Source organism: Sardina pilchardus, chromosome 18, assembly GCF_963854185.1.
Source record: "Sardina pilchardus chromosome 18, fSarPil1.1, whole genome shotgun sequence".
In the NCBI taxonomy this organism is placed as follows: Eukaryota; Metazoa; Chordata; class Actinopteri; order Clupeiformes; family Clupeidae; genus Sardina; species Sardina pilchardus.
Genome location: NC_085011.1, coordinates 14549017 through 14621105, shown reverse-complemented (window position 1 = coordinate 14621105; position 72089 = coordinate 14549017). Strand labels below are relative to the sequence as shown.

The 72089-nt window shown below is 42.0% G+C and overlaps 1 protein-coding gene across 4 annotated transcripts; it reads left to right on the top strand.

Annotated features, from left to right (window-relative positions):
• Positions 1–22172: 22172 nt before the first annotated feature.
• Positions 22173–47610, top strand: pax2a (paired box 2a). Of its 4 annotated transcripts, XM_062519347.1 has the most exons (12): positions 22173–22434; positions 23946–24111; positions 24794–24991; positions 27901–27986; positions 28416–28535; positions 29422–29466; positions 35863–36038; positions 38059–38179; positions 43345–43566; positions 44860–44961; positions 46852–46938; positions 47274–47610. In XM_062519347.1, the coding sequence occupies exons 1-12, from the start codon at positions 22392–22394 to the stop codon at positions 47348–47350; spliced, it is 1443 nt and encodes a 480-aa protein (XP_062375331.1). In that variant the 5' UTR covers positions 22173–22391; the 3' UTR covers positions 47351–47610. The 4 variants fall into 4 exon arrangements, with proteins under 4 accessions (XP_062375331.1, XP_062375328.1, XP_062375329.1 ...); XM_062519344.1 differs by lacking the exon at positions 29422–29466 and having other exon boundaries at positions 22275–22434; XM_062519345.1 differs by lacking the exon at positions 43345–43566 and having other exon boundaries at positions 22275–22434.
• The last annotated feature ends 24479 nt before the right edge of the window (positions 47611–72089 follow it).

Sequence of the window (72089 nt, the reverse complement as noted above, 5' to 3'; positions counted from 1 at the left end):
ACAATCCTCAAGGGACTGGAAAGAGAGTTTAAAGAGCTGATCAATGAAGACTGTTCAGACTCATTTTGTGATGCAAATAGGGAACTACTACTACTACAGCTCTTTGCTATTCTTTTCTGTACAGGTTAGAAGAAAATACATACTTGTGGTATTTAAATTCCATTATGATTTATGAGATCAAGTTTTAAATTAATCCTTTACCAAATAATAAGGTGTCAATTTATCCAAACAAACTGGAACATGGTGCAAAACAACAGTACTATAACTGTTTTTAAATTAATGCTAAAATAAGCTTATATCACAAACTTATAAGACAAAACACAACCATTTTAAATTTCTCCATAAAATGCAAGTGTGTCACAAATATAAGATGACATTTACTATATATTCCATCAGATTGGTTTGAATACTGTTATCACCCTATTTGGCTTTACCCTTAATTTTGTCATTGGGTTATATGACACTATGAAATGGATGTCATCACTTATAATACTGCTTCCATACACATACCAAGCTGTGTCCTTGAGGCCTAAATAATAAACGGTTCATCACTAGACACCAAATGGCAAGACAAATTTATGACTACTGATCTAGCTCATCATTACTGTAAAGTACTCAGTAAAATTTCATCGTAACTTTTCAGGAAAATAAATAAATTTGGCCTCCTGACCTTGGTGTAAAAAAGACTAGGACAGGTGGTGATGGACCCCTTCAATTTTCATCATTCCTCTCTCTCCTCTCCTCTCCTCTCCTTTCCTCTCCTCTCCTCTCTCTCTCTTTTTCTCCCCCACTCACTCTCCCACTGACATGCCTGTGCTTCCAAACACACACACACACACACACACACACACACACACACACACACACACACACACACACACACACACACACACACACACACACACGCACACACACAGAGAGAGAGAGAGAGAGAGAGAGAGAGACCACACCACACCACACCACAACACACCACACCACACCACAACACAACACAACACAACACAACACAACACAACACAACACAACACAACACAACACAACACAACACATCACAACACAACACACACACACACACACACACACACACACACACACACACACACACACACACACTGCAGGCTTAAAACAGTTATTACAACTTGAGCTGATCTACACACCACCCCTGGAGAGCTGCATGGCGTCTTCGCTTGGAGACCCCTCTGTGCAGCACACTCTCCCTCTCTCTCTGAAATAAAGGAAGTCAAATGACAGCCAGGGAATATGCAGCAAGTCTCACTTTAAATCAAGATAAAAGGCAGAAATGGAAAATAATAGGGCGTACAAACCCCCAGACGGCTCTGTCCCTTAATGGAAACACATGGCTGAAGGCTGAGGTGTTGTCAGCAGGCTGCGTCCTGACATTCCTTTTTGATAATCTGGCCTGCCATAAAATTAGAATAGCAAATACCTCTTGACAAAGATGCATGTTCCCTCTCTATTGTGCATCATAAAAAAAAAAGGTGCTGGTGACTCTGAATGCTGCAAACTTCAATTTAAATTTACAGAGCTGCGAAAAGAGAAGTGATATGCACTCAAAAATTTTAATAACCTATTAAGTTACGACTTCAATTTCATTTTATGAATATTTTCCTTGGGGAGCGCAAGCTATCACCAAAGAAAGATAGAAATTTAAAAAAGATAAATAGTACCATTAATCTACAGCATTTCACTTCCATTATCCTTGAAAATGAGGAGTTATTTTTGCTCAGATCCTCACATAATTAGCTCCTTACACTTGATTCACAAGCCAGAAAATGACCATGTTCAGAAAATTAAAAATTTGTCATTAAGTGGAATTTAACATAATACCATTTATCTTTATATATTCCCCAGCTGACAAGTGGCAGCCACGGAAGTTGTGCAGGTGTGGGTGCTATAGGAGCCCCTCTGTTTCACACCAAGAGCAGAACACAAAAGGAAGCTTCTGGTAAACCATGTGGACTCTTTTAGATGAGCATGCTAAAATACAGGTACTGCACATTATGCATTTCATTCAACACAATGATCAGATGTGCTACTTCAAACATAACATATAAAAAAACAGACACCTAATCATATTATGAGCTAAACATGTTTATAACCATGAAATAACAGTGCTGTATAAACAATGTTCCGCAGCCTATTTGTGAGAAGTCCTGTGATAGACTATTGTTTTGATCATAACACTGCCATAGTCAAGGTAGCGCTTAAGGCATGCTGTTTGTTTTTGAGTTCCTGTGGTAAATAAATCAAAAGTAATGAGATGGGAATTTTTAGGAAGTAATTGGTACGATTGCACACTGCATTAAATCTAGGCTGATTGGGACAAAACTACTTAAATGTTTTTTTTTCTGATGAAAATACAGTGAGGAAGTTTTGAGATCTAGTTATTTTTTGTCTCCTGGGTATTAAACACAAATTTGGTGGGAACAAGACTGTAGCACTCACAGCAGGCTATCCCATAATATCTAATGGGTCATCAAAAGGAATTATGGGTAGAGCACCTGCATTTGCATAGACTTTTAGAAAACCCCATGAGTTGTCACATGACTCATTACCACTAAATACTTTATTTAGGCCTTACATTAATGTCTGCGAAAAGGCTGGTTATAAATTAATTTGATATATGTTCACATTTACATGTTGAATATTGAATATGAAATGCACAAGGAGCGCAGGCAACTAAAGTCCTTGTAGCAGTATAATATATATCATCACCAGAGCCAGAAATGGATTAGTCCATGGGATATCTGCAGGTGAAATTGAATCACATTATCTTTCAAATGATGATTTATGTTTGTCAAGCTATTTCATAACTATGCAAATTACTCTTACAACACTGGAAATTGAAAAAAAAAAAAAAAAAAAAAGTCGCAGTGAGACAAACACATGGTGCTGACCAATACATTATCCTCAGAAGTGGTCCCTTGACCAGCCTTCATACAGCCTTCAAAGTGCCAAGAAAAAACAACATGCTTTCATTGGTCTTCCGTAGAGGCCTTCAGTCATCACTCTAAATACAAATCAGTAGCAGAAACACTCCCATTGTTCTTTGTGTTTTTTATTGCCACTGTAACACGTGCGCCTCCATGAAATCTCCCACCAGATTAAGCATATATGGGTGTTCTACCATAAAGCCTTCAGATCCAAGTGTTTTACACAGGCCCTTCGTCACCCATGCCTGCTCTCCTGAAAATTGCAAAAACGGGGGTCTAAAAGACTAACGCATTACTAGTAGATTTAAAGCTAATAAACTCATTTCATAATAATATGTGTGGCCAGCCCAGTAATACATCATGATCGGGGGTTCTCGTTTTCCTGATACGGGATTGAGCCACTGACCCCAATCAGCAAATGTGGCAAATATTTAGAATTACAGTGGGGGAGTTGATTAATTTGGCAGCAGGTCTGCTTGGAATGGAGCTGCAGAAAGAGCAGCAGTTATACTCTGGAGATTTGTCTGCGCTGTGGTGACATGCAGGGCTGGCCCGTAGACAAATGCACTGTGGGTGGATTCAACACTTCTCACCCAGTCCTCTGTCATAATTCAGGGGGGCAAATTTCATTCATGTTCCCATTTTAGGCTTGTTTCACGTGCAGACAAAACACCATTCCTTTCGTAATGGAACCAATTCAGTGACGCTAAGTTTTTGTGAGCCCAGCTGGTGCTCTCATAAAATGCTTTCATTTTTCTTCATATGACCCAGTATATCCTTTGTTGTTGAGTTTCTGAGTACTTTCACACACACATATAGATTTTCTTGAGTTATGGGCATGCATGTCTCAATTACTTAACACGCCACTCCAATTTACCTCCAATTTATAATGCAATGTAATTTATAGCTCAACATGAAAACCCTCAAAAATATTGTCAGAGGCACTTGCTTGTACAGTATACAGTTGATACCCTAAAAATCCACCTGAGAGCTCTAAAATGGCATACGGTTCTTTCACAGAGACATGCCAACAGAACAGACAATGTCTAGCCTCAGATTTTATCTTTTTCTGAAGACTACACTATAAACAACACACAAAGAAAGATGTACAAAAATGTCTCCATATCCAGAGCAACAATGAAGAGTTAGTCCTCCAGGTGCCTTCAGCATCCAAACACCAGTGCTTCCTGTTGCACCACCTCAGGTGCTGAGACACCTTGAGGAGATGAATGAAACTCTCATCTTGTTGCTGCTCCTTATATTTTGCCACAGATAAATGGTTTTGATTTCTGCTGCAGCTGCTGACCTCCTTGGGCAATCTGTGCCTGGTCTGAGCCTCAGCCTCATGGTCTCCAGGTTCTCATTCAAACACAAAACACAAAACCATTTTGGGATCCCACCCGGCAAAAGGATTATTCACACAATGGTGATTTCTTTATGAGCAGGTTCAATTGCTTATATTGAAGCTGTTTATATTATATTACCAATCCATACTAGGTTGCAATCCTATTATTTTACTCTGAGTGATTTTAGGTATACTGTAGCCAAGGTACAATATATTCCATTCATTCAATCGTTGTATATAAAATGCTATGGTAAGCAAGATTTAAAATAAAAAATGAATAATAAAATTTTTAATAAAAATAAAAAAGTCACATCTTAAACAGCTTTAAGAAGCCAAACTTGGCCACCAATGAAGCTGGTACCCCCTTCAGAGCAGTCCACTGCTTACATGCTACTCACATCGATTCAGTTCCCGAGGGCAAAAACCAATTTCTCTTTTTTCAACTACTCTCCCTGCCTGAACCTGCAACAGCCATCAAACCCATTAATCCCTCCGCCCAAGATGACTATGACTGATTTGGCCGCCAAACAATCAATTTGTATCTCTCTCACCACCTATGTCTCTCTCTCTCGCTGTCTCTCTTTCCCTCAGTCTGCCTACACACACATACTCTCTCTCTCTCCCTGTTCCTCTCTCTCTCCCTCTCGCTCTTCCTCTCTCTCTCTCTCTCTCTCTCTCTCTCTCTCTCTCTCTCTCTCTCTTTCTCTCTCTCTCACAAACACACACACAAATACACATGCACACAAACACAGTCCCTGTTTCTTTCGAAACATTTTTGTGGGGATGTAAAGAACATCATGAGAATGGTTGACAAGAAAAGACAAAAAAACCCACTGAACTATTGGAATAATAATGCAGCCAAAATACAACCCCAGAGGAGACTTAAAGGTAGGGTATGGAATGAGCTTTGTTGGCCATTTTTGCAAAATCACTTGAAATCCTATTCCTAACCCACTTATAGCCACTAAGTTGGAAGCACTGAAATGTAAATTAAACACGTCAATCATCTGCAGAACGGGCAGGGCTCGAAAAACTCCAGCCAATAGAATTCCTCACCCCATACCATCATTTCACAGCTCGTTCGTCAATCTAACGTCTTACTCCTCTTCCTACTCCCCCTCCCCACCGCGCGCGACCCTTTCGAAAGCTGGTGACCGCGAGTCAGTGCTGAAACGAAACCAACTTCCTGCTGCTGCACGTCAATGTTCCCCTCTTGTTGTATGTGTCACTTCATTTCTATACAAACTAACTAAGGCAGCGGATATCTACGGAAACTCAATCACCCACGCAATAAATAAGCTATGTAGCAAAAATTACATTTTACCGTGACACGAAGAGTGCTGTAAACATGAAATCGAAACTTAACAGCTTGGAGCTACGGTGGAATAGGCGAACCAACGGGCCAGCACTAAACTTGGATATTTCAGGAGATAATCGCCCTGGTAAGAACAAACCAGATTCTGTTCAAATATACACACCTATGGCTACTGAACCATATGTACTACAACCCTTTGGAGGTGAATAAAGAATGTAATTGGGGAAGTTGATGTGAGTGATTGTATGGAGACTAGAGCTCATAGTGCTGTAGACGCCAGGCTGGCATTTCATTTAGCCTGGCTCGCTCTCGCGCTGCGCATTTGAATTGTCGCTCGTGCATGGAGGGCGGGACTTGAGGTTGTATATGTTCAAACTCTGCCGTCCGTTTTGCTAATTCCGTACCCAACCTTTAATCTGTCTTAATTATCTAATATCTCAAATAGCTAGAGCAAACAATCTGGGCATTTTATTAATGCATAACCAGTATTGTCATTTAATATTTTAGCAGCCCAACATTCATTATTATATTGGTCCCCATACACTGTAAATGCTAAAATAGGACCCCATTCTCCATGCCAGAAATATTATTGTTTAAATAGATGCCACTTACACTGGACACTAAAATATAGAGGCACCCAATGCTATAGAATTGTGCCTGTGTGTGGATATCTAGATGTTGTCCCTTCAGCTCTAGGCCTATTGAAGTATCTTTCCAGGGGAGCATGGCACAGGAACCCCCCAGTCCTGCTGAATGGTGCGGAGCAGAAGGTAGGGTCGGACATGTCTGGGAAAGACTGCGGAGAAACATTTGTCAGGAGACACTGACAAAAGGGGGGAGGTGGGGGTGTGTGCGCCGTGCTATTCAGAGACAATTTGTAAGCACGGCTGCTGAAGCCAGGCCAAAGACTGGGGAACAGCTGGAGCCCCACGATGATTGATAAACGTGGCCCCAAGAACTTCATTTCGATGTGAATGAAGACAAAAGCCCGACAATGTTCAGTGAGTGTGTAATGTTGCCGTCATTAAGTGGCAACTCTGGACATGCCCAGACCCTCAGATGGGGGACTGGGGATGCCATGAGGGAGGTCAAGACCCATACTAATTACCATTTTATGACAAACGTTCTTTTGTAAGCGCCTTTATCATTGATTTACCTCTCAGGGATGATCATCTCATTGTTTCTTTGTCCGGGCTTTATAGGCTCATGTACTGATGCACATGTAGGACTAGTTTCATGTCAATATTGATGTGCGCTGTTTGAACTGTGGGCCTACTTCTTTATTTCATTCCTGATACATAATATGTAGCACTTGATTTACATTGTGCTGCTCTGCCACTTCTATTGAATAAGAAAATAGATATTACAGATATTAAGTGAATGCATTGTGCTTACAAAAACATAGTAAATTGTATGAACATTGTATGAAGTTGTGAATCTGACTTCACAATTAAATTTCAATAATTAATTCAATAACTTTTAAAAGGCAAAACTCATAAACCACTTTGATATACTATAACATGTATTTAAATGATGTTATTACAATAAAATTGTGAAAAGTGAAAATTGCATGTCAAACATGCTAAAGCTTTTGTTCAATAGTTGTTTCTCTTGTTCTAAGCCTGGTGGCACAGCAGCATTAAATGCTATCCTATGAGCACTGACCCTTAAATGACCACTGCACAATGGTTGATGACATTAGTCCACAGAAATGAGCGACTATATTTTGAAAGGGGATGGTTCACTGATGCATGTTTTGATATTTGTTGATGAGTTAAAAAGTGACTTAATTGGCCTTCTCGTGACACATTGATTATTGTGATGATGTAGTGGATATTGACAGAGATGCTAGATTTGTGTCAACGACCTTTGTGTAGCCCAATTGTGACCTATAGAAGAACAGATCAGTGTGTCATACACAGACGTGTTGCTTTATGAATGAAAGGGCTTCATTTTCTGAATCAACATGGAATACAAGAGGGAAATATGTGCTTGTTCTCGACAAACTGTAATGTTGCAATGTAAAAGCGTTTTTCTTCCAGTGCTAGAGTGCCAAATAGGACTGAATTATTGTTTTTCATGAATCCATCTATAATTTTCGGATTTTCCATTTTTTTGTTATTTTTTTTTAACAGTGATGTTTCAAATTCTTCATGTTTCTTAGCAAAATCATTAAACTTTGTAAACGACACTCTGCTCCTGATTCGGTGAACAGAGCAGACTGGGCACATCCATCCTTGACCTGTTTAATGCCTGGATGCTAGTGAGGACCCACACAGCAAATTGAAAACTTTTCGGGTCCCTAAGTGAAATGTATAGATGTGTCTGAGGTCCATAAAAATTGGGTATTGTTCTATTTTAATTCCAAACTCAATTTCAGACATCCTTATGGCGACAAGCATGGTGTCTTGGGTCATTCATCCCACGACAACACCTTTCAGAATCCCAGCTGCCAGAGTTCACCATGAATGAGTGAATATTGATGAACATGAGGGATCTGCTGGGGCCATTTTTTCCCTCCATGGCAGTAAAAAAGGAGAGGAGAATATCAGTGCGTCCCCACGGGACGAGAGCACCTCTCTCAATATTCAGAATATTCTGGATGAAGTTCAGAGAGAGATATCAATCTCACTTTAGGCCCTGGGCCTTCATTTGTTTGTGAGAGATGTGAGGTGCTCCTAGGATGACTGTGCCAATTCTTCAAAAGCCTCTTACAGTAGAGACACAGACCAGAGCGTCTGCCGTTGTTGCCTCAGTTACGAATCTTTCCACCGGTAAGACAACCAGACCCTGATTGAACCCATCCACACATTGCGGCCACTTGTGAATTAAGAAACGCACACGCACACGCACACACACACACACGTTTATACTGATCTAAACTATATTGCATGACTTAATAATTCCATAAAGAGCATTTAATTTGTGGATGCACTGTGTTTATTTAAAAAAAAAAATACAACAGCACTCCAGATAGAATAATCCATAGTTAGCACTTGGCTAATTTGCTAAAACAAAAAAAATATATATAGAAGTGAGAAACGTGTGATGAAAAATGTGCTGATATTATGACTTACATAGTATACTGATAAACACATTATTTTGAGATTGAGTAGAGACATGCTTTCATGAAATGAGAAAAGATCTGAGCTAAGATTGGGGTAGGTGTGGAAACTGCAAACATTTTATCTAATGTGAAGCAGTAATTTTGATCATATAGATTCATCCTGGGTTATGATGCACAAACACTATCAGCACTAAGTTGGTCCCATAATAATGATATGAGAAAAGCGTTTCTCTCTCATAACATGTGTATCTTTCTCCTTGAGCAGCTTAGACATCTTTGTGAGTTAAATGTAAGAGAGTTTAATTCTCTATTCCCCCCAATTCCTCTCTCCTCGTGTCTCTTTAGTAAAGTTGGACTGGTTTATCACTGTAGATTCCAGGTGATCTACTGCTGTGGTTCTCAAAGTGGGGTCCGGGGACCCCTTGGGGTCCGTGACCCATAGCCAAGGGGTCCGCAAAATAATTTGCTTGAAATTATAAGGTTAACATTTTAAAAAGATGATGCTCTTTTCACCCATAAAACAAGCAAATTGTGTCTATTTGGTCCTACCCACATTAACTTGGGATAGTGGACCCGGCCACAATTTCAGAGAATACGAATGGTTAACTGTTACGGTTACAAGGGGAAAATGTTATCCCTTAAAAGGGGTCCTTGGAACCAAAAACATTGAGAACCCCTGATCTACTGGAATGAGTACATCTACCCTTCCAGGGTTCAGAATACTGCTGGTTCCAGAGACCTCAGGAGACCCTCTGAACTACCAAAATGACACCACTGAACAGCACTTTAGGTACTGTACTTTAAGTAATACCCACAAATAAATCTTCACAAGAAATGAGAAACATGTGGCTGATCATCTAAACCAGAGTGGCATAACAAACCTGTGCGAATGCTATGTCATTTCATATCAGACATCCTTTCCAATCTTTTCATGGCCTGAGACCTGCTCTCTCATTCCCTCCAAGAGGCTTCCTCTCCTTAGACCAGTGGCACCACACGACATACAGTAGGCAGCATAGGGGCACTAAGGGACCTTGCAGAGGAGGTTTGTTTTCAGAAGTATGCCCTCTCACGACTATAAGCATGCATGCCACCCTCTTACTCAGAGCAATGGCCCAACGCAGAGCCTCTCTGTTGTGGTTTGGTTGGGATTGGTAAACTCTCATAGGGACTTCAATACCGCCAGGGCCTTCGACAAAATCCTTGAAAAATGCCATTCAGGTAGTCTGTTTTTATTTCCATGTATACTAATTAGAATAATTAATGTGTAATAATGTTAACATTCAGGGTACTGCGTGCACTATGTGTCTCTGTTTCCAACACACCTCTAAGCAATTGATGGAAATCCAATGAGACGTGGGCCTACCTGCCATGAAACTGCCTCAGCTGCCGTCAGCCCGTCATAGGGACTGGGGGACGTACACTTTAAATTAATTAACATCAGACCTCTTGTAGCTGTTCACTTCTGTAAACAAACATTTTAATATGCAGTAATTAATTAAATCTGCCAAGCTCCCCTCCTCCTCCAACGGATCTTACTTTGCTTCACTTTTCCCATCTTGATGGGGAATTTGTTACAGTTAAGTAACATAACTGGTGCAAGGTTGTAATCTTATGTTATTAATGTAAACACTAGGACGAAGACAGTGTATTCAATAGGAAGACGAATATCAAGAATACTTCTAACAAAATTATGGTAAGAAAAATCCTAATAGTGTCGGTGGCCATGCAGAAAAAAAATATCTCTGTTCCTGTCTCTGTCAATTGTACATATTTATACATAAAACTTAATCTGAATCCTATATTTTCACCATATTGTCCTTATAAAACCAAATCTAAACTAAACCTCAAGTTGTTTAATTTAATTTTTCATAAGCATTCGACAGAAGTGACATCAGAAATCAACACCAAATTATGTAATTGAATTCTACCCAGACAGGATTCCCTCCTGGCTTTTGGCTTGAGTGAGAGAGAGAGAGAGAGAGAGAGAGCAAGAGAGAGAGAGCAAGAGAGAGAGAGAGAGAGAGCAAGAGAGAGAGGAGAGTCTCCATGCACCCAAGCCAGCCATGGCCGTATCTCATCATGAAGAATAATGTTTTGCCTGGCATGCAATTAGGCATGTTAATTTTTGTTGGCTTTGTGATGTCACTTCTGATATCCTGGCAATCTGGCAGGGATTACCCATGTGCCGCGCTGCCCAGTTTGGCTGGGCCCCCGCCTCATGGCCCCAGCTTGGCTGCTAATGAGCTCTGCTGTTGGGGGGGGGGGGGGTTGCCTGTATCAGGGAATAACCACACCGCACCCTCACCTGATAATATGACCCAATGCCAAGCGAACATGGCACATATCATGACAGATGTCCCCAAACCTGGGAGAGTTATCGGGGGGAGATCAGAGGGACAAATGCTTACAGTGTCCCCTCAGAGGGATAAATGCTTACAGTGTCCCCTCAGAGGGACAAATGCTTACAGTGTCCCCTCAGAGTCGCCTTTAACACAGCCACAGCATCTCACAGAATGGAGGGCTACTTAGGCAGAGCATACCGTGCACACACACACACACACACACACACACACACACACAGTCCCCTCAGAGTCACCTTTAACACACCCACAGCATCTCACAGAATGGAAGGCTACTTAGGCTGAGCATACAGTGCACACACACACACACACACAGTCCCCTCAGAGTCATCTTTAACACAGGCACAGCATCTCACAGAATGGAAGGCTACTTAGGCTGAGCATACCGTGCACACACACACACACACACACACAGCAGTGCTGATCTGCAGAGTTTCCCCAAAATATCTCCACTGCTATGAAATACATCATCTACAAATTATACAATAGATGTGTGTTATACTCAATCCATAGCTTTGATTTTTTGAGTACAACAAAGGTTTGGAATTAAAACAAACAAAAAAATAAATGGTATTTAGTTACACATGAGAGTCTGTTCATTTGTATTCGGTGACTTTTAATTCAGCCAAGTGAATTTAATGCATACGGTAAGAGGTATTGTCAACTGTGAAGGAGTGGTTATTATGGTTAATATAACACACACTGTAATTTTGCCAAGCGGCAATGCTACCCAGGTGAGCTACCTTTGGAGAGTCCATGCAAATCCAAAAAGTCAAAGGAGTCAATTACGAGAGCAGCTCAAGCGTGTGTGCTTTTCAAAGACAGTGATGTTTTATTGAAGAGGGCCTTTAATTCCTCATCTCAGGCTCTCTCTCATGAAAACCCAGAGCCATGCTCCTCCACCAGAGCCGTGGTGTCATATGACCTCCCGCTGCCCAAACACAACTCTCAGGTGGTCTGCCACGCTTCAGCGCACCGGCCATTACCCCTCCTGATAGCCCCTCTCCGGATTCATCAAAGAAACTTTTTGGCATGGCAAACTAAACTACCCAGTCCCACCCTGCAGTATAGGCCATAATCGTGGAGCATTTCTGGAGAGAACATGCCGCATGTTTAAAAGTGCTGCTGTTAATCAGTTTTAAGATGGCCGCCATTTTTTTTTTAACTTCAAACATCTGACTATTGTATATTGCAATTCCTATAACCTGCACATGCATATACAACTATCTATGTAAGTCATTATCAGGAAAATAAGTCCCAACAGGGTGAAACGGATCCCAACGCGCCAGTGGAGGGGTTTCTTGCTTCGCTCTGAAGGGACTTATTTCCCGATAATGACCAGTGTTCTATACATTATCCCGCTTATCATACGACTACTTGCCTAACGAAAAAATAAACTTCTCATCATGATATGTCTCCCATGCTGAACCTGAATCAAACATTCTGTAGAACACAGTTGATCAACCATCTGCTTTCACTTTTGAATGAGGTTCCATTGCAAGAACTGACCGGACTACTTGCGGAGTGATATGAAAGACGTGAATAAGAAGCACAAAACCCATTTTCGTTGACACAGGTCTGGTACATATAGAAACGGCTTGTTATACAAAATGAATAGACCTCCAAACGTTGGGAAGGCCCATTCAAGTGAATGAAGCATTGTATAGCGTCATGAGGAGCCATGTAATAATTGTCAATATGTGAAGTGAAGTGTTTAAGCCACAGTCAGAATGACAACATTATGAATGACTCACTACATTCAGTGAAGGTTCAAAACGTTTTTTCTTGCAATTCTCTCAGAACATGTTCATAAATGAAAATAAGTGCGTACAAGACTGTCATGAAAGTGAAAATCAGACAACCTTTTGCCTAAAGCACAGCCACAGTAACTGGCAAGTTCAGTCTTAAATCTGTGCTTTCTCCACAGAAACATCTCAGAAATAAGATATGTTCTCAATGAGGCGTACGCATCTGGAAGCAGAGCTAATGTATATATTGCCCAGAGTGTGTAATAGAGACAGCTTCTTTTTTCATACGTGATTATCCTAACAGTGCTACTTATATACAAATGTAAATGCTCTGCTTAGTCTCCCCCTCCCTCTCCCTCTCCCGCTCGCTCTCGCTCCCCTCCATCTGTCACACAATAGTTTTTAATCTTTAATCCATGAGCAACCACTGAACACCAGTGAATTGCAAATTACAGATGTTTTACTGTCTCAGCTATTTTTCCCCTCCTGTTTTCCCCTTCCAGCCTCCCTCTGTCACTCAGCATCCGTCTCACACCCTCTGCCATAATGCCACCATATGACACTGTCATCATTTGGTAATTAAACCCTTACTGGCTTTAAATATGAAAAGCTGGCAACGGCAGCGGATGAGGCGTGCTGTTGTGGCACACCAGATCTCACATACCAATCGCGACTCTAACACAGAGCACGGTCTCTCTGGTCTGTCGTTTATTTCAGCGTTATCCATCTGACTTTTCTTTAGTCATTTTTTTGTGTTTTTTTTTTTTTTCCAGACAAAAGGGCAGTGAGGGGCAATGAGACTTGTCAAGACGTACTGTATGTAGTTAGCAATCGGCTGAAAACTGTGCACAATACAGTGCAAGGCACAGAGATACTGTATGTTTTCAGCGAAACGCTACAGAAACATCCACACAACAATTATCTGGAATATGCTCAGATTGACTTCAAACTGTAATGAGGGAAATTTATGGGAGTTTCATACTGGCACGGTGAAAAGAAACAAAGGACTTGCCCAGGTTTCCCAAACATGGCGTGGTGATAAATGACAGAGACTGGTGCAGGAGTCCTCTGTGGCCTCCTTTGCAGAGAAACGAGGGTGAGGCTTATTTAATGCTAAATATGGCAAAAAAAACTGGGACATGTTTAATGTTTGGCAGTGGGTGTTGCTGTCCAGACTTAGGCCCGTGGATCGTCCGAAGAGACTGCACCGCATCATTAATCTACAGCCACGGCACCCTCTGCTTAGGGAAACAGTGTGTGGCATTGACCAGCGTAATGTAGGACACGATAAAAAACGCCGGCGCACCACGTACACCTCCATAATTAACATCTTCAATCTGTGTTCACACTGAACCGCGGTCACGAGACTAAGGCCAAATGCTCACCAACGGGAGAAACCCCCCATCCATTACAGACACTCCACATGGCGTTATTGCCCCTAAAACAAGCTTGTTTGGATCCCTCCCTCAGTCCATCTTCGCATGCCAGGCCTAAGCGTCTGCACTGGGATGTGTGTAAGGGAGGTTCATTGTCTCCTATTATGCCTTCTCATAGATCAAGGTCACCATTTTCATGATCATTACACCATTGAAGGTGACAGGTTATATTTACTGGGACAGGATATTGTAGGGGGGATGATCAGAGGCTCGTGAGAGAGGCAGCCAGCCATACATTCCAGAGAGAGCTATAATGGATGTACATTGTAACAGACAAGCATTGGATCCTGGTTACAATATGCCATTATTTCAGGGGGGGGGGGGTTATGAATCACATGCAAATATGTAATGTTAACTGTAGTCTACAGTGAAGGGGTCTGATTCAAATCACTACATTACATTGTACATTACAGGAATACCACTGCTGTTTGGAGCAGTGAGAGCTTATGCTTTCTGACTCTGGTAAGTGCTGTGAGGGGCTAGATGCGTTGACCAATGAAACAGGCAGTAGCTGAAGGGGGTGGAGGTGAGAGTGGTAGCGGGACTAGGCCATAGGGCTCATCAGGGACTCCAACTGGTCTCCAAATTGCAGACGCGAGTAGAAGCTGTTTCCTGTCAGCCTCTAGGCCTGATAGTGGCAGCTGGGTCAAAAGTGTCCCGGACTGCCTCAGGGATGAAGTGTTTATGTTTACACACACACACACACACACACACACACACACACACACACACACACACACACACACACACACACACACACACACACACACACACACACACACAGGTGTTATGCCTTCTGATACTTTTTTGGTAACTTTTTTAGTCTGGAGTCCAGACCACTTCTACAGTTACCTTAACACAGTTTTCAGATAAAATAGAGAAGATGCGCTGACTGTAATGGAAGACCATTATGTGTTACATGTTGTGCTTTATTAAAGATTAAAATAATAAAAAATATTACATAAATGAATTAGCTATTTCATGTTTTTGGTAAGCTATGCAAATTTAGGAATAACCAACATGGGTTGGCCTTATTTTTGGGGGAATTATTTAAGATGAATTGCACTAGGCTACAGAGTATTTCCTGCTAACGTTCTTTTTAATAATGAACACCTGCGCCTCAATCTAAGTCAGTCATGCCCATCATAGGCCTACTCATCTAACGCATGTTAAATCCTTCATGGATGACGGCTTTTTCTTAACTTTTAAGAGATGGTTTGGAGACACGCGTTAAAAAAAAACACGTTTAGTAAGGTGGGCAATTCATTTCAAGTGTATGTAAAACTCTATGAAAAACCATAATCGGTAGCCCACATCATTTACTCCAAATGAGCAGAGCGCGCGCATCCCACAGGATAGCGGTGCCATGCGTATTAACTGGCTCGAGCGCAAGGGGCCGTTTTGGTGAGCAATGTGCCAAAATCCACAGTTCAGTTGAAAACCAATAATGTCCACTTCCCTGTAAAACCATTCCTATGCGATATGACATTATTGCACGACAACAATGCAGAGAGAGCAGGGGAAGCTACTGCAGCAGAACAAAATGTATGAAAAAGTTACATGAGATTAGGCTATATGCTGCTCAATATGTGACCAATGAGTGGTGCATATATTTTGCCTGCTCTCAAATATATACGTCCAACGGTTGAGTGAAAACTTCAGCAAAGAGTTTAACAGTGCGAGTGAAGTAATGAAAATAAAAAAAATCTAAAGTGGAGTATAAAACTTACTAACTGGAACATTAACAGATGAGTAACTTGTAAAATTGCTGCATTATAATATTCACAAGAACTGCAGAGCGCACGGAAGCCATAAAATTCAACATTACATTATTATAGACTATATATCGTCTATTTAACAAACAGTTTGTGTGAAATCGCTTTTCCCAAGCTTGAATCTCTTGAAAGACAAAGAGGCCGCCGGTGCAGTGAAGAGAAATCTTTAAAAGGAAAACTTGTGTTCCACCCGTCTGTTGCACCAATCTGTGCAAGATATGGTAATGCATGGCAACAGCAAACTGTTGTTTTTGAAGGACTAGGTCGACGAGGTGAAGTCAATGTCCCAGAATTTACACTGTAGGCCTATGCAAATGAGAATGGAAAAAGTTAACGACGTTTATTGAAATTAAAATTCAGGAAGTCATTCGGCAACAATATTTAGACCTACCGACTACCGCGGATTGTGTTCAAGCTTAGACTATAGGCACACCTTTGATTGTCGCGAAGGTTAGGCTTGTGTGCATGTGCGTGTGTGTGTGTGTGTGTGTGTGTGTGTGTGTGTGTGTGGGAGGGGGGTCCTCTTTTAGATTACACTTTCTTCTTATTGTTGTTCGTCTCCTCTTCCTCCTCCTCCTCCTTGTCTTCTAGTCTTTCCCTTTTCCTCTGATTTTGTGTTCCAGCTAAAACGTGACTTATACCCCTCACACACACCCCACCCCGTGTGTGTGTGTGTGTGTGTGTGTGTGTGTGTGTGTGTGTGTGTGTGTGTGTGTGTGTGTGTGTGTGTGTGTGTGTGTGTGTGTGTGTGTGTGTGTGTGTGCGTGCGTGCGTGCGCTCGTGCGCGCGCGCACTTGTGAGGTTCAGGTAGGGCACGGTGGTATGCAGTGTCCCTTTGTAGGCTATGAAGTTTCCATGGCCATATGTTCGAGGAAATAACGGGTTGTTTTGGAAAATGCATAGTTGGGAAAAATATAAAATATTTGAAATGTAGAATGGGATACTGGTGTACTGTAGCGAATCACTTTTGCTAATGAAAAATAAATGTTCACCATAACTTCCAAAAGTGAACTTAATAATATGTTTCTGCTGTTTGAAAACGAAGCCAATGTTTTGAAATAGCTAGCCTTTGTATTGCCTCTGATAGAATAGCCACACTTTGCATCTAACAAAATACAACAACTCTAGATCGACCTAATTTCCAAATAATTTTACAACATTCTGATGAACTACTAAATATAGGCCTACTTTCAATGCCAAACAATATTTTTCTCTCATAAGACAGCTGCTGACTTTGTGATAAAACGACACGAATACTAAGAGGAAAACATCGATACTTCAGTTGGTCAACTTCTAGTCCGCGTTGAACTCTATAGCCTACCTATACAACTTATATTGCGTTTTTGGCAATCATGGATGATAATTTCACTGGACACTTACAACCACATAATGTGTAGCCTATCCAAACTGTCACCCCTATCCATGCTATATGATAAACTGTCAAAACTTTTGGAACTTGTGAAATGAAGATGCACCTACAGTAGGTCAATGTTAGGGTGCTGCCAGTAGGCTTGCTGCGGCTATAGATCAGCAGCGCACTGCCACACATAACGACTCAAAGGTAACAAAATAATCACACATTTCGGCGTTGTTGTAACAAAGTGAATGCACAGTCTAAACAATTCATGTAAAGTCGTTCAACATAAGCAGTCCTACCTTTGTGTCTCCTACATGTAGCCTATAAAAGCCCTTTGAGTAGACCTTAGCATATTGTATCTCCATACACAAGTCCACTCCCCATTTCCAGTTTCAAGTTTTATTCTTTCTTTTTATACAACACCTGAAACGCTTTATTTACTTTGATTGCTATTTTCCCCTTTATCAATCGCTAGTTCAGTGAAGCAGGGTTGGTCTCCTTTTTTGTTGTCGACTAAACCGTTTAGTTTTGGATGATCGGTCAAAGATTCTGACAACCAGCGGGGATAGGCAAGACGCCCAGCCGAGGAGGGAAAGCAGGAGGCCGGACAGATCTAGTGGGCTGCATCGACGAGACGGACCATTAGACAGGGGTAAGGCATGGCTCACAGCGCTGGTCGATCAGGTAAGCGCGTATTTCTTTTTTTCCTCTCTATCCCAATCGCCCTCCACCAAACACTGTCAATGTTTACTTTCTACCGATAGAGGTGCGCTGGCTTCTGTAAGGTAAGGTCCTAGATTTACTCTATAAATTGATGCTTCTATTGCAGCCATTGTACGGAGGCTTTATAAAAACTCAACCATGTGACTGTAATCTTTGTGTGAAATAACGCCATTCAAATCTTTTTCCACTGACGAGCCACATCTGTAAGAATACACATCGACGCGGCTTTGATGTTCTTCCAAGGGCCTGCGTGAAGCGGACTATTGTAACTTATCAGAGTCAATACAGTGATGTAAGAGAGAAACTTACTCGGTGCATAGCCTATAGCTTAAGAGTCATCATCTCTATCTTACATCGAGGTAATCATGACTTTGCTTATGAATAATGTTCTGCTGTTGAAAGTCTTTATTATTATTATTATTATTATTATTATTATTAGCCTATGCCTTTGCTGTTGGTTTTGTTGTTGTTATTGTTGTTGTTATTATTATAGTGGTGTTGTATGTTGTTGTTGTCATCGTCATAGTCATTGTTATTGCTGTAGTTTTGGTGGTTTATATTTTCACTTTAAGTTGTTGTAAATAATCGCCTTTAGTTATCATTACCATCATTATCATATCAATAGCTGTAATTTATAATAGGATACCTTTCACTCAGCAAATGTATTGGCTGTGTTGGTGGCAGCAACTGTAATTAGCATTGCCCTACATGGGACAGCAAATTGAAAACATAGATCACGTGCTAATTCACCTTTCCATTCTGAGTTTAAATGGTAAGATCAATGAAAAACTGTTCTAATGATCTAATTAATTATGGCAAAATTAAAAGCAAGTACAAAATCAATCTCTAGTGGTGTCGGGAATGGAATTAAATTGATGGTCCATCTGCTCGCTCTGTAGACGACATAAGCTGGCTAGGTTGCAGATGATAGGCCAGTGATTTTGCACTTTCTAGACAGATATTTGGCCTCTCCTGATTTAAGGCCTTTATATTTCCCTCGAAAAAGGAGCATCTGCCTTCAGTAGATAGTTTAAAAATGTTGCGTCATCATGTCTATTTGGCAACTGGACATAGGCTACAGAGCTATATAGCCTGCTTTCTGCATTTTGTTTTGGACAACAGAAAAAACACAGTAGGTCTATAATGAGGTCAATAAAATTGTGATTTTATTAATTAATAAATATGTAGCCTAAATGATGAAAGAATAATGTTTAAACTGGTGGATGAAAATAACTCCAGTAAGAGTAGGCCTATTTAGAAATATTTATCTGATTTAAATACAATGACAAGCTACATCACTGATTTAAAAAGTAATACATGGTAGGTATGCTTTACAGGTCAAGCACACTGCACATAGCATGCAATCTACTTCACCCATAATGCGTTTTGATTCATTGGGTTGGGCAGCCTTGCTTACGGTTAATATTTAGACACTAAAATATTTGGACATTACGAGAGGGAACTTTAGCCTAGAGTTTTGGAAAGATCGGCAAGAGCTAGGGTAGGCTATCGGAGGAATACTTAGCCTATGCTTACCAAAGTATTGAATTTAGATTCGTGTAAAGTGTGAAGTGCAGGATAGGTCCGGAAAGATATCGATTGATGACGTTGGCAGCATAGAAACTAACCACAATATTGAAAATGACAGGGGAAAGGATTTCTCACTTACCGGAAGTTCACATTCTTCACATGACTGACTTCTAACTTTTCAGTGAACAAACTTGTGTGACATACCAAAGGATCAGAGAGGCACCGTAGTTCCGCTGACCCCACAAGGCGCTCACAAAATGTGGACTCCCGCAGGTGCCTGCCGCCAATCCACAGATAAACGCAGATTATATTTAGATGCCAGTCCTACACAAATGAATCACATATTGTAACATTTAGGCAAAACTTCATGTTTATAAACTAAAAAGCTTTCTTCAAATCACAACCTACCATAGCCTAGGCTAAACGAAATATTTGGTGATAACTGAAGCCCTTTTCACATAGCCTACCTAAACATAGGCTATACATTGTGAACTGAGAAAACAAAAGGCAGATCCCCATTTTATTTTGAGATTAGTAAAACATTGGTCACTATCAATCTGAGTGTAAAACTGAGGTCTGCTTAGATTTACTGTTGTTTAACATGGGGAAACAGCTAAACAGTGGAAGCGGGTAGAGGCAGAAAATCGGGGGTCTTGCGGGGAAATAAAAGCAGCTGTAGGGGAAGAGTTTAGTGGAGTGTGAAATTACAGCCCATGGTGTTACATATTGTACCAGAAGCCCCCTCCAAAAACAGTAACGAAAAGAAGAATCGTCCCGAATATTTGCCGGAGGGCACAACAGCATGGCCTCCTATTCCTTTTTGCCAAAACCTTGACTTCCAAAATATTCATGATTTCTAAAAACAATGTTTAGATTGAAGAGAGAGAGAGAGAGAGAGAGAGAGAGAGAGAGAGAGAGGGAGAGTGTTCAACTAGGCTGTTTTGACAGTAGGCTATGTTGGGCTTATCCTTTTAATTAGATTATTATTGTTGTTCTTATCAAAAACATCGATGGTGTTTAACAACAACAGTAATAATAATAATAATAATAGCCTAATAATAATAGGCCTACAAATAATAATCATAATAATAATAATATGTAGTAGCCAGTAGCCTAGTAGTAGCCTATTCATTCATGTCCTAAAGCCAAATACTAAAAGATGCAGAGCGCTCACACAAAATATCTGATATAAATGAGATATATTTAAGTGTGTTCACTCAATATTAAAACTCAATTATAATAATTAATGGGGGGAAAACATTATTTTGGAAAAACAGCAAATGATCTCAAGTGAAACTTAAACTAAACGTCCTTAGTAGCCTAAGTACATCGAACTGTTGCTTGAGCTATATGTGTGCGATTTCCAAGTGTTTAATTCACCCTAATTTAGCCCTACATTTGAAGAGGCAGCAGAAACTAGAATCCAGATTTTTTTTCAGCAAAACCTATTTTTTCAACATAATGAAATGGCTATCAAAGTATTATAGCGGATTTCTTCAAATATAAAGATGAATTCTGGGAAATGAATTGTAAACACTCCTTTCACAAGGCCTTAAAACAACTGAGTGACACCCAGCGCCAGCAGGTTCCATCTATCGGTGGCAAATTGAACTATGCAGCGCCACCTACAGAAAGGTGTTGGGTAGTGCTAGTGACACAGTGTTGCTTACTTACCCCTGCTTGTAATGTGAAATCCTGGCCTGTCAGCCTACATCGTGGGTAAATTAATCGTATGGTTAGCCTACAGGCACTGTTGCGGCAGCTAAATATTCCTAACAGCCCAACATTGAGACCATGTTAAAACAGGACAACAAGGTAGCCTACATAGGCTAACACATCTGCCAACTTTTTAATCCACGCCACCACGACGCTATCCATGCGTCTCTAAAACGAGTCTGACATGATATACAGACTCTTTGGGTTATTTCACTCAAATATCGCTTAGACTGTATGAGAGAAATAAGCATAGGCTAGAAGTTACACAACTCAAAAACAGTCGCGAGACTGATACTTTCGAACCATTCCATGTCTCGACCTAAACTGCCTCCTGCGTTATTCCAAAGTCACCTCATTTCCCTGTTTGTATCCCTCCCCTTACCAAGTGTCATATGAAGGGACCTCCTCATTTGGGTTCCAGGTTTTTACGTTGGCGAATCACATAGTGTTGGAATCTATTGCCTTTGTCTGACAAGTCATCCATCTCTATGCGAGGGGGGACTGTGCGGGGGAGGGGGGTTGCAGCTTTTAGAAACAGACACATGAAGAGGGGTTTCATTCTCAACTCAAGCTTCTAACAGGCACATCCCATTCCGGAGGAGAGGGGGACCGCAAACCACAATCGGCGTGTCCATGTTTTCCCTGTCATCTTTACACATACCTGATCATACTCGAGCGCTACCAAGTACGTTAACAGCAATCGAGGAATTTTCTACTGCAGCCACGGACGAGGACAGTTGAAGAGACATTGCATTCTTTCCTTATTACTACTTGTAGGCTATGCTGTTGAATGATATTTAGAAAACAACCACGTCTTGCGAATGTTGCTGCAATGTTGTAGAGACAAGTGATGGTCATGACCATACCCTGACAAAACCGCAAATTTACGCCGAAGGAACTGAACAGCAAGAACAACTTCTCGACATTTTCAAGAAGTTACTCTGCGAGTTGCTGGAGGCAAACTCTTTCCAGACGGATAGATTTTTAAATTTCTGCTCAAAGCTGCATTACACAGGCGAAACGGCGACCTCAGTCGACTACCTTTCCCTCCTTTGCTATCCAATGGATATTCATTGCAAAGCAGACCCCTTCTCGGCGATGCACCGTAAGTTGAAAATATATGTTGAATCAACTAAGTAGGCCATCACAGGAAAATAGTGTTATTTGCTGATAAAGATTAATTTTAACAAGTAAAAGGAGGCAAAATACGGGGTTACGTTGGCAGAGTACTGTTTATGGCTGTACGTCGCATTGAATAAAATATCGTTTGCATTTTCACTTGCTTAATGTTATAACAATTAAACTGTCCCATAACTAAGCTTTTCCGATCGCTTCTGTAGTTCAAAGGGAACGCACCATAGCACATGCTACTTTTAATTTGGCATGGTTTACTTCAAAGTCGGAGTAAAGTCTGTGACAACAGCACCCTCGCTCCAAGTTGCGTAGTGTTTCATTTGAACGTTTTAAATTGAATAATTTGGGTTGAATGGACGACCGATGTCCATATTTAAATTGCTGGTTTCATTGAGATTCATTTAACGGGTCATATTGTATTTGAATACCAAGGAAGTAAAATTATATGCTGCCAATTAATAGCCCAAGTCATCCCGTGATATAAACGCAGTTTATATATTTGTCTCCAAAATAGGTGAATAAGAAAATGCAGTGGATAATATTTTCTAATGTTTTAGTGTTTTTATGGATAGGACCATATGTCAAATTTCGACACTTTATTAGGCCTACATTATACAGTTATTATTGTAGACATATCTCGGTCTAAGTCTATCAGCTCCATATGGAGACAGGTCTACGTCAAAGTTGAATAATTAATTCCCAATCATTTCGCTGTAGACTCCACTATGTTTGTAATATGAGTTATCAAAGCTCTTTTTAATTATTTACAGTAATTGTGCGAGGAAATTTAAACAGCTTGAAACATAATATCTGCGACATGTGTTTGGCCGCAGTGGAAGCGAAGGGTAGCCTATACGAAAGGAAAATATTGGCCCTTATGTTCCATTGCTGGCAAAAGAAAGAACTTGATTTAAGCTGATTCTAATTCACCACGAAATTATAACGCCCATGTCCTTTAAACCTACCATGGAAAAAGAAACAAAAATGATGTTGTATGGCATGCTTATAATTAGTTTTTATTATGTATTGTTAAAGGGCCGTATCACATAGCCATAGCAAAATATAAAAAGTTGACTGATAGATGCACGTATGATATTTATAAAAAATATATATCAGGCTACTTATCCAGTCAATTTAGACTACATTAGGCTAAATGATTCAAAGCCACACTATATTTATAGGCTTAAATAAATCTAAACTCTAAAACTTGGTGATCATTTTAACTTCTTTAAACCAATGAAAGGGCATGCATGTCAAGTTAAAGTATTAAACAATGTTGCTTAAGTCTATAAAGCAGAAAGATTGACAGTCGTCTTTATGTTAGGCGAGCGCACGCGTTTCTGCGCTTGTTTGGAACTGTTTTGGTATGACGCACGACATTCTGAAATGTAATTTCAGTGTGATGAAAATGTCGTATCCTGTTTGTTTTCTATATGTATGTAATGTTATGGTTTCCTCTGTGTGTTGTTGTATCCCATATAGGGCATGGGGGTGTAAACCAGCTAGGGGGGGTGTTTGTGAATGGCAGACCCCTACCTGATGTTGTGAGGCAAAGAATTGTGGAGCTGGCGCACCAAGGGGTCAGACCTTGTGACATCTCCAGACAACTCCGGGTCAGCCATGGCTGTGTCAGCAAAATCCTTGGCAGGTAAGGAGGGAGAATTTGTCAAAAGAAAAAAAATGTCCCACAAGCGTTCAGCGGTATAGCTCTCCAAGCATTCCGAATTAAATTAATATTTCACCACAGCACATGGACATAACACCACATTTATTGATTCATTGGTGTTATTATTTTTATTTGTAAAATGTGTCCATAGTTCTTACGCTGGGAATATTTGGGCTGTAGTCTGATACATGTTCTTTTTCTTATATATAAAATAACAAACTATCAAATTACTTTAGGGTTATTACACTTTGTCAATAAAGAATATAGGCCATCCCATACATTGGAGAAGAATGCATTTTGTATTTTGTTTTCTAATAGTTCCTGAAAGAATATAAATATTCAAGGAATAGTGCACTATATTGTGCACACGGGGAAAACATTTAGAACTAATCCAAATGACAAATCGCGACAGTACAGTGGCAGAATTTGCTCGAAGGGTTACATGTATAGATGGAGATGGGGTTACTCAAAATGAACACTTCTTCTAGGCTGCTCATGAACACAGAATGACAAGAGTATAATTGTTTTTACAGTAGGTATAGGCTAAAGACAAGGGGAGAGTCTCATGTATAGCCTACTGATTATTCAAATCACTTGTCGAACACGGATAGAATTCATTTAGCTGCAGTTAACTGCTTGCTGAGCTCAAATCCTTTCTTTTCAGATACTATGAGACCGGCAGTATTAAACCTGGAGTTATCGGGGGCTCTAAACCAAAAGTGGCAACTCCCAAAGTTGTGGACAAAATTGCAGACTACAAACGGCAAAATCCAACAATGTTTGCTTGGGAAATACGGGATCGACTTTTGGCCGAAGCTGTCTGCGACAATGACACTGTACCTAGTGTGTCATCCATCAACAGGTAAAATAAATTAAAACATTTTCCTTGCCGTGTTTTCTGAATAATAGAGGGCCGTTTCTCACCAGGACTTAACTTGGCAAAGTATCAAAGGTTAAAGACGTTTGAGTGGTGTCTCGGAGAATAATACGATTATGTTGTGAACATTATTGCCGGTGGAGAAATACAAGGCAGAAGGCAGCCAGACTTGTGTTGTTCATTACGCACCAGTAGCCTATATATTCGAATACGCTTAAACCATCATGTTGAATTATTCGTCTTTGGTGTTATACCCTTAACGTAATGCTGAGCAATGAATGACTGTTTATGCGTTAAACGCGAAAGACAGTGGCATATGATCCTTGTAGTCTACTTGGTGATCTTCATTGTCCAACCCGGGTGGTCTCAAAACTGCAATTCAATCTCAGTGCTTTCCACAGTCAAGAGTAGATCTATGGTTGAGACCACGAGAATCACATCTGTCTGCATGAAAACCAATCAATACTCTGTAACCAGATCCAGTGACGGTGGGAAATACACCTCACAGTTGTTCAATATCAGACCACATTGCGTTTGAGAATACATTTTTCACTGTCGTGTCTTGAAGAGTAAATTTAGCTTACTACTGCTGAGACGCCGAGCTATCAAACTGAAACAAAACTGATTACAACATTATTACACATGCCTACATATGCTTTAAACTGTATGTCGCCTAATTCAATGTAGCCTATAGCGTTCGAAGCAATTACCTCAGTATAACATATCATACTTTGTTTAATAATAATTGGTTAATAACAATAATTATTATGGTTATAATTAAAACAATAATGGTCGTTTTACGTGTTTTGGATTTTTGGTGGTCAGTCGTCCAAATGTTAGAGACACGAAAATGTGAGCATTTCATGGCTCGTGCATTACACTATATCTGACATTGCCGGTATAGTAAAGACATTGGCAAATTAGTGCGGGGTTATGTAGAATGTGCTAAAGTGAAATAAATCACCACTGCCTCGTGTGAAAATACACACTTGTCTCGGATAGTCGGTAAGAGACAAAAAACGTCAAGGAAGAACAAGGTGAAAAAGTCTTACCTGCAAGAAAGAGAAATTAACTTTGGTTAGGAGGCACTGTTCCATTGAACTAGCCATCAGCATTACATTTTAATGAGCTGAAGAGAGATCATGGGCCTCTCCACACCAGACATTTCTGTGGAAAAAGTAGAGAAAGGAAAGAGCCTAGAAATTCATTTCATGCACCATGGTTGCTTAAAAAGGCCCATTTGAACAGACTTGAACACATGCATGCATGTGGTAAATTCTAAATATATATTAACCTTGGTTTCTAATTATGGTAAAGTTATTCATATGTGAAGCACTAAGGGCTTTGTTAATGCTCAAGAAAAGGTGATTGTGTACTGCAGAAGGAAGATGATGAATTCTGTTAATGCTGTTATTGTTTAAATGTTCTGTTATCTCAGTAGTTATTTGTTGTATTAGACCTTGACAGAATTACCTAAATACTTAAAAATGCATAGTAGCCTACATTATAAAATGGTGATCTTAAGAATATGAGAATTCGTAAGAATATGGATTTTTAAATATGCTATAACATAGTGAAGAATCGGGGTATGTGCAGTTGGGGAAATTGACCTCTGCTCTGTTGACATTAGAGGATGGCCCAAGTTTAAGCACATTTTCCCCCCATTAATAATGTAAGGTTACACACACAGTGCACACTGTGTCATCAGCAAAGGGAGGTCTCAGCCACTGAGCCACCTTCAGTGCATGGTGGTGAAGTCAAGAGCCTAAGTGGCTTTCAAGCATATTGATTCATATTTTAACAGGGGATTTTCTGCAACAGATAAAATCATTAATTCACCCCATTAAAATAGCTTGTTCAATACCAACAACAGTGATCCAAAATAAAAATGTAAGTCCTTGAATTATTTGAAGTCCCTCAAATATGGCATGAGGTCAAATAAATGTTGTGGCTAGATGTCGAAAATTCAAATACGATATTGATGTGGGTTGCCCACCCCCATGAGAGTTCTTTAAAGGAAAGAGGTTTTTTTTAGATGTACACAGGAAAGGTGCTAAATTCCTAGGCCTACTTTATGATCTGTTATTGATACATATTCAAAAAAGGGCAAAGGTCTTTTAGGGAAGTGTGTTCACTTCTATGTGTTTAAGTTGTACTAAAAAATTAATTTGTGCGATTTTGTGATAGAATCAGATACTTTTCCTGCCTGTCACATGTTTTATAATCCTGCCCAAGCATCTGATGTCCCAGCCAGCCTATTCTCAACTTGTTTTTATCCCAGAATCCTTGTCAATAGATCCGTATTCACCCCAGTAACTTAGGATGTTTGTCTGAAGCAATGGTTTATCAGTGGCACTTGAGAACTTGTGTCTAAGCTATCCTTTGGCTTGGAGAGGAGCAGAGGGGAGAGAGCTGTGAGTGAGGAAGGCTGAGGGAGAAAGAAAGGGATAGTCTATTAAAGTGGAGCCAGGTAGAAGCACTGAAGCCCATCATTGAGGTGAATTGATGTGATTTCATGCTTTGTTTGGAAGATCATTCAGACCAAAGTGCAATGAAGATTTCCCCCATATCACACAATAAAGGCAGAAAGACTATCATATTTCCAAACCTGGAATTCCATTTGATTGAATCCACTCTCTCTTGGGGTAGCCCCCATTCAGCCAAAGACTCCTACATTGAAATTGGCCTTAATGCCCCTAGATTGGTTATTTGTGACAGAATCTGGTGTATCTACAATTCAAGGCCCAAAACAACCTTCAAATTTACTCATGTATTGAAGTAAATCACAGTGCATGCGCATGTGCCCCCCCCCACCCCCATCTCTCTCTCTTACTCCCGCGAGAGAATGGTGTGTTCCGAAAGAGGTATTGATCCAGTCCTGGTGATTTTTGCAGGATTATACGGACCAAAGTTCAGCAGCCTTTTCATACATCGCCGGACGGAACAGGAACTCCCCTCAGCACCGTGGGCCACACCATAGGTGAGCAATGGGACCGGCTCCACTCAACATGGACACACACCCATCCAGTCTGCATACTAATCTGTGCACTTTTGGAAACTGTAGGGCATTTTCAGATCATGTAAATACCCTGTACATATGCCGTAATTTCCCGACTATTAGCCGCGGCTTATACATTGATTTAGCTAAATTTCTTCAGCTATGAGGTTAATACAGGGGGGCATTTAATATGGTTTTGTTTCTTTTAACTAGCATAAAACACTGTCCTGCGGCTTATACACAATGCGGCTTATATGCGGGAAATTACTGTATCCATGTGCTTAGATATTCACTGTAAGATGACACTGCTTTCAATCTGTTTTTAACCCTTTTGTTAGAGGATGTTTGAATATGTGGATAGTCTGTGAGGATGTTCCTATTCCATGACTGAGCCTCCGCTCTTTTCTCCAGTCCCCAACACTGCCTCACCCCCAGTGTCCAGTGCCTCCAATGACCCAGTCGGCTCCTACTCTATCAACGGCATTCTGGGAATCCCCCGTTCCAATGGAGAAAAGCGAAAACGAGAGGATGGTAAGAAAAACGTGGATTATTCATTTCTGGTTTATTTCTCACTCCTTCATTAGCCCCTCTGTATGTGTCATCGCGTGACCCTTCCACACCCATGCTATATGTGCCATGCTATATGTGCCATGCTATATGTGCCATGGTCAGATGGTGAGGGCACGGTGTTTGATAGCGTTTCCATTCACACCAGGAGTATGTTTTTATTAATTCTCTGTTATAATGTCAAATTTGGAAACTAAATCAGTCATCAATACACCACGTAACTAATGTATCAAACTTTTATTGAGTGGAATCAAAGTTCTATTTTAAAAGCACAGTACAGACTACAGTACAAATAATGCTACACTGTGTTCATAGAATTTCAACATTTTGTCTTTGCCATGTAGCAAAGCTAAAACAAAACTCCTCTCAAATATGTCTGCAGAGATGTGTTTGCAGAAAGGAGAGTAGGAGACGTTAGCCGTCTGATAACAATACTCAATAGAACTCAATTGTTTAGTTTAACCTCAGGAACAAGGGGGCACTGGGGCATTAGAGGGTTGCTTTGACCCTTCTGCAGACCAGCTTGGAGGAGGGGGGGCTTTGAAAGAGTTTGTCAGGGAAATAACATGGCTTTTTGAACTCACAGAGCGACAAGTCAAAGGCAGGATTTTCCCTCGGTTAGTTAACGAGTGGATATGTAGTGCCTGAGGCCTGATACATCATTGGTTCGGCATACAATAGGCTTTCTTTTAATGCTATTGAATTAACATGAATCTGGTGAAAAGAGTTAAACAGGTGCGGGGTCAAATCACTACAGTGAGTGAGAAAGGGGATCAGGTAGTTGCTGATGATTTCTTAAAGCATTTATCAAAGCGGGCCACTTGCTTCTCTTATGTTTCCATTTCTTTAGTTCTCTGGAGTGGCAACCACTTGGATGGGAGGAAAATAGGATATTGTAAGTGATGTTAGCCACCCTTTTTCTTGCTCTCTCTGTCTCTCATAGGCCACTCACTCCACTCTGTGTATGTGTGTGTGTGTGTGTGTGTGTGTGTGTGTGTGTGTGTGTGTGTGTGTGTGTGTGAGAGAGAGGGTGGGGGTTGATGGTGTGTGCGTGTGTGTGTGTGTGTGTGTGTATGTGTGTGCGTGAGAGAGAGAGAGAGAGAGAGAGATATGTGTGTGTGTGTGTGTGTGTGTGTGTGTGTGTGTGTGTGTGTGTGTGTGTGTGTGTGTGTGTGTGTGTGTGTATGACAGAGACTGTGAGTAGGTGTTTATCTTTATTGTTTTTAGGCAGTGATTTTGATTGGGATTACAAACATCATACATTTATAGGCATACAAAATATTATATTATACGACGTAATAAATGGGTTACTTGGTTTACTGTGATAAACAATTATAATGGCTAAATGTTTTAAACAGAAATAATATCACAGTTTTAAAGTATTTTAGAATAACTAATAATGGTAGTTGATAATTGTGGTCGAGGTAGGAGAAGTAGCTGTTTTGTTGTCAAACACAAATATTAAACAACTGTGTTGACTGTCCTTATGAAGACCCCACGCCTGGTTAGTTAAGATGCTGCCAATTGTTTAAAAAGCTTGGTGTTGCTTACACATAACCTTTTTTTACACAAGAGAAGCTGTGCACCAGAACATTATTTCCTCTTCATAGTATCCCAGCACCCTGGGGCTACACAAGAGTTATTTAGCATGGCATAGTAGACTCAGGGTTCATTAAAGGATCAGAGGAGTTGACTGAGAGTGCACTGATCAAAATATATGATATGATATGATATGATATGTTATGCTATGTTATGCTTTACTGTGTTATGATGTGCTATGCTACGATGTGCTATGATATGATATGATATATGCTATGCTATGCTATAATATGATATGATACCGAATCCCATGAAGTCCTATGAAGGATAAGTGTACCTGGCTGGTATTTTGAAATGGTGTGCCATAGCTGGAGAACAGGGTTTCTGTTCTGCCCAAATCTGCAGTCAGCGGTGCCCTTTAAGAAGGGGGAAAAAACGAGTCCCCATTATAAAGGGGATGTAGAGATAATGTAGTGTAACACGTGTTATGTACACTGGGTCTTCGTGAGCGGAGTTTCAGGGACATAGGTGTCATAAGAGCCATTAATCTGCCATTGTCACGTGTTATTGCAAATTAAAAGTAGCATGTTACACTCGCTAGCTGTGGGTGATGTTGACAGTGGTGAAGAGGGTTGAGGGGATGGGGTAAGGTTAGGGTGGAGTGGGTTGGGGTGGAGTGGGCTGGTGGAGTGTAAGGCTCTCTAGATTGGTTCTTTGGGTGGCAATGGCTTCCCACACGTTGAGCATTGTGACATTTAAGAGAATTTGCAATTCTGCAGCGAAAAAGCCATTAATTCACAAATTAACATCCCTCCTTCCTCTATCGCTGATGTGCAACCTATCGAAAAGACAAAAGAAATAGCCTCAAGGGAAAGACAGACCTTCAGCCCTATAGAGATTGCTTTATATGTCTAAGAGCAGCCATACCAATTACACTGCTGCATAGAATTCTCCCTTATTGCTGCTGTAACGCAAAACCTGCCTCAATTGTTTTGTGTACTTCATTTATGATGTGAAATAAAATTCTATTTCTGCCAAAATTATGAATGGCAACAAGGACTAGGATATTTTCACTCAGTGAGTCAAATGAGGACAAAGTGTAATTAGGCTACCACCTCACTGAGACTCTTCCTTCACTGAGACAGACTGTATGTGAATTCCATGATCCAGACAATGACTGACTCACCATGACCTTGCTTTGGCTGATAAGCAGGTTGGCTTGACCGTACTGGGTCTACCGTCTATTTCATCCTAATAGTAAATTATGGGGGGTAAACAGGGCCATCTTAGGGAGTAGCAGAAACAAGTTGTCATAAATTTACAGACAGAAAAAGAGCAAGAAATCACAATGTTTTTTTATCAAGTGTGAGGTGTGTGTGTGTCTGTGTGTCTGTGTGTCTGTGTGTCAGTGTGTGTGTGTGTGTGTGTGTGTGTGTGTGTGTGTATGTGTGTGTGTGTGTGTGTGTGTGTGTGTGTGTGTGTGTGTGTGTGTGTGTGTGTGTGTGTGTGCGTGTGTGTGGTGATAGTGCTTTCAAATATATAGCAAGGAAATTATTTGATCTTATATAGGACTAACAAGACAGGTAAAGGCAGTATTGTTGAGGTCCAAAGCATGTTTTGCAGGCTCAAATAAAAACATGATTAAAGGAAACAGCCGACGGCTTTTCGCCTAAATCTTACGCCTCTTTTGTGCCAGTGTATCAATATAGGCCAACTATAAAAAGAAACCAGGACAAATATATATAATGCATCCAAACCAAGAAATGGATCAGCTTTAAAAAATTCAATAAGAACATCCCACCAATTTCATCATCATGATCACCTCGGTATAAAAGAGAGAGCCAGAGATTTGAGAAAGGCCATGGAGCGTAACTGCAAGTGCAGAGGGTGTCAAGGCTTCTTATCAAAGGACACAAAGGTTCAGGCCCCTGCTTTCCAGCTACATCTGCATTCAAGCAGACACAGCCCCCCAGCCCCCAGCCCCCAGCCACCCTGCTGGTGTAAACGATACCACGAGAATCTGTCCAATGTTAAAAGGAATATAAGATTCACACGAAGAGCAATCATGTCTGAGAAAGTCAATTATGAGTACTGGTGCTGGGAACTAATGGCGCACTGCATCACTCTGGTGTAAAAGAGACGGCGAGGCGAGGCGAGCAGGCAGAGAAAAGGAAGGGGAAACAGGACAGTGAGAAGAAAAGAAAGAAGGAGAAAAATGTATTCATTAAACGGGTTCCAGTACATTGCGTCACAGTTTAGGCACTGTCTGATCAGGCCATGAGAGTCCAGTGCCTGGGCTGTGCTGTAGGTGAAGGAATAAAGGCATCTCAATAGGGAAGGCCGGACGACTCTTGAGTGGGCCAGAATAAAAGAGACGAGGCTTTTGCTCGCGGTGTCCGTTGCTGTCCACTCCGGTGTCTAGCGCCGCTAAATTGAATTAATAAGGTGACATAAGAGGAAATTAACAGATTTGGTTGAGCTGCTGCCTCGGCGCCCCCCTCCCTCTCGTGGTCTCTCCGCGTCCATATGGTAGTGTTATCTGTTTAGACACCCGTCTCCGTCACACAACGCCTCAGAGGAGCAGTCTTCTCCGGTTCAACAGGACAAACGTGCTTTGTTTTCCTAGTGCTTAATGTATGTGTATATCATATATGTTAGTGTATAAAGGTGGGAGATATGTAATATATCTTACTTAAAGGGACACTTCACCGATTAGCATTAAGCTTTGTTTCTTTAGAAAACCAGTCATGTTTTTGAATGGTCGTGCATCATTCCCTCAGTTTGCCTTGAGATGGGAGAAATATTGATTTCAATGTTGGACTTCCTGCTTTCAATGATGTAAAAATCATAATTTTACATCATTGAAAGCAGGAAGTCCTATTCATGTGTTTCATTGAAATCCGTATTTCTCCCATCTCAAGGCAAACTGAGGGAATGATGCACGACCATTGAAAAACATGACTGGTTTTCTAAAGATACAAAGCTTAATGCTATTAAGTGAAGTGTCCCTTTAATTATTTGACTTGATATAACAGTCTCTAGATATAACGATTTGTTCGAATCGTCACCTGTGTTAGCCAGGCTAAAAGACCCAGACGGCTTTGGAGAAGTTCCATCCTAGAGGAGGCCATGAATAGGATTTCATCTGCCTCATTTGCCTCTCACAAAGTCCTGCCTCTGTGGTGTGATGTTATCAGCATAGAATAGATCAAAGGCAGCAAGACAGTGTGTCCTCTGTCTAAAGGATGTCACACCTGCTATGGAAACAAAGTTTAAACCAAAATGTAGCTTATTGGCGTCTTACAGTAATAGAAATCCCCCTAAACAATGGCCAGCATCCGTAAAGGGTCGTGTGTGTGATGTCAAGTGCATCTTGAATCACATATTACAGCAAAGTGACAACTTGTTTCTGTCTTGCAACTACAGGATTTCTCCTCTGGGCTTTGGGCTGGTGGGCCAGTGTTGGGAGAGCAGTAGGTTTTACAGGGCAAGTTATCTGATCTGAGTGACTGCTGGTCCCTCGGCACTAGGGTACTAATGCAGAGACATGTCACAACAAACACACTGGAGTTTGGCCATGATCGATACAGAAAACACCACACACTTCATGCTGAGAACACCCAAGCCTCTCTGCCTTTCAGCAGGAAACCTGAAGCCTGTGTGCCCATCACAAGCTGCACGTGTAACGCCGTCTCAGTCAGTCAGGAAGTAAATAAATGCTCACATACAGGACATCCAGTAATTGCCATTACGCTTGTGTGTCTTTGGAGAAGCTTTAGACAGCCTTCAGTGACGTTTTTCTTCCTTCTCAAAATGGAAATGTGTTGTGGGAATGCTTCTCCTCAACCTTGTCCTCAGCTGTGGAGGCCGTGGAGGCCCTGCAGGCTCAGGGGGTTTGAGTATGGGAAGCATGCTTCACCACGGTGAATGACAAACGCCTGGTTATTGATCGCATTTTGCACTTAGCCCAGTTGATAGAAAGTAATTAATGACTCTATTTTCTTCTGTACCAAAGAGAACAATTGAGTTTTATACAGCAGCAACATTCAGTGGCATAAAAAGACCCCCAAGGGGGCTGTCCGTGAGAAATGCTCCCTCAGCTACACAGTCCTATGATGCCAGGAAAAAATACATGCAACCTCACAAGAGATATTAACCAGGAAGGGAGAGAGAAATGACATAGGTTACCGCCACAGTTTGGTCATTAGAATATAGATGAAGAATATTTTACACACTCTCATACACACACACACAAAACACACACACACACACACATAGAGAGAGAGAGAGAGAGAGAGAGAGAGAGAGAGTCCCTCATCCACCTCTCCTTGGATCTATTTCTCCTTTAAAGGCAGGTTCATCCTGTGGCCTCAGTCATCGAAAAAGGTCAAGCTACGGGGTAGAATGGCAATAACGCCCCTGAAATGGTACTTTCAGTGAAACATGATTGATCAATTGAATTCCATAGCACAGAAAAGTGTGGGATTAAGTAGAGTATTATACGCACAATGAGTTGAGGCATGATGTTCATTTCAAGTTCATTTCGCCTCCCTCCTGCCACCAGATCAGGCAATCAATAGGGCCCTTGCATATCATATATCACCGCTCTCTCGGCAAGGGGAGAACATAATCTGCTGCAAATTTAGAATGACAGATTTGTAAGGGAGCTAAAGCCCCAGACTGCCAGGGGGCTGTGCGCCGGGTGCCGGGGAGACACGGCTGCTGCGACTGCTAGGGGGCTGTGCGCTGGGTCCGGGCCGGGCCCGGGGAGTGCTGCAGACTAGGCTGCTGCGACTGCTGGGGCTTCCCGGCGCTCCGCCTGCAGCTTTCCTGGAGGGCTTTCTTTTTTTTTCCCCCGTTCCTGGATAGAGAAAGCAAATTGAGGAGAGGGACAAGAGGAGAAGCCCCCACGCACCTGTTTTAACAAGGTGATGGGGTCAGAAGCTTGGGGGTGGAGGAGGATGGGGGGGGGTTGTAGAATGCTCATTTGTTTAAAGAGTGTGACTTGAGGAAATGCATGAGCTAGCAGCTCTCTCTCTCTCTCAAGGTAATTGTATTCATCGGTGGGTCGGCCCCCATCTTTTTCCCAGGAAAGCAATCTTAAAGTGAAAGCAGAATTACATTCTAAAGGAAATTGTCCCTTTAAATAATAGCCCTGTATTTCCAGCAGCACTGCGCAGGAGATGAGAAAAGCCTGTAATCGCTACTGCTCTCCAGAGCTAAAACACACGCTCTTCCCAACAAGTATATATTTGCACTGAAGGTAATCCATCAATTACCGCGGACCTATCACATCATGACGGTGCTGATGCTGTGTGAGGATGGGGGAGGTAGAGAATTCTCTCCCTCTCTCCCTTTCTGCCTCTCTCACTCACTCACTTACAGTACTCACTCCAGAATCTCGGCAGGGTTTGGTCTTTTGTGTCTCTCCACAGCCATTAGGGTCTGTTTGAAGCTAGTGCTGACTGAATTTGAGCTGATATATTCCAATCTCGCAGCCAGCCCTCCCCTCCACAGCTAGCTGGTACTTAGAGCAGCTCCAGATTCAGCTGAGTGAGTATGTGGACGGGAGGGGTGCTGGGGGGGTGGGGAGGGGGGTAGGGGAGCGTGGAGTCGGCCCCGGGGGTTTGGGATGCCAGGATGTGTGGGGGTGGGGGGGGGGGGGGGGGGTTGTGTGGGTTTTGTGGGGGTGGGGTGGAGATGCAGAGCGCATGGTACTAGCATGTGGACCTGTCACTCTCTCCTCTCCTAGATGGTTCTGATGGGTCGGGGCCGAACAGCGATTCTCAGGGCAGCGTGGAGAGTTTACGGAAGCACCTGAGGGCAGACGCGTTCACCCAGCAGCAGCTGGAGGCTCTGGACCGGGTGTTTGAGCGGCCATCTTACCCGGACGTCTTCCCCACATCGGAGCACGTCAAACCGGAGCAGGTCAGTAAAGCGGCAGCTACAGTAGACTGACCCACTGTCCTCAATCCACCAGTCCACTCATCCAAGTTATTCAAAAGGGTCAGAACAACCCACCTTCAAATAAAAAAAACAAACCCTCAAAACGTTCTCAGTGTTATGAAGAAAACACTGGCATAATTAAAATGTATACTCGTGCACTTCTGCAACAAATTGAGAATATCTCATAAAAGTTAACATAGTGTATACTCAGTTTCAATTAATGAAGATGTTGAAGGGAACGCGTTCACTTATTACACGAGAAAATTAAATATCAAAAGCCGCAGACTGATTGCATGGACTAATTGTGGCAAAAAAATAAGACGTGTCAAAATCGGATGTGTAAATAAAAGGCCTTCTTTAAAAGAAGTGGGCCACAGTGGTTAACCTTTATTTACTTTCATTAGACTATTAAACAACAAGAGACTATTAATTTTCCATTGAAACTACTGGAGGCCCATAAAGAAAAAGCAGTGGCCTAATTGAGTTCATTTCAATTTCTGTCCAATCACAGAGCATTACACTAGTGATAAATCAAGGGGACAGGCCTCACCCTTAGCAGAGGGCCTAATTTGCAGCTAATTACAGAACTGATTTCTACTGGAAGATCAATACCAAAATGAATTGGAAATGACTTGCAATCACAAAGAGAAGAAGAGAAAGTATTTTTAAAAGCAAAGAAAGAGGCTTGGTGTTCAGAGTGAGAAAGAAGAAGGGGGGAAAAAACGGTCCAGGAATTGCCTAGAAAATCTGTTTTAATTTGATGTGGTATTAATCACACTGCATTCCCCCTTTTATTGGCCCTTCCACCCCTCACCCCCCCTCATCCCCTTTTTCCTTTTTAACTCTTGAAAGGGCGGATCTATTAGCCCATGTCTGGTGTCTGCAGAAAGGGTATTAAAAAGCCATTTTGGAAATGCAAAACTCAATGGGTTCACCCCTCCCACACTTCTGCCAGCCATTTGGTCATCCCTTTCAGATCCACACTCTGTTGCCCCACACCCAACCTGTCCCCGCATGAGAAAATGGCCGCCGTGCATCTGGGGCCCTGTGGAACAGAAGCGGGGCGTCCGCCCGTTTGCCAGAGAACAGTTGTAGGGGACAATCAGAGTTTATCTAGAATAAAAAAAGACAAGACTGGGGTCACCGGATTTCCCTGTGGGACAAGGGCCCTTTGAGGTGCACAGATGTGAGTGCGCTCTCTCTCTCTCTCTCTCTCTCTCTCTCTCTCTCTCTCTCTCTCAAACACACACACACACACACACACCATGCAGATACACACATTATGCAGACAAACACACTCACACATACATTGTGTTTACACACGTCTACAGAATTCTAATGCATATTGCATAATCTGAAATTATTGAGCACATTCTAATGTGTACACAAACATGCATTCAAATACTTTTCAACACTCAGAACTACAAAATGAACAGCATACTTATTTAGATATTTTATAATTTGCACATTCTAGCCATTTTTTTTAAATTAATATTTAAATAATAATTTTTAAAAACATACAAAACAACTTAACAAAACGCATATAAAAACAAACAATAAAACATCCCTATGTTATCCTGAATATTTTTTTAAACAGACATTTAAAATAAATATTTTAATCAGAGACTATTTAGTTCTTTTATTTTCCGGTAAGACGGCAAGGTTGACTTCTCCCGTCCTTTACAAACAAATGTCCCCCTCTGTAACAAAGCCTGAATGTTTCCTCCCTTGGCTGGTCAGGGGGATGACTGCAGTCAAGCACAAAAGAGCAGCTGACGCCCAGCTTTTCACTGGGCTCCAAATCTGCTCCCTTCCCTGTGCGCGGCCTTAATGTATTCAGCCCACTCCTGCCCTGTGCCTTTCTGTGAAAATATACACACATTAGTGTCTCTTTACACTAGACAGGGAATTTGGGGGAGTGGGAGGCAGTGGGTGGAAGTTTAGTGCATATTACCAATTCCCGTCCAAGTGTTTGAAGTTTCCAACCTCCCCTTGTTGGCAGGCTAACGAATACTCGCTACCAGCACTGAACCCCGGACTGGACGAGGTCAAGCCCAGTCTCTCGACCAGCGCCAGCTCGGACCTGGGCTCCAGTGTGTCACAAAGCTACCCGGTGGTGACAGGTAAGACCCGCGAGGACCCTGTGCCCACAGCAACGGCTGCCTAGCGGCCCCACAAGGCCACACGAGGTGTTTCAAATGTTTCCTGGATGAGAGAATGAGGTACAAATATGCACTGGAGAGTTCTGGGTCAGGGGTGTTGATCTGACTGGAGTTTGTGCGGAAGTGAGATGCATGGGCAGATGCCAGTGTAAGGGGCAAGTGCTTGTCTCTCTAGAGTGTTTCAGCATAAGAATTGATTACTTTTGGGGTTCATGCAGTCGCCAGAACGTGACAGAGTTCAGGTGGCATTGATATACAGTAATACTGTGTTGAAGGTTAATAGGATAGGATAGTAGTAGCAGTGACTCTGTAAACACTAAACTCAGGGGCATATTTTGAAGTGTATGAATAGCACCTTTAGTCTGGATACCAGTGTGGATGTTTTGGAGCTGCTCACTAGGCTGCCATGCTTTTCATCCCTTGTCTGTTGTTTTTGTTCTGACCTGCCTAATGGCTGCTGAGCTAATTGAGATATTGTTTCATTTGAGCTGCTGTTATTACCAAGCAGAAGGTTAAGTTTACTGATAGCCAACTGTCAGGGTTGAGATTAATACACCGAGCTTTTAATAAAATTCACATAATTATGCAGGAGCCATCAAAGCCAATGAGTCCGTGTGGGCGGAGGACAGGATGATTGAAAATCGCAGTGGCCCTTCTCAAATGATAGCCAAAGTGAGCACCAGGCCAAAAAAGAATAGGCTTTTTTTTCTCATTAATATGTGGGAGGTAAGTTTCCCCTGCCCCGAGACTTTGGGCCTCGTGAGAAGAAAGGTGTGTTTTTGTCCTTTGTGGGGGAGCGCGGAGCTCCCTCGTGGCAGGTGGCCTTTCTTGCACCTGGGCCGAGCTCCTCGGGGGCTCCCAGGCCGGGGCAGAGCACGGCTCACTGGGCACGAGGAAATCAAAACTTCCACCGCTGAAAAAAAAAAAGCGCTTGCTCTGTTAAATGCTTCGACATATTTTTTTTTTTAGCATACTACTACCATTGATAATGATAAACAGAGGCAAACTTATTTTTATAGCTTTGTTTAAAACACAGGGATATTTCCTGTTATATTATGGTGTATCATACCATATCATTGTTATAGCGTAGCAAAAATATAGTTATTTTTAGTCGTGAAGTTTTCATTTTTTTAGGCTGTTGTTGGTTCAATTAGCAGATAATTGTGTATTTAATCTGGTGGGTTTCTATAGGAGAAATGCATTGTAGTGTAGTGTCTGTGGAAAAAAACGGTTGTGTATTGCTTTACAAACGTATGACAGACCCTGGAATAAGGAAGGTGCATAGAAAGCATTTAACTATTCTCCATATTTAGAGTGAGATCCAAACCTGAATAAATTATGTCTTTATGCTAAAGATTATGTTTGTACCATGTTTTCTCAGACCAATTAAATTCATGCAGTCATTGATCTGGTTGATTTTATGTCCCAAGATTTGCATAATCTATTAAAAATGAATGATTAATGAACTCTTCAGTGCAAACAGAAATTGGAAGTGTAAGGACACTGCACAGGCAGCTCAACGCGTGCTTTTGTGTCTCCTGTTCCTCGTGGTAGAGCTGAGCTACCTGTGTGACGGGCAGGCAGAAATGAGAGAGGGATTTAAGAGCACACTGTTTATTAAGGAGACGTAGTCATTGGAGACCTCTGTCTGTTTTAAGAATAATTTGCGTTCATTTTGCGATTTGCGTTTGTATTTTCTTTTTTTTTTTTTTGCGTTAATTTTGATGGAGGGACAAAGAGGCCCGTTCATGTGGACCTGCCTCAGCAGTTTTGCATTCCTCCCTCTCGTTGTGTATGGACAGTAGAGAAGCACCATGTCATGCTTTATTCAAGCCCAGAGAAAGGACCTGGATGGACTCCAGAATATGAGTCTTGTTTTTAAAAGGGCCGTTTTGCACATACCTTCGCAATGAATTGCCACTCAGGATTCCGAGGCTCCTGCCCCGCTGGGCACCATAATCGGAGTCTTCCTGGTGCCAGTGGGATGGCCCCGTGTAAATGGGCACCCCTCTGTGGGCCTGAAAACCTGAACAGGTGCTCAAGGGCTCTCCCTGGCTGGGAATCTTCAGACGAATGGCAAAATAGAGGGAGCTAGTCTGGCTCTGTGAGAGCAGAGAGAGAGAGAGAGTTCCGTGTGCGTCCCGCACTTTTCTTGGGTTTTGCTGAAGGTCCATGTAAGTGAAGAAGGAGAAGCGGCGTATGCTGCGCCGGGAGAAGAATAGCTCGCTTTGTGTTGCCTACGGCCTGCCAGTGATTGGCAGCTGAAATGTATCCGAAGGAGAGCCTTTTTACTTAAGTGTGGCCCTGCTATTCTCCAGTGAACAGCAAACAACAAGCAGCCACCTAACCTGAGGGGCCCAGTGTGTGGCCCTCTGACAAACTGCCTGTGTCTCTGTACAGGCGGAGGGCCACAGGCACCCGACAAACGAAATTAATGTTTGGCTTGTTCTCACCGTCGCAAGCTAACCTTTGAGCACACGTTTGGTTATTAATGACTTTTACTTGGGTCCAAACATTCTTTACTTAGTCATAATTAATTGGGAAGGAGCCTATTCTTCCCAGCCAGTGATAAATTGCTACTTTGTGAATATAGAGAATTGAGGTTAATGGTTTCAGTGGCTGTTTCTGGTTTATCCAGATGCAGAATGTAGTAATTCTATCCCCTAAAGATGGCAGTGCAGGTGACTTTGCTCCACTGGTTCCATATAAAAAGGGAAGGTCGTTTGAGTTTTTTTTTTTTTTTTTTCTCTCGCTGAGTTTGAGAGAAGCCGAGCAGAGGTGAGGTGGGGAAGACAGCAGTGGAGAACTCTATATCCAGGGTGCTTCATGTCGAGATGTGTTTTGTTGGGAGCGCGTCCTCCAAGACCCGTGTTTATCCTCCATCTCAGCCATCAGCAGTCTGACAGGCCTCGGGCGCACGGCTCCACGGCTCCGGCTTGTCTCTGGGACAATAAGAAACACCACTTTTGATTAGTTTCGAAGTTCAGTGGGCTTGAACACGCCGGAGCCAGTGCGCGCGAGTGAAGTGTCTCCGTTTGTTTGACAACGGCTGCTGCCTGCCTGCGCGCGGGCTGTGTGAAAACAGGAGCCTAATTCCACTCTCTCACTCCTCCAAACCTTTATTGGCCTCCAGGGCTTTATCTGGAAGTGCTGCTTTATGGCTCTCATCTTCCTCATACAATGTAGTCATTGGGGATTGTCTGCTGACTTTATTTGTCCACTTAACCCTTTGTTGTGCGCAGGATTGTTGCTAAAGCGTTATGGTTTATGTAATAGCTGGAGGCAGACTAAAATGATTGTGTCCATAATCATCCGTCTTTCCAAAAATCTTGCTAGTGTAGGTCATTTTGCGTAGTGAAAAGGGATGTGGATCCTGTAATTGATTTGTGTGTGTGTGTGTGTGTGTGTGTCTGTGTGTGTGTGTGTGTGTGTGTGTGTGTGTGCGTGCGCCTCTCTGTGTCTGTATCTGTGTGTGTGTGTGTGTGTGTGTGTGTGTGTGTGTGTGTGTGTGTGTGTGTGTGTGTGTGTGTGTGTGTGTGTGTGTTTGTGTGTGTGTGTGTGTGTGTGTGTGTACGGGGAAGGGAAGCCAGTTAAGTTGGACAATTTCCTGGCATCTGAAAAGGGTTGTCAGGATTGTATCCAATATAAAGGGAGCCCTTATCTTAATGAGGAATCTCAACACACAGTTCAGTTGTAAAACAACAATAGTTGGGAAGCAGCTAATGAGGCTATCATGGTGCTGGGTGAGCTATCCCAGCGGACAACACTAACAGAGCTGGGTAGAAAAACAGAGGGGGGGGGGGGGGGGGGGGGGGGCAGGGGGGGGTGGGTTGCTCTCCTACTCATTACATGGGTTGCAGTAGCAAATGCGACAAAATGAAAACTGTCAAGGCTCATAAGACATTTTAAATTAAGGTTTGCGCTTCAAAGCGACTCTTTTCATCTGTGAGTGTTTCTTGTTTTGCGCAGACATTGTTTTTTTTTATCTGTAAACCTGAGGGAAATCTGGCCACACATTTGAATCTGATTTATTTCCCTATAGCTCGTGTTTGCAACACTGAGGTGATTTATAGGAAGAGTCTGTATCATGTACTGCGCTTAAATAGAATAGAATTATTTCAGTAAATCATAGCTCAAGAATGAAGAGACGGTTTGTAATGTTTAGACTCATTATACAAGGAATGCTTCCAGAGGAATTTGAACTACTCAGATATAGTGCTATAGCAATTTGAAAAGTAATGTAAGAGGATTTGTCCTGGCCACGTTTATTAAAATATCTTTCACAGAGGGCTTGGTCAATAACAGGTCATCACTTTACAATGTAAGCATTTTGATATTATGGAGCACTTTATAAGAATGTAAACCCTATTTTAGTTGGCATCATGTGTGGTGTTGTATACACTATACACCTGCAGAGCCGTGTGTGTCTGTGTGTGTTTGCGAATGCATTTGCATGCATTTGTGTCTGTATGTCTCTGTGTGTGTGTGTGCGTGCGTGCATGTGTGTTTGTGTATGCGTGTGTGTGTGTGTGTGTGTGTGTGTGTGTGTGTGTGTGTGTACATGTGCGTGTCTGTGTGTGTGTATGTGTGTGTGTGTGTGTGTGTGTGTGTGTGTGTGTGTGTGAGTGTGAGTGTGTCATTTTTCAGTGAGCCCTCTGCCCTCAAAATGACCCTTTGACTTCTAGTCACTTATCAGAAACACTTGTCACAGGTCAGAACTTCACACTCCGTGGCTTACGCTTATTGGCTTACCGTGAACACATTCCTCCGGGTTTGACTGACTCTCCTAACAACGTGTATGTGACCAAATACGCCTGCAATCCTCTGAAACATGCAATTAGATTAGAGTTCAGAGGAGACAATCAGAGCCTGCGTTACACTTTCCATGTCAACAAATTTACATTCAAACAAACTGCATGAGCACTTTTGATTTTGTGATATCACCTCCATTATTCATAATTCATTTTTGTGTGTGGTATGTTTGCGTGTGTGTGTGTGTGTGTGTGTGTGTGTGTGTGTGTGTGTGAACACGTCTGTCCGTGTGGGTATGACTGTGGCTGTGCTGTGCTGTGCTGTGCTGTGTGGTGTGGTGTGTCTGGGTTCTTGTTCCATTCTTCACCTGGCAGAGTGGCATCCGTCCTCGGTGTGTGTAAAGCGGGAGCCCCACGAGGCTTCTCTGGCCCCCTTCACCCCCTCCTCCTCCTCCTCCTCCCTGGCAGCTGTGGGCCTAGCTGAGCTCCTGCCCCTCCAGCCCAGCGTGTCAGTAGATGCCTCCACCCCCTGCTGCGCTGCCTATGCCCACCATGGCCCCGGCTACGGCCAGTATGCCAGCCAGCCTATTATAGCAGGTACACTACAGCCTCCTCCACCCCAAAGCACTGAGCTCTTGCCCTGCGCTGGAGGGGAGAGACCGCAAGCTACTGTAACCCCGTTTCAGACTATTGAATGAACAACTGTTTGTCACTGTCTATTGAAAGTTAATTGTTTTTCATTTTACATTTTTTCTATATTTGTTCAAAAGCGATATTTTGAAGGTTTGATCTGAAGTTCGTTTTTTTTTGGGTGGTGTTCAAGAACAGCCCAAACAAAATCGATTTCTGGATGCTCCTCACAGAGATGCCAGGGGTCAGATCCCAGGCTTTCATGTTATCAGCCAAATCCCAGCATGCACTGTGCTTTCAAAATATGTGCGCTTGGTATTATACAAACAGCCTGCGACTTTGACCGCCTGCCTCATTAATGACCGCCAGACCACTATTCCCCTCTCGGACCTCCTCTCTCCCCCCCACCCCCCCTCCACACCCCCCCACACCCACACCCACACTGGCCCTCCTAACAATGACACAGGGCCCTCTGAAGCCTGAGCCCAGAGCCGCCGTGGGGCCTACGTGCCTCAGAGGCAACCAGGCCAGCCAGGATAGGCGGCCGTCAGCCCCAATTACAGGGCTGAATGTGGAGCTCCCAGTGCTGCTTTTAGCCCCTAACCGACGGCAGCAGAGTGTTTGAGTGTAGCCAACAACCGCGGTGAGGCTGTAGGGTGTACTGTACTGTATGGCTCTGTTCTGCTACAGGCCATGACTGAATGAGAGAGTCACTTAGGCCATCTGTGATGTTTATGTAAAAGGGGATTGAAGGATGACAAACGTGAACGTGTGCAATTAGGGGCGATGGGTCTGCGCTGCAGCAAGAGCGAGGCCATTTATGGAGTGCTGAACTTGGGTGTCAACCTGAGGGGTGAAGCTGGATACGCCACTCTGGATTATACTGTAGTTGCTCTTCTGGCTTATTTACTGTTCCCCAACTTACAATGGCGCGCTGTCTTCTCATTTCTAAGAATTTGCCACATTAAGAGAGCTAGAGACATTTCTATGAATTCTATACCATTTTTTGGTATGTGTGTTAATTAAAAATGCAAAGCAGTTGATGTCTTACTGTAATGTTTTATCCATGTGTTTCGGCATGTAAAGATAGTTTAGATGTAAATACTCACTATTAAATGTAAATACTCACTAGTAAATACTACTCGCAAAATATACTTTCTTTCATTTAAAAAGATGTCAAGATGTCGTTGATGGTGTAACTTCTGTCGAACTGTTTTGTACAGGTACATTTCCTAACACCTCTGCCTTTTGTCCCCGCAGGTCGTGACATGGCGAGCACCACTTTACCGGGATACCCCCCTCATGTACCCCCCACGGGCCAGGGCAGCTACCCCACTTCAACTCTTGCTGGAATGGTGCCTGGTAAGTGACATTATGTTTTTATGGTGTCATTAAATTTAAGACAGGTCGTAACATTTTGAGTGTGTAGTTCTCACCCACTCACTGTCTTTGGGAAACCTGAGGACAATCACAGCCCGGCTTGTGCTCCTTAAAGATGTGCTCACCAAAGCCATAATAATGGCACAAACTCACTGGCAAAATTACCTCCATAATCCATCCTAATGCTCAACTATAAGCACTGCAGTTAGTTTTTCATTATTTCATCGCTGCGATTAATTACGATATCTTTGTTCTTAAAACAATCCGTGGCATAAGAGGAGAGGTCTAGAGAACATGGTGCGTTCTGAGGATATAGTCAAAAGAGACGCAGGCAGAGGACAGATGATGACTGGCGATGAGACAACGGCTTTTTTCGCACTGGGCTACCTACCACAACACTGACCAGAAAGAGTCTTTCGCCTCAGCCCCCGGTGGACATCTGTGTGGTCTCTGGCGGCGTCGGCTGGCGAGGAAATTTAGCATACTCAATAAGCAATCAGTGGCGAGGATATAGGACAGTTCCTCTCTCCGCTCCGCTCGTGCTCCTGGGCTCATTATCCCGGTGTGTCGGACGGCTCTCCCGGGCCGTCGATAAACACGGGCTCCCATCCTGCGCCGCGACGCCGCCGAGCGTATCTCTTTCCCCTCTACTTAACCTGCAGTTCAGGTTCACAGCAAACAGTTAAGGGTCACAAAACAGAGGCTGGGAAGGGCTGTAAATATTTAAATCACTATCTCTCTGAGGGACATGGCTTGAGTTTCACCGCGAGAGCCCGCAAGGATGCAATCTGGCAGCCGGCTGGATACCCTCTCCCAAATCAACAACAACAACAACAACAGCAACAGCAACAGCAGCAACAATGACCCAGACAACATAAGCACACATGCTCAGCCCTGATGCTACTCTCAGATTAGCCTGGAATGCTCTGCTCGGCTTTCACTGTGTAAAGGCCACCGCAGTCTCCTTAACAGGTCATGGGATACTGCCAGAGACAGAAAAAAAAATCAACAACTTGTGAAGGAGTATATGGAGGCATATAGAGAGGAGACTGTACCAGCAGTATTTTACATCATACCGCAGAAGAAAGGATTTGCCCGCCCCTCCACCCCCTATACCCCACCGTCACCCTTGACTGGTTCAGCTGGATTCAACCTTTCAATGTGACCATGGTCCCAGCGAACATGTGTACTTCACTCAACAATTTAATTGCCTGACAGCTTTCATTTGCTATGGCAAAATATCTTTACATACACATCAAATGTGTGTTTCATCCCAGATACATTTTCTGTGGTCACACACACCAAGAGATTCTTGAATGCTACCACTACAGGGTTTTTTTTTCTGGACATCCATCAGCCTCAGAATGGTTAGGATTTAGTGACAGACCTCAAAAACTGTTAAAGCAGAAGCCATTCCTCACCAGGTTCATCTAGGAGCCAGTCTTTATTGTCTCATAAAAGAGAAGCGTGCTGGGACCAACAGCATTGCTCACTGACACCCTCCCAGCCTGCTGCCTGGGACTGTAGTGCTGAATAAGAAAAAACGCATGGAAGCAAGGATCCATTGGGTTTTTCATTTAAGTCCTCCAGTAAGGTTTTGGTTAAAGTGTAAACTAAAGTCATACACAAGGGGAGAAGACAGAAATCAACAATAAAAAAAAGTATGAAAAATTATCTTGAAAAAAATATATTACAAGGTATTATCTGGCATCTTGTGGGGGGAACAACATCATTGTCATGTACTCTATCTAAATCCATAAAGATCTGCATATCTGAGCAAGACAAATACTTAACAAACACCTGTACCCAAGATTATTTGAAACTAATGTTGAGAGGAAAGTAAATATTTTTTGTGTGTGTGTTTTTTTTTAGGAAGCGATTTTTCTGGAAATCCATACTCCCACCCACAGTATACAACATACAATGAAGCATGGCGGTTCAGCAATCCAGCATTACTAAGTAAGTAACAGTCCTCTTTGCTATTTTGTATTATATGAAAGTAACATTGTACTATATTTTGAGACAAACATTATTTTTACTAAATTAATTGCCATTGTTTATATTATGTGTAATTATTGGTCAAATAAAAGGTATAGCCAAACACTGAGGAAGTCATCCTTTAGGATTTTGAGATGATCAAATCAGCCACTTCTGTCTGTGACATACAGTAGCTCCACCATGTAAGGGTTAGCCCTGTAGCGTGTCCTCATGGGAACTGATTTCCATAATCCCACTGTCTGTTTCAGCTCCACGTTTTGCTGTCTCAAACGGTCCGCTCTTCTGTTAACTTCCAGGTTCCCCTTATTATTATAGTGCCGCGTCCCGGGGATCGGCTCCGCCCACTGCTGCCACTGCCTATGACCGCCACTAGTTACCATGGAAACCAAATCACACTGAAGGACCATGGCGGAGGCCTCCATATCGCACCAGTCTGAATGGTGTTAAAAAAGACAAAAGACAATGGCTCCAAAAGAAACCAGTTCAAGGGGGCAAGTGTTGGAGATCAAGGGGATCAGCTGATGGGCGCGAGATCCACACCCACTGAAGTCCACTCCCCGGACCCACAGAGCATTCAAAACATCAGGCGTCGTTCTTTTACACGACGAAGACCTGGCGATTTCCACAGGGAACTTTGAAAGAGTATAGAAATATATATATATATGTATATATATATATATGTATATGTATGTGTGTATATATATATATATATATATATATATATATACATATACATACATATGTAAAACACATATGTAAAACACACTATAAGAAAAAGTGAAGACAGTGTGAAGATTACAAAGTAACAATTGATGTGTTTTTAAATGGTTTTCTTTGCTATTTCTTCTCATGAATCAACACATTCCTGACCATGACTAACATCAACGTATCAATGCTTACTTGAGGCCTGTGCCGGCTAATGCCAATGTCCCACTCCTCCTATATGAAGAACCCCACACACAGCAGCCCAACAGCAGTCATATGCCAGAACAGTACAGAGACAGTACCGCACAGGGCTGCACATGTGCACTGCTCTCCGTGTGCCCATACAGAAAAACACAATGTGCAAGTGTGAGTCTGAAACAACGGACATGAACTTTCTGTGATACACAATCAGATGTAAAAATATATATATAAATATATATATATAAAATAAAAAAGTATTAAAATGTCAGAGGAAACCATGATCCATCATGGAACCGAACAGAACTTAAGATAATTTCTTTAAATTATTATTTGCTTTTTTTTTTTTGTGATGTATGAAAATTTCTATCAATGTGCAGAATTGTTTCTTTACAGCGTCTTTTATATTTTATAAACACAGCAAAATATACAAGTCCATGCAATATCATTCTTTGCTCTTTTTTTGCACTATATCTATGTTTGTGATTTCACAAGGTTTGTTACTAAAGACCCAGCAAAGACATTCAACCATCATCAACTAATACTCTCCAGGATTATTAGTGTCATATCATGACATTCAGAAACCTCAAAATTATTATAATTATTCTTTTGTGAGCACAAAGCAGTTTTACATTATTTCCAGATAAAACTATCAACTTGAATGATCCTATCATGTCAGTCTTGTCTATCACATTCCATTATTCATAACAATACACTTTTGATATATTATACGCCTCATTTGTTTTTATTATAATACGTCTTTTAGCAAAATCATTAGCAATGTTGTGACTTTGACTATTGCCTCACAACTTCACTTTGAAATATAAGGTCAATAAAACGGGCCCCATAAAAAGACAGGTTTATAAGAACGTTCAGTGTTGTTATCGTCTTTCTGTTTAACACTAAAAGCAAAACATTCAAGGGAGGTAATTAAAAAGGCTCATATACTCCAGGAAATGTAAATGAATGTACTTTTTACCACATTTGCCAAAGACTTAGTTTGATATTTAATATTTTGTTTGCAGTATATGTATGCATTGATAAAGCAGTATTATGTTAGTTGTCAATTAAATTGTATGTGGTACGTTGAGGCAAACGTTTCTCATAATGCATAACTTATACAAACTGTAAACAAAAAGAGCAAATTCAACCAATTAATGTTACATCATCAGCTTCAAATTGCCACACTGTCAAATGATTTCTGTGAGATGTGAAGACAATTCTTCTATGTAAATAAGATCACCTGACACTTGAACATTGCAGTATCATACTAATTTACTGGTTGCATTTGTAGATAAAATAATTATAAAACATTAAATTGTGTCTTACACTCATACACTCAAAGTAACATCATCATAACGAGAATGGTGTTTTTGGTTTCAAACACATGAAAGTTTGTATGTATGTTGGGTTTATGTTCTCTGTTCTCATCATGTTTAAGTCACTATGCAAATTGAGTAAATGGCTTTCTGCATATCTTCCCCCTGCATAATTCCACCATTTGCAAACAAACATCTGACTGATGAATGGGGTGTCAGATTAGCAGGCTGTGCAAGCCAGTGACGAGCTACCTGTTAAAACAGTGGACAGGATTATACTCAGCGGCATCTAGGCCTCTCCAGAACAACACATGGAACAGCCCATATACAGTACAGAAACAAGGCACGTTTGGTAACACGTACGCAGCTACTTTAAGAGACTAGAGAGACTGAGAGACTGACAGACAGACAGACAGACAGACCAACAGACCAAGAGACAACGTACTCATTGACAACCTTGAGGACACTGATGACCATACTCATTTCCTTGGCAACAATGTTTTTTATTTCAAGTGCAGTTATTCAAACAGTATAGTTGTACTATAAGAAACAGATGCTATGTACAAGCCAGACATCTCTACATAAGGAATGTGCAGTGCAGGAACATCATTTCACACAATAGGCTAAATCCAAGACCCTGGAAAAAATGACCCTTGTACAATGGACCTGATGCGATATCAATGACGCTGAAAGTCACATGGCCTCAGTCAGTGCATTCTGTTCTGTTCCATCACTTTTGGTGACCATACGAAATAAAATTGTTTTTGTATGTCAACTCAATGCTGCTCATTATTAACCCTGACAAGGGGAAATCAGCCAAAGTCCAAGGATCAGAGCACTCACAATGTGTGCTTACTTTTACAAACACCAACCTGCGCTAACGGCATCACTCAGATATACAATATAATTTCATAAAGAAAAAAGCTCTCATGAACGGATTGTGTATTATTTTCATTAAGGACTAATTACCTACTTAATAATCAATATTATACCAATCACTTCTATACTGTATGTGTGCATGTTTAACAGAGAGAAACACTTACATAAAGTGAAAAAAGAGAGACAGAGAGAGAGAGAGAGAGCTGCAGTGAGCGCTGCGAGCTGGATGAAGAGGAGGCAGAGCTGCGTAAGGCTCGTTGAGGGGAGCGGAGCCGAGGCCGGTCAGCAGAACTGCGTGTGTATATTTAATGATGCGTTGGCCTCCCATCGCAGCCTGCCACTGGCGGCAGCAGCCCTCTCCATTCCCAGGCACACACACACCACCAGCCTGTCCAGTTGTAATTCAGTTTCTCTGTCTATTGTTTATTTCATAGCTCCCCTGTGAAGCATCAAAGGCTGATGCTCTGTCAGCCTCTAACTGTCGTATATGTTTGTCATTCAGGCCTTGTTAAAATATCTTAAAAAAAAAAAAAAAAAAAGCTAGCCTCCATTCTTCCCCAGCTGAGAATTCCCAGTGGTAAAATTATTCCATTTAGATGGAAACTTTTTTGTCAGTCCCCCTGTCTAAATTGGCATATCTGGCTCTTTTGCTGAAACCAATAAACTGTGAACCCGAGTGCATCTGTCAATCAAGCTCATCTTTACTTTAGCATGCCAGATGACAAGAGGGGAAAAAAAACAGCAGAATGGAATCAGCTGATTGGCTCTCATCAGCAAGGCATTACAAACAGCACCTGCCATTCTCTCTACTCCTCAACAATGCCAAGGGGCCCAGCCAGGCAGTTCTGAGCTTCTAGAAATGTTTACTAAAACACTTGACCCTCATTGAAGCCTCTTTTTTTAGATGGGGAGTGATGTACTGCAGTCTGGGCTATCCTATCCCACAGGGCTGTCTTTTTTCTCTTTTTTAGACATTTTCTTTAGGAACAAAATGTTCAAATCTGAACATCACTTATGATAGTTGTCCTTTTGTTCCACAACACTAATGACATAACAGTATTTTTCCTTTGTGAAATTGTGAGTGTTCTTCCCAACTGAAAAAAAGACCACAAGCGTAGAAGATAATGATGTCGTGAAGTATCCACTGAAAACTGTACACCGTGCACACTAAAACTTGAAATATTGTCAGCAGTAAATGCAATGCACTCCTCCCCCCAATAAATAAATGGATAGATAGATAGATAAATAATAATAAAGTAATCAGGACTTTCAAGGAACCCTCTCTAGCTTCATTGTTGGCCTGCTACAGTTGTACACAAGGTGTAGGCTAAAACGCAACGACAAAGGTTCACTTTCTGCATCAGAAGGCAGTGGGGGAAAAAGCATTAAACAAGTGCTTTGTTAGCATCACCCATAAGAACACAAATATCTGTCATGAGACGTCACAAAGGGAAAAAGCAGGAGTATCAAAGGAGAGGAAGTGGACAGCGCTCGCCGCTAAAGCTTGTCAGCAGCCAGTGTGCCTGTCATCATCTTGCTGTCATATCTGATGCTGCGGAGGGGAAAGGCCAACACTGGCGTGTCAATCAAAACAGCCTCATTAGGGAGTGTTTTAATTATCAAATTCTCTGTGAGGAATGGCTGTGTCACATTTCACTGTGTTCCACATGCTGTTTGTTAATTCAGTGACTGCATTTATGCCTGGATGAAGACTTGAATAATAATAAAAAATCATACTATCAAGTGATGCAAAATTCATTTTCGTCCAAGCCATTGCAATGTTATAGAAACAAATATGCAGTGATAATTTACTGTTGCAGCATGTAAAGCCAACAAAATGCAAGAAAATGAATCAAAAATAGAATATGAGGTCTGTCCCACTTCAAAGCAAGCTTGTTATGGTACAGAAACCTGTGTGAAGTGGTGAACATGATAATGTTTTTGGCAAGATGTATGTGACCGCATTCATTGTGAAACTATCAAAGAAACCTGAGTCTTGTTTGACACGAACAAATTTCAAATTCATCTGCATGGTCTGTACCTAATTGGACATGGCACTGTATGATATGAATAAGTAGTGGCCATCACTTTTGAGGGTTTCCCGCTGGCTGAAGCCTGGGTGTCAGCAGAGCAGGCTCGACTTTTTTGATGGCTGCACAGCGATTATGAGGTAATTTTTACCCTTGCTGGGTGAGACCATCCAGGAGACAGTTACATAAGCTTGTGAGGTTCCTAATGAGCAGCCACTGATTGACTACAAAGAGCGAGAGAATGGAAAAAAAGAAAGAAAGAAAAAACAGTGCTCTGCTTGGACTGTGGGTTTTGAGTGGGTACAAAAGGGTGGTTTTATTAGTTATATTATGGGCACAGGATTCGTATCAGATACCGTCTGATCAGCAAATCCATAGACACATCATAGCCAAATCCTTTTGGATGTGTAGCCCTTTGCAGCCCTTTCTCCCAGCACTCATACAATTGCATCTAAGGAATATTGTACTGCGCATCATGTGATGAGGACCCCAATGCAAAATGCCCTTACAAACAGATTATGTTGCCCAACTCAAAAGAATGGGGTAAGGAGTTCTAGAAGTGTCTAAAGGGGGACAAGCTTAGCGGACCTGACTGTCCAATCAAGTGGAGATCTTCTAAAGGCTGACAAAGACTAAGGGGAGTTGTTTGTTTGCTGCCCCCGGACACCCGAGACATCCAGGAGAAGAAAAGGCAGGGAAAAAAAACTCTATTCTCTCATCCCCCCTGTTAAGGGTCTAACTGGAGAGAGAGACAGAGAGAGAGAGAGAGAGAGAACGAGAGAGAGAAAGGCAACCCCCATCCTCTCGACTCTAACCCCCACACTCCCCCCTGGCTCCCCATTCCTCTCTCCACAGTCCCCACCACCACCCCCAGCACCACCAGCACCCCCACCCACCACCTCCACCCAGCCCTCCACCACCCCTTCCCAACACCCAGTCACTGTCAGGCCAAACACATGATGAATTGCCCTGTCAACAGAATTCATTCAGGGACCAATTAATTCAGCAGAAATGAACTAGAGCCATCAGTCGCTGAAAAACTCAGTGCAAGGAGAGCAAAGTAGCTCACTTTGGAGAAAGAGCGAGCGAGAGAGACAGAGAGAGAGAGAAAGAGAGAGAGAGAGAGTGCACGGTGGAAGTTAGTCTGACAGAAATTGGTCATTTAATGCTTTGGCGCACTGGAGACAGCCCCTGTCATACAGGAAGGCATGGCAGGGCTCCCCTGGTACTTTATTTATTAATTATCCAAAGCAGCGAGGGGCATTTAACTGTCTCACTCCAGGCCTGTCAGCCTGATTTCTTGTCATTTCCTCTCCATAAACAGATCCTTTAACACCACACCGAGGTTAATAGAATAAAGCCATTCCACCTTTTTTCCAAATATCCGTCTTTGGGTGAGAATTATTTGCATTGTACTGCCGGGCCTCCTAAGCTTGTCATGGTGAGCCACATTAACAAGACACTGCTCAGTGGCACATACATTTAGCATTTGTCCATCGGAGAGACACACATAAAGCACTCATATCATTTGTTGATGTGATTACCCAACATCAAAAAACCAACTGAAGGCTGTGCCTTTGGATTTTATGTTGACGCATTTAGAAGTCTGGGTAAGGGTGCTGGGGGACGTTTGGAACATTACAGACATACACATGATTTTGAGAAGTGTCAACAGACAAAAGATCTGTTGAATTGTTTTTTTTTTTTTTTAAACAACAACAAAAACAATAGGACTTCACTCTCACATGAGGAACTTTAAGCAAGAAAACAAACAAACAAACAAGCATGGTTAGGCATCAGCAAAATATCTCTTACAGGTAATATCAGCACACCTGATTACCTGAGCACGACACTAATTAAGGTGTCGTGTGATTTTTTGGGCTTGAGATCAAGCAGCAACTGCTCCATCCCACTGGTAATTATCCCGTCCATATGGTCAATGCAAAGCTATTTAAACAAGCAAGGAAATACTATCAGGCTCCATCTCCTCCTGCACCTCCAAAACTTTGATCTTTTCCTTTGTGGCCATGTTGATCAGGCGGTGCATTATTGATGGGGCCTTTTCTTGGGCCCTGGACACGTCCTGTTGCTGTAAGAGGAGGATGGGAGGCAGCTGTGGGGCAGCGCTTCTCCCTGGCAGTGCCGCCCGGCTCCCAGATCAGGAAACGAAACTCGAGGCCCCTTTCCACTTTGATGCCCACATGAATTGGTTGGTACCTTGGATGGCCTTGCGTAGGTGTCACTTGGGTGAAAAGTAGCATGGCACCTCGTCCACCGCATGCTCCTCGGCGGTTATTCAGGCTGGACATCCAATAACCTGGGGCCAGTTTGGTGGTGATAGGTCAGGTGTTTATCTACAATCACTCAACAATGGTTGGTCTACGGAGCTATCGCTCACTGTTTAACAATTCTTTTGTTTCTATTTTCATCATTTTTTAATCTCTAACTGATATAAAATCAGCTACCGTACATTGAATACACTGCAAACTGTTAAGCTATTAAACCGTTTCAACTAATAAAGGCAATTTACAAAGCGTTTTTTGGAAAACCTTGATGGATTGCAAGGATTTGTAGGGGAGCAAAACATAATATTGTCATCAAAATAAAAACAAAAAATACTATTGTGCCTAAAATTGGTTGCTAACTAAAGATTCTCAAATATGGGCATCTGAATTAGCACACGTCTTTGTTTTGATTGACACCCCTGCTGATCTTGCAATCCAAATTTCTAGTCGGTACATTACATACATAGTGTGGCCAGGGTCTCGGCACTACTGGCATCTCCCTCACTGCACACCTCAGTGCAATCTATTGTTTACTTCACTACAAATAAACCTGATACACAGCACTGGCATACAATTCAAGTGAACTTGACAAATAAAATGGAGAACCTAACGGTGAAGAAAAAGGTGCTTAGGTAACCTGTCTTTAGCAAAGTGCTCCTCTGACTTCTGTTCACTCACTGTGTTTAAACTTGACTTGTTTTCTTAAGCAAACTAAGGAGGCGAGGGATGAGTGTGTCAGTCACAACAACACACTGCCATGCGAAGGAATGAACACATAAAATGGCCATTTAAGAGCGTTTGCATATAATGAAACATCAGTGTCCACACCGGTTAGATTAAATTGGCGCAGCATTGTAGAGAAACGCTGAGGGCAAACACTCATATTGATGGGCTATTGTGATGACTTTATACATCAAACAGTATGAAGTACAATTATCTTAATTCAATCAATTGTTTTAGGAGAGAATTAAATTAGCTGTAATGTACCGCTTCACAATATACACATAATTAATAATATTCCAAATTCTCAGACCTCCTAAAAAAGCTAGCATAAGAGGTAGAATCCCCCCCCCCCCCCCCCCCCCCATCCACTAATGGACTTAGGGTTGACAAAGGCCTTCATGTGTATATCATAGGGCATATAGAGTATTTATTTCCTAATTTAAAGCGAATGGAAAAAGCAAGAGAGGAGAGGATAAGGAGATGTGCTGCAGAATATAATTAATTAAATGAGACTAATTAGGAACATGAGAGCAGGTGCCAGGGTATGGGCTGACAGCACAGACAACGAGACAACCAGAGAAAGAGAGCAGGAGAGAGGGGGGAAAAAAACTCTGGTTAAGGGGTGTAACGTGACAGGAAGAGGGACAAAACAACTTTCTGCTTTTTGTCATGTGAAACCCCATAGGAATACATATGACAGAAACTGTAGACCCAGGCACCATGGGGGTCTTTCCTTTGTCTGAGACAGATTATTTTTTTGGCAATTGGAAGTTTGCACAAGCGAGAGATTTTTCCCCCTAATTATTTCAGCATATGCTCTAGACTGGTGGCAGCTTTTGCAGCCTGCTCTCTTCATTGCTTGTGTTTCCGTAAACTCCATCTCTAAGTCCACACATCTCCCTGGGAATGTTTATATGCATGCCTACGGTGAATTTTGAGGCAAATTACAGCGTTCCTTCAATTCCCAATAAACCAAGCAGTCAGTGTCAAATCTACGATTCAGCTGACTGTTATGCAATAAGCTCACATGCAATATGATAAGTCTCTCTCTCTCTCTCTCTCTCTCTCCAGATCATCAAATTTTGATTAGTCTCATTTTGCTTGTAGGCTACTTGCAACCACAACATACCACTTTACCGGTAGAATGGTGTTAGCACTTTTTCCATAACAACACAGTAAGGATTCTCTGCCTGCGAGGGAGAGCAATAGCGAGTACGTGAGAGAGAGTGAGAGAGAGAGAGAGAGTTGGTTATTATGCACATTGTTAGCTGTAAATACTGTAGCTAGTAGCTAGCACAAACATTACAAATGTGTGGGTATTGGACCGTTAACACCAAGAGCGATAACAATGTGGGCAAAAAAAGTATTGTCCAAACTGATGTGAATGACGATGTTGACACATAAACTACCGGTATAAGAATAACGACATTAAGAACGATCACGATCAGAGCGATTTTGAGAAAAGCTGACAGCCAATCAGAATAGGATAGGCCTAGGCCTACATCAAATTTTAGCCATTCATCTAAATTATATTTATAATTATAGTTATAGCTATCATTATAGTTATCGTTCCTGGTGAACGGCCCTTATGTCTAGCCTGGTCCCGTCTCGTACATATTTCATAATGCACAGAGAGTCATGGCCACTTTTCATTGCCAAGCATCAACTTCCTTGACGCTCTGTTGAAGATTTAAACTATTGGATCTGCCCAGAGCCACTCTGGATCTACCATAACCAATCACTAACGTTTGGTTGTGACGTATGTCATGCTCAAACTAGCGCACAACCTCAACGTCGTCGTTCTCAGCTACTCCCTCTGTTCGCTGATTGGACCTGCAAATTTTTTGCCAAAGAAAATTTGCGAATATACCGCAGACTTAGTGCCTTCATGCCACCTCGGACCTTCGGAAATTCTGACCTCTGATATCAGAAAAATGACTTGAACGCAAAGTCGGGTTGGATTTTTTGCTCTGAGAAGTTTTGTGCCCGTGTCCGACTTGACGTCACTATCATCTTCTCACCTGAGACATCTTCCTTCTTGCTCAACAATAGTAAGCAGTTCTAATAACGGATTTATGCGTTTCCTGTTTTTATTTTCCGAACTGATCTCATGAACACACTTTTTTCGGAGGTCAGGACTTTTTCAAGGCGGGTCCTCCGAGTTTACCAGCGGCATGAAGGCAGTACTAGACAACGTTCTGAAAATGGAGCGGAAGTAAGTGGCGGAGTCAGGCTACCTTATGTCTGCACCAACTCTCTTTTTATTATTATAGACATCCCAAGTCTTCCGGAAGTTCCAGGAGTCTCCCGCATACCGGTGGGATTCCGGAGGCGTTTATGTTTTTCGCTTAGTGGTGTAATGACATGGTATGGCCACGTGGTGGCGATCTGAATAGTTTAGGTTCAAATGTATGACAACCTAGGAAAAACAATACAGGTGGAAGTCTGCGTTCTCTGAGTGCTTTTCTAGTTTATATTAACACTAAATTGTTATGGAGAAAGCGAACTGGTCATACACTCAAGTCAAAAACAAACTATTCCGCAATTTCCGCAAAATAGCTGACTGTACCTTTAATGGGTCTGGTCTTTAACTTGCGAAAAAACAACTTGCAAAAACCAGCAAAAATATAGATGATAAAGGTCTGTTAGCATGCTAACTGACATTGTGTGGTACTGGATAGTTGCCAATGTCTTCTTTTGAAAGTATTTTATCTGTGGATCCATCCTGAACCGTAAAACAACATAGCCTGCGTGCTGGAAATAGAGGCAGGTATTCATTTGCTTTCTTGTCCCCTGATGGTACACCACAGTCATACAATAGTATGAACAGCTCAGTTGTATGTTGGTGGGAAATGCCATTCTTTGGATCCATGACTAACTATGGCCAATAGCTATGATGGCCATGGTCATGATTCACTATTTCATTCTGTGGGGAAAAAAACTCTTGAAACATAGCTATGCGCTGTGGGAGTGCTTACTATGAAACGGAATATAAGAAGTGGGTACAACAAATTGCCTCTTTATTAGAGAAATGAAATTAATTCATTGAGGAGAGAGCTGCTGATGCTGCTGTATCTGTTTATTACAGATGAGGTTAAACACTGACCAAATAAAAATGTCACATCTCCTATTCAGCCCCAAAGCAGGTCTGTGAACTGCTGTGCCCCCCTCCCTCCTCCTACTCCCGTTGCAATACATGTTACTGTATTCATGGTATGGGCTGAGAAAAGAATACTGCCGTAGAAGTCATCCAATTAACCCTCGCCTGTCTCCATCAGGGAGGCAGAGCATCCTGCCTAGGACGCTGAGGATCAAGGCGGGCGCTTCAGCCTTTTCATCACAATTTACCCGCTAACAGGTTACAAATGTGGCATGTGATGAAAATAATGAGGCCTGATGTTGCTTGGCCTGTGGCCGTGTGTGCGGAATAGGAAAACAGTGTCAGAATGATCTCAGCACAGCACTAAAACGCTATGGGACCACATTCTATGGACACAGATTGCTCGTAAAAATAGATACAGCCTATGTCCCAGTGATGGACCCCAGTAATTATACACATTTTCAGGGCCATGACAGAGAGGACTACTTCTTGTTATTCATGCCATTATCAAAATGGAGTTAGTTTCGGATCTAATTTCTGTCTAATTAATCCATGTGTTATCTATGAGTATTTGAAAGGCAAAACATTTCACTCTTAGCAACCATTACTTTAATGGAAACCATTTTCTATTAGAGTAGTCAGTGGATGAGACTGTACTATAATGAATCTTTAGACAATCACTCGGAAGTGAATGTAAACATACAGATATATTTTGTTTGCTAAGCAATAGAGAATAAAACGCCAAATGTGTGTGTTATACATGAACAGTGTACATTTTGAGAAAATATGAAGAATGACCTCACTTGGGCAGGGATCTACAACACAATCAAGGAAACAAAAGCTTCAAGGCTCCTGTCAGTCACAAGTAAAGAGCCGAATCCAATAAAAGTTTGCTGTGAGGAGAAAACACAGGAGACTCTCTCTGAAGAGCTCGATGCTGGCAGTCAAGACAATGCTGCTGAGAGGACAGCTCAATATTTAGTGTGAGCTCAGCTGTCAGGCCGGCACAAGGAAAACCACACGCCAAAGGTGAGCGTTTTTTTAATTATCTCCGGCCGAAGTGGACTGTGCATCATCATTAGAGAGACTAAATAGCTGTGGCCACTGACTCAGGTAGTGGTAAACGGTACAATTAACAGGCCGAGGAGGGAAAACTGTATTCAATTTGAAAGCCTTCTTTCTTAATCCATCTCGTCTGATCATGAGCTTGCTGAGCTATGGGCTTTAGCGTTCAATTACATTAATCAGGTTAATTCCAAGTAAAAAGTCAACATTTTAATCAAGAACTGGCAAACTGTGCCACGGCGCTATGTTGAGACAATGGCAGGTAAACATGGACTCCACTCAGCATCAAACTGTGTGCTAAGGCAAATTATTTTCAGCGCAGTATGGCAGAAAAATATCTAAAAATTGATCTGTCCTGGAGAATTCAGACTTTGAAAGCAAGTGTTTGCCTAAGGGCCAGAAATCATGAACATGTGTTCTCTTTTATATTACTCTTCCTCTCTGTTCCTTGTCACTCTGAAACCTTTGAGGATAATCCCTGAACAAAATGCGTTTGATAACCCTGTAGGTGCACAAAGAAATCATAAACACAGTTGTAGAGTCGAGTCAAACGACAAAGTCTTCTCATAATGCCCCATTCAGTTGTGGAAATTGCACATAAACGAAGTGTCTAAGTTTAGTAATGAAACAGATTAATCATCCCAAAATGTCTGAGTGAATGTCTTGTTCAAATTATGACTTGCCAGTGTGACTGAAAATAATACAACACAATGCGTCATGGCCTATAGTCTAAATGGTTATGTTCTTGTCACCATTTTTCCCCCCTTCAAAGCAACATTTGTGACAACTACTAAACACCTCATTCTCTTGTCTTTCCTTCTGTGTGGGTTTTTTATTACCTGTGAATATTTGCTTGTTAAAAAGTGTCTGAAATGCTAACTGACCCTGAAAGCTGGTCCTGATTAACTCGGAAATTCACAGCATTTCTCTGTTTAATCAAATTGGACAGAGGTTAGAACAGCTCAATAGAAGAGATAACCAGTCTTTGATCCAAACAGCCAAGCAGAACCTGCATGGCAGCCACAGCATCAGAAAATGTACTGTCAGGGCATTCGGCTTTAAATCTCACCTCATTAACCTCCAGGGAGGATTGGGAGAGCACAGGGCCAGCACAACAGCACTCAGTGGCTGTCCTTCACAGACACAAAAGTTAAGATAGGACAAATTCACCTGAGGAAGGTCTATGACCGAAACGTTGTAAATAAATATGCATGTGTAATGGACAGTGTGCGGGATTTTCTTTCACAAGATAGGAAAACAAAATACCGAAAAATCACACCAGCTATATAAATTTATCAAAAATTCACAATAGCCTACATTACATGTCAGTCGATGGGGACTGCGCGTAAGACTTGAACACAACAATATAAAGTAGGCTAAGAAATGTGTGTGAAGGTATATAAAATATATAGCTATGGGGTGACGTAGATAACGTACAGAATGTAAATAAATAATTGTTTTGACACCATAGACACCTATGCTCTCGGTTGCCCAGATAGCCAGTAAAACTAGCATGCTAACCAGCTAGCGTTATCTATTCGCTGTTTTCTAGTTTTTTGCTCACAGGTTTCTCTGCAGAGCTCCCCTATACGGCGAATATATTCCTCCATACTCCTCAATCGAACAGTCAGTTTCCTCTTACCCCGTTCCTCCGACAACAGTTTACTCACTTTCTGCCTCTTTTCGCTGGCTCTGCCATAACAAATGTCTGAGAAACTCCATCACTACGCTACTGGTATGCCTCAGTATGAGGTGTATGTGTCCTGTGTAGTGCAGCAAAGCAATATGTTACATTGCGAGAATGATCGTGAGGCTGCGAGACCTGCAAGCTTCTCTGAGTCCAGCGGCCCACCAGTCCGAAGTTGCAAGAGCGTTTTTTTCCGCTCACAGGTGCTAGATGGCCAAGATGGCCAAGATGGCCACCATTCAACCCAAAAATGACATAAAAACATTCCAATGACTCCAAAACTGTTCAGTTAAGCAAATTAGGCACAAAGCATATTCTCCTTTAATGAGTTTGCCCTTCAACTAATGTCAGCATTTGATAAAGGCAAATATGTTATCTATAATGAAGATAAAAAAGAAACTTTATTATGCACTGTGATGCTTGCTGATACAAGTTCTAAGGATCTTCTATCTACACTAAATAGCAGTTCCATACCTGAGTGAGTTGCATGCATTATAGTCTCGAGGTGCTATAGACTATAGGAGCTTTGTCTGTCTGTATTGGATAGGCCTACATGCAGCGTATGAAGTGTGTGATATTTCTAGCAATAGTTCAGTGTATTCCCTAAGAAGATGGAAGATATCTCAGAACTCTGTTCCCTGCTCTTCTTTGTAAAACATATTCATAGACAAGGCATGTTAATCCTTTTAGCCTAATGAAGTAGCATGTCTCTAATTAATACATGCCTTTTAATCATTTCTGCTGACATCCTTGAATATGGCATACATGTCAGACTTTAATCACTCTGTTATCTGTAGTAGTATCCAAATCCCCTGCTCCCACTCTGTCCTGAGGGAGGCCTCCTCTCTGTGTCTCTCCGTTCTCCAGCCTCTATTGAAACAGGCCTTCCTTAACTCGCACATATCCGCTCTTCCCTCGAGTGCCCCAGGGCCACAGTCAGCAATGTCGCTGATTTTCATTAATTTGCAAGAGACTAAATTTGCCCCGTTTTTATAGAATCATTTCATTGTGCCACTCCTGCACCTGCATGCGCTCGGGGGCAGGTAGAGAGCATCACGTCCTCCCAGCTCCCACCTCAACTCCTGGCAGGTAAATTAAACAGAATCAGCTTGATTGCTGAAAATCACAGGGCAGGGTGATAAAGCAATTAGGGCCCTCTAATTCTTTAGCCAGGGAAGGGGCACACTGGGTCCAGGAGATAATTAACTATATATAATGAAATCCTTTTGTTAGCTATTTTTTTTTTCCCCCCTTGCATTTGATTTTTGTTTCCCGGTGCTGTTCATTTGGTGGGTGTACAGGTCTTCTGTGGCAGGAGTCTCCCCTCGGCCTGCTTGTCCAGCAGATGAAAACAGATCTTTAGTTAATAGGCTCTCTGTGGACAGATGAGGTCTATTAGGAGGTTAATTTGAAAATGAATCGGGGGAGAGGTCAGAAATGGAGTCTGGAGCCGAGGAGGAGGAGGAGGTCTATGCACTGGCCACTCACGCTCCTCTCACAGTCACTGACCGCAGGATCTGACATATCGTATGCCTGCTGACATCATTCACTGTACATCATATTAGCGTTACTGTCAATACAGCACATCTAGGACAAAGGATATAACTATGGCCAATGTATAGAAATGACCCGCGTCGTAACATGCTCCCATTCACTTACTGCAGCAAGGATTATAGTAGAAAAAATAATCTGACTAACCCTGGGGAAGGGATTTATCCGTACTTATAAATCAGAGATGAGCTCGGTCACCTCCGGCACATCCTGATGCAAACAGACAATGGTCTCTCCCCCGCACAACTCTCCAAAATTTCACACACAAATGGGATTTCTCCTCAGCAGCACTGGGCCCTCAAGTTTTCCATAGGGCCATTTTTTAAAACAGCAAAGCATTGTTCGGCATGCATGGCACTAACCCCGCCATTTCCATTTTTCCCCCCACTGCAGGGGAGAATCTGATCCGAGTTCAGTGGTGTGTGCATAATGAGGGGGTTACGGTGAGCTGAGAGAGGTCGTGTAATTCCCCATACCGGGGGACAGGCTTTTTGGTGGAGTTGGCTGAGCACTGCTGCTCTGTGATGCATGCACTCATGTGTGCCAGAGACGACCCTTCCAAATCCAAGGTCCAACTTAGGCATGGCATGCATTAAACACACCAGCAGCAGCACACTACACTTGCACTGGCTGGCTGTGGGTTTCATGTTTTCTGGGAGTGTCTTTGTTATTATTCTTTCCCCAAAAAAATAAATTGATGCTGATTTATGAACACACACACACTCACACACTCACACACACACACACACACACACACACACACACACACACACACACACACACACACACACACATAGGGTTACATACATGTACTCCAGCAGTGCTACATGGAATGAACTTCTTCCCATGGTACCGGTGTATATAAATAAATTACATTTAAGATTAAGAATAACTGAATTCGCTTGAACATTTCCCCCTAATTTGACCAGATTAACTATTCCTCTTAAACAGATCTGCGCGGCCCTCTCCTTTGCATGTGGCAGCAGCTTGGCCAAACAAGAGGTCAGCACTATTAACATATCATTCAACAACGGTCTGCCATCCTTTCCCAGTGGAGAGTGTCTCTGGGCCTCCCAATGGACAGCAGTGAAAGGCCATTTTCAGCCTAGGGGTTAAGTATCTTCACTTAATTATGATAAAGACTTGAATCTGCAGGCAATTACACCCTGCTGTCAACGGAGTCAATATCCTGCGTAGGCTAGACTTCTTTTCACCCTGTGACCGTGTGACCCCCCCTTTACCCGAGCTTCATCCATCATCAAAATCGTCATCCCCAAATCATTGCAAATCATCGTGGTCCAACACAGCTCTCCACTTTTGTTTAGGAGGGCTTGGGATTGGGAGTAATCTGCACTGCAGTGATCAATCATGTTGGGTGGCATTTTACATCATGGTGTGCTAGGGGCTGGACAGGGGGACTCCGTTATATACCAGTGAAAGGGAGGGGACCACCATTCCGCTGAGATTGACACACTCACTCAGTCTAGTCCCTGTATAATTCCCCTGGTGCTTCTGAGGGGTGCTGCTAGGAAAGCTTTAAATCTCCGAGACAGAATGACAGTTTCGTTTTTTGAAACGTTCACTTCAGCACTGTTCAAAACAAAAAAATCTGAATCAGCTATTTCAAATGAGTTAAGCAAGTTAAGTTAAGAAGATACGCCTAACAATACCATGATCTTGTAATTCTGTGTAATCCATCAGTGTGAGTGTGAGTGAACATGAGGAGCCATTTGTGTGGGTACTGCCTCCCTCCATCCCTCCCTCCCTCCCTTGTCTCCCCTCCCTCCCTCATGCGAGATGAGGATGAGCTACTGACCCTGCTTGTTTTGCAAAAACTGGTGCAGCATCATAACCCGAGGGTATGTGTTGTCATCTGAATGAGATAAGTTTATTTTCCTGGCTCCAGCATTTGTTCCGTCAGGCAGCCGGGGCTCCGGGGCCCTGCGATCGGAGGAGCAGTGGGGAGCCCCGCGCAGCACCTGCAAAACTTGCGAGGTGGCTACAGAGAAGCCTTGGCCGCCTCCCAAATATCTGCCTCTGCCTTCTGTGCCGGGCCCAAGCCTGGGGAAAGCAGGAGGCGTCAATATTGTGGAACAAATGTCCTCTAATGTGAGCCTGCTGGTCCACAGCTCCAGTGGGGCCAGCACCGCATGCCTCTCTCCCCGCCCGCCCCAACCCCAGATCCAGTCACTTTACCCTTCATGCAGGCCACCATAGGAGATGACAGAGGAGATGTTAAAGGGAGGTGAACACTGTGGGGACTTCCAGATGCTCCGTGGCCTAACTTGCTGCCGTCCTGTTGACAAACAGGTGCCAGACAAATAGGGCAAGACCCCACTTTCCTCAGAAAAAGTGGTTCAGCTTGCTGACAGGCTTCCTCTGCTTCCAGGCTTCCTGAGTCTAAGGCTCCCTGTACACATCCAAGGGGATGATTATATATCATGATGATTACAAAAGACACTCAGATAGAGGCGGGGGTTTTAAGATTAGCAGGACATTATGTTGATAAATAAGCGTAACTGTATTTGTAAATAATGTACTGTAATAATGGATGGATATTAAAATGTAAACTCATGGGATCAATGTAGAATCAATATCAAGGAATTCAAATAATATTATATAATAGCATTTTTAAAACTTTGAAAATAGATTCGACACAGAAATGGCAAATCTACCAGGTCACCGCTACTATCGGCTGGTCAGCATTACTCCCGCTTTAAGGCTAATGACTGTTAACTAGAAAGGCATATTTCTCATGCACTGAAAGAAATTACAACATCATCCAGGCCTACATTACAGATGCATTTCAGCAAGGCCCAAAGCTCCATATTTGAAAAAGAAGACGCAGAGATAGAGACAGAAATACACAGAGAGAGTTTCAAGTCTTCATGCCATGCCAGATTTTCTCTCTCCGATACTTTACATTTGGAACATTATTTACCCCCCTTCCCCTAGCATGTCAGGTACCAATTCTATTCCACACAATCATTTCACTTTACATCTATACAAATGTACTTAATATTTTACTTTATAATATGAAAATGTAAAGATTATCTTACACTGAACACAGCTAGAGGACAATGATTAAAAATAAATTGCTGAAAAGTTTAAGGAATTCCCTCATACAGTAGGAAAATAAAACAAATATGCTGAGTTTTAATTCTTATATTATTTGCATAGTTGCATGAACACAAACAAGGCTTGACTCAGTCCGAAGCACAGTTTAATTTTAAATGGCTAGTTTAAGTAACTTCCGCTTACATCTGTTCGATCCTGTCATCCCTCAAGAGCTTGGTTGGCAAAAGGCTCATGCTATTAATTATAAAATACTGTGATGCAGGCACATGGTTTAAAGCAGCACGATGTAAGATTTGGTAAATAGTAAGCTGGCTACCAAAAAGACATGTCAATCCTTGCATGGACGATGCAGAGCCTTAGTTCTGCTACTGTAGATGCTTGCTAACATGCTAATTGGTGTCTTTAACAATAATAATACATTCAATTTCTGTAAAACTTTTCAAGATACTCAAAGACGATTTGATATAGCCAGCAATGTGCTGTGAAAAGTTTTATTTCATTGTTGCAGTGTGTTCCTATTTTCTGAATGGTTGGTGAGAGTGACAAATATATTTATCTGTGCTTCACATACATCAAATAAAAGCATACCTCAAAAAGTTGCAAATTGTTGCACCGGAAAAAAACTGAAAGCAAAGGTCAAATTATTACTGTAAGTTGCAACTTTTTGCTTCTGAAAAAAACACACTTTTTGATTTTTGTAATACAGTTGTCCTGAAAACTACCACTGGCTAATTTTGGGTTTCATGTCATGATCTCTTCCCTCTGCTATTTGTTTTTCTATGCATAAAGTGTGCTGTGTTGTACTTTGCACTTGAAAAATGTGCTACAAAAATAAACACTTACTTAGTTACTTTCATATCTAGTAACTTTGCTAATTGTTTTCTTCTGATTTATAACAGCTAATGCTGAATGAAAAGCATTAAGGTGGTGCTAAATACATTAATGCGTTACATTGAACATGTGTAACACTTAACATACCTCCTTTTTACACATCTTTGAGCCGGTGATTCTGGAAATAAAATGATGCAACAATGATTTTCAAGGATATCACACCACTTTAAACCTCAGAAATATTGTGAATAAAGAATATTTACAGCAAATTTGAACAACACAATCAATCAATCAGTCAATCAACCAATCTATCAAGTGATCAATCAAATTTCCAATTGATTAATTAACCAACAAAAGTTGACAAATAGTAGACTATATATTTCATTATTGTCTTATTTTGTAAATAATTGTAACTGCCATTTCAGGTAATATTATATGTGTTTGCAATGAGTGTTCAGGGGAACACACCTTTTCTTTTATCATGGCAGGACAGGACTGTTGGTCCATTACAATGCCTGCAAATGTAGATGTGCTTTGCAAATTATGCTGCAAGCTTGCTTGCTTACCGAAAGAGAGAAAAGCTCTCACTCTAGCTCCATATTTAGTGATGGTGTTATAACGTATGAATATGTAGTATGTGTATGCATGTTATATATCCAAGTGAGAGCTTTTCAAGCGCATGTGCAAGAAAAACACGAGCTCTTGGTGAGCATTTGTAAGCTGTCATTAAATATTACCCAGGATGCACCTCATGTCCATCTGCTCCCCGGTATAAAATGTTTGCTCGCTTGTTTGTTTGCTGTTCTATCCGTTTGATCTTTGTGTGCCCAACTCTATTATTCATGGCACTACTGCCTGCACAATGGATGTTTTGATCACTCATTCTTTGTCTGTAAAATGAACGTCTCACCCATGTAATCTTTACATTGTATCTCACTGACCTTCAAATATTCTATTTTCAACAGAAAACAGTGATAGTCATTGTTAGAATATACATGGTTCATTTGTATTTCATGGCAAACACTATGTATAGCAATCGGCTCAGTTCACACAACTAGATAATAAAAAATAAAACATAGTCATAGACTTTATAAACAAATTACATAATCAGCCTTATCATTGTTCAATCACTTTATTCTGTAATATAAAACCCACCCCCAGTGATTGGTTCTGTGTATTTATGCTCTTCGACAGACCAAGGGCGTAGGCTGTGCTGTTGGCTGGGAATATTTGAAATAATTTTCCTGATCAATGACCTAACTCTATCTATTGGAAACCTTCCATCTGAATTAGCGTACTCTGTAGAAGAGAGCAATACAAACTAGGCTGAAGTTATCTCATGTGACTGGAATTTACTTTTGGTGATCCAAAAATGACTTTCCCTCTTTACACCACTGGTTTAATTTGCGAGCAATTAAAAGTTGCAACTGCATGAAAAACAAAGCAAGCGCTCCCCTCCAGACAGATTTCACCAATGGCAGAAGAGCACGAGAGGAACCAGGGCCTTACAGATGGTTGTTTCATGTCTGGATGTACCTCGCCTGTCTCAAATGAGCAGTCTGGGGCACCTCTGCAGCGGAGGGAGAGATAACCATAGCAACGGCCTAGTCCCCAGCTGTCACGGCGGAGTGGAGATGGGTGCCATGAGCACAGAGGCCACTTAACCTCAGCCACACAGCAACTTAGGAGGAGTCAAGACGCTCCTCAAACCTCTACAGAATCTCACTTAATATGGAGACAGTGGGCCCCAGTGTAGACAAAGGATGCCTCGGAATCATCCAGATGAATAAATGAGCTAAAGGGCTCCCTGTGTGTATTAACGTCCTTATGGTGTTGAACGTCACTAGAAAGCATGTCAGTGAATGTAGGTTCAAAAAAAAAAAAATGTTGTTGCGGTTACGTAATATAGTGTGTTAGCCCACCATGTCTACTCATGCCAGGAAAGGGCAATGACAAGAATTTGGTAACACCGACTAAAGTCACCGCGAAAAGACTTCTTTTGTATTCAGTTCCTGACCTGCATTCAAGATGGGTATGAGGTCACAGCAACTCATAATTGACAGCATGCATAATGACAGGCTTAATAAACTAGAGGAAAGAGCTCAGCGACAACAATGCCTGTGAGATATACTGTACTTTGAACAGCACATGGATAGTAGGTGGGGATATGTCTATTGAACCACACTTTGGAACTAAACATGCATATAGATTTAATCCACACACTTTAGAATAACAAAACTTTGAATCAAATTGTCCAAGAAAAGGGGCTTGTTCTTCAAAAATAACAGTTTTGTTATTTCTTACAGGAGAGTGGTCGATGGGAATGCCTGACAGCATTTCTTTTGTTGTTTCCAGCAAAACACACAACCCATTTGTTTTCCAAATGCATGTTTGCATGATTAATGCAGCGTAAACAATGCCACCAACTGAAATTCATAACTTATGACTTTTTAGGGGTACCAAGGTTACGGGCGGCAATTTGAATATGACACTATGATGCATAAGTATTTTGCAGCACATGATAAATTGCAATTGGTATTCATCACAATTTGGGGCCTGAGAAACACAGACCCTTCTGAGAAGGTCATCTCCATATTAATACAAGCATGCTGAACACAGCTGAGTAACATCCCATTTCAAATGATAGCACTTGGGTACTAATGGCCACTTCATTCAACCTTACAATAGCCTGTGACATATCATATTACCATTGAAGTGATATGACTTGAAAGTGTAACAAACTGTAAATCATCACTACTTTACATTACAAGTTATACTGTATCTATTGCGCTGTACATTATCCTACACTTGTGCACAACTATGACACTTTCATTAATAATTCAAAATGGCTGTTGCACTTTTTAAAAAAGCATTCAATGACCTCTTGCAATCCACTGATGTCAATCAGCATCCATCTCCATCATTATTATATACTATGTTGACTATGTTGAATATACAGGTGCTAACTGTGCTAACTGTGAGTTAGGTATCTTTATTCAGCCAGTCTTCTCCACCAAGGTTGCTGGGAAAGATATTGTTTTGTTATTGGTCAATTTATTTATCTCATTTGCTTATGCAGATATGCCGCCTTTTAGAGAGAAGAACTCACTGTATGAGATCACTAGGAGCATATGAGCCATCCCACTCCATTCAGATACAAATGGAGCATTGTATTCTAAGTACACTCTTTTTAAAAAAAAAACGGCAAGATATCTAGGGAAAAAATCTCTGCACAATTGGATCCATGCAAAAAATGTGTTTTACTACCAAGCTGTCGGTCCTTAGACCTTCATCAGGGCATTGCAAGAAAAAGCCATTTGCAAAACCTTACTTACAGGAGCTTTCCTCTTCCCTCCTGACAGCTGGGACTAGGAAGCATGTTCTGTCTGCCTTGAACTGGGATTCACACTCAGATTCAGCAGCCGCCGCTTCCCAAGAGCACGAGACACAGATGGATAAAACACAAGGTACTGAGTGGTGCATGCTAACTTATACACCGAGTATGGACAGAGACAGGGGGATAATCTCGGATCGGTCAGGAGCAGGAGGCAGTCTAGCTAGCTTTGTCGCTCACAAGCTTTATCTTTCTTTTGCTCTCTCTCTCTCTTTCTCCCTCTCTCTCCCTCCCTCTCTCTCTCTTTCTGTGTCTGTGTCTCTCCGTCCCTCTCTTTATTGTTTGCGAGTGTCGTCCTCGTGGTGACACATATTGCCAGTGACAGAGGTCAGACACTCTGCCCCGCTGTTTTAAAGGGAAAACGTCGCATTGTCCCCTAACAGCCGCTTCTGGCTGTGAGGCCTGGTCTAATCAGACCTCCCCTTTTCACGGAGCCTGTTGTGTGGCGGAGCCTGAGTCTCGGCCTCTTCAGAGACCCTGCCTCCAGCCCTCCTCTGGGACCCTTCAATGGAGCTTTGGAGGCCAAATGAGGTGTAAGTCTATTAAAAGCCAGTTTGTGTGCAGATTCCGGGCCCACTGGGGGTCTTTCCCCTGTCTTTCAGGTGCAGTTAATTTCCTTTTGATCAACACACAGACACTGGAGCAGGCAGGAAAGGTAGGAAGCTGACAAGATGTTCCCCTATGGCGCCTCACAGCACACGCACTGTAACAGTCTTTAGAGGACCAGACTCGCTTTATTTCAGCTTAAGACATGCTTGTGGAACATCCTGACGGCTGAGCTGAGAAGAAACTCCACTCGGCAAATAAGCTCTCCTGAGGATTTGCATTATGACAAGACTGAGGTAGCTAAGTGTTTGATAACCCAAGAACAATTGTGTTGTCATTATACTTCAACACTACAGATATTTCTCTCTTCCTCTCTTGGTCTCTCTGGTTCACTTGCAAGTATATTAATGTTTCAGCGTCGTGTCATCAGGGACAGAGCTAGTTTATATAATTGGACAGTCAGATTAACCAGGCCTCTGATTACTCATACTGAGGGAGGGATGAAAAATGAACTGCGCGGAGAAGCAATAGAGTTTTGGAGGACATTGTTGTCACACAATTCATTATCTATGAGTGCCTGTGGGACATCATCTAAATCAGGTGCTAGCCCATTTTCTCCCATAGGCTGCCACCAGGCTACAACCATGTGTTGTATGATTAACCTAGTTATGATGTAATCTATTATATTCCCCCATGATTCAAATGAATATCATTAGGGCAGTAAACAGTTATATCATTGGTACACATCATCACTATGTGTATTACTATCCAATAATTTAGCTGTAGCCCAGTGATAATACTGTTACAGTCATGTGATTGTAAGATATGGTTCTGGTTGGCATGGCCTTCCATAAACACTAAGAGGTCACAGTCAAGACTCTTTGCTTCTGTGATCCCTCATTGGTGGAATGATTTACCAACTGCTTTTTGTTTTAGTAATAGTTTTGGGATCTTCAAAAAGAGACTAAAGACTCTGTTGGCCTAGTATATACTGTACCTAATTGTTTCTGTGTTGTAGTATGTATATTTTTTGTGGTTAGTGTAATTCCTCTGTTCAATGTTATTTAGTCTGTTACTAATATTGGCATATTTTATTATTATTTAGGCTATATGACTTCACTTTAAACTGATCATTTTAATCTTAATGTAATATGTATTGATTTCATTGTAAATGGCTTTGGACAAAACGTGCTAAGACCAATATCCATAAACATACACATCTTAGAACCTCAGGAAAGTCACGCAGGAAAGAAACCCCACACACGTTGATGGACTTTATGAATAAGGCAGAAAGGTTTGTTTCCATTGGTTATTCCAGCCTGTTTGGACACACAGAGTGAGATGAATCTGTCAGCAGAGGTGTTGAGACCATGATGAACAGCAGTGTTTGTTCTGGCCAGGCATTGTTTTTGTTGTTGGCCATTTCAATGCACCATAAAGCATTGACAAGCCCTAGAAGTGGACTTTAAAAAAAAAAAAAAAGGATAACGTGACAAGAGCCTGCAATCTAATTCTGCCTCCAAGAGACTGTCAGGGATAATTACACATGATTCTGAGAGGGAGCTCCGGAGCCGAAAAAATTTAATTTGCTATTGATTTGCTACTTAAATGCCCCACGTCCGTTCTTATCATTATTACACGGAAGCCATGCTGCCAATATGGCGAGCGCGCAGACACACATCAAAGCCTGGCTCCAGACACGAGGTGCTTTACTGGGGAGA

Bases quoted from the DNA above. Each gene is read 5' to 3' on its own strand.
- pax2a (XM_062519347.1), top strand. From the start codon at position 22,392: ATGGATATTCATTGCAAAGCAGACCCCTTCTCGGCGATGCACC. The intron at 38,180-43,344 runs GTAAGACCCGCG...TTCACCTGGCAG, and splicing joins AAGCTACCCGGTGGTGACAG to AGTGGCATCCGTCCTCGGTG. The intron at 44,962-46,851 runs GTAAGTGACATT...GTTTTTTTTTAG, and splicing joins TCTTGCTGGAATGGTGCCTG to GAAGCGATTTTTCTGGAAAT.